A 61,686-nucleotide genomic window follows, 5' to 3' on the forward strand; every position below is an offset into this window, starting at 1 on the left:
AGAATTTTGCAAATCAAAGCCTGTCTAAAATGATGGAGATGGTGAATACCCCCTCCTCTAGATCCAACTTAAAAATGAAAGCTGTGTGTGTAATGAAAACCAAATTGTCTGTGTCTCTGCCAAAGCAATAAGAAAACCAAGAGTGGCCTTTCCTTACCCCAGACCTGCTGCAGCTGGCCTCTCTTGTAATATGGAAAGTCAGTGGTGGAAAACAATTCATGAAAAACAGTTTTAGTCAGCAGTGGGTAGGTGTGTACACTGTTCCAAAAAGAGGAGTTAGCTGTTGGGCTTTTTACAGTGTTTAGGACAAGTAACATTGTGAGTTTAAACATCAAGCAACCCTAAACTTGCTCATATGAAGTGCTTGAGAGTGATTATAGTCTCTTTACACTGCTAATACTTATACGTGCATGAACAATTTGAAGTTTCCCTCTTCAGCCATTTCAATGTCAAACTCTGTGGGAGGCATCAAGACTGGCACATGAATATGAGATTTGATTTTGGATTTTAGGGAGATTCAAGTAGCAATTAAACTAAACCAAAAGGCTGAATTTGAAGACTTAGTTCCTCTCTGATTTTGATACATTCCTATCAAACACAGTTTACATTTGATGCCTGTGTGCCAAGAGAATGAACTGAGTCAAATCTTCCTGAACTGGGGAAATCTTCACTGCTAATCAAAGTCCTTTTGGTGTCTTGAGAGGTTACCTAGAACAGAGGCTAGACAGTGGTAAAGGAATAAAGTAGGTATTTATTAAAAGGCCTTCAAAGGATACACCTTGGGTCAGTACAAGAGCCTGGCCATGGCTACCCAAGATGGATGACCGGTCACAAGTTTTCACACTTTTATAAGTTTTGGTCCATTTGCTTATTGGGGTTGATTGTCCAAATGCAGCTTCAGGTTATGAAGTCCCATCCTCCCAGATTTCTCTCCTCAATCCACTGTTTATACCTTTTGGGCCTGCAGCTGTAACAGTGTCCTTGGTTCTCAGGCTGGAAAAGGATTGTTTTGTCTAACTAAACTGTGAAGAGAACTTGCTAACACTCTATATGAAATTCAGAGTTATATACTAATGCAGTACAGGATCTGGAAAATATGAAAGCTAAAACTTAAGGCATTGCTTTATCTACAGCCTGTCTTTCTTAAAATCACAGGACAATGTAGATAGGGGAAAATGTAAATATATTCACACTGGTTGTGTAAAGACAGATGCAAACCTATCATGAGGAAGGACTGCTTTAGCTGAAAGAAATGATTAATTACTCGGTTCAACTTCCTACCATAAAATGTCTCAGCACTTCCTTTCACTGGGATTTTGGTAGGGATCCCAAGTCCAGCATAACACTCTTTCATGTTCCATTTGAGCTAAGACTGACTGTAATTATGTACAGTCCCCTTTCTTGATTCCATACAGTGCAAAAACAAGAAGGAAGCAAAAAAATATGTTCAGTATACATATCCATGTGATATGTACATATCTGTGTGTATAGAGACAAAAAATGAAAGCAGGCACTCAGAATAAATAAGCTTTGATTTTCTCAGATGTTTCTCAAATGATGACAGAGGTGATGGCTCCAACATTACATGAGCTTGATTCTCCCAGACATATCTAAATGTATACAACCTATGAGACAGCAGTCTAAGCCAAAATACATGCGGGCTGGCACTAAATGGCATTCTAGGAAAAACAGAATATCTAACACATAATTCATAGGAGGTTTGCAAGCAGCATAATGCTACTTAAGTCACCAGACCGCTGTTATCTTAATTTCGGAATGCTGCAAATTACTTTCATCATCCACTTTCCACTTACTACAGGAGAAAGAATTTGGAGCCCAGCTTAAAGAGACAGTTCACTTCTAAAAGCCTTGGTGGGCTGATGGCAGATCACTTTGGCAGGAGATTTTTTAAACAGTTTTAAATTTGTCTTGGCCCTTTGTACATCTAGTTCAACTTTTGACCAACTTCCAATAGTAAATGAGGAATTCTTCACTTTCTGTCCCAGCTGCTGTGAAATTTTGCTGCAAATTGAAATCCATCCAACAGGTGATTGAAAAGAATATAGACTCTTGCACAGGAAAGGAAAAAGCTTTTTCCACACCACAGTAGAAAAAATGACCCATGAAACTATTCAGCCTTATGCAGTCCCTGTTGCAGAAAGATAACAAAAGCCATCTTTCTCTGTTCTCTCTCATCTGGTCTGTAGAAACATCACGTGTTTTGCAAGTCTGGAGAGCTGTGGAAGAAAATCTGGAAAGTGAAAAGAAGACTCCATAGACCAATTTTTACCAGGCATATTTCTCTTCTCCTTAGGTGGTTGAATGGTCCCCTTCTGATAGAAGGAAAGGGAAGGAGTGAGTAAAACTACAAGAGGAGAAATAGAAGATCTCTTCATGGAAAATACTGTTAAACTGTCAAATCTCATCCACGTACAGGGAGATCAGTACAGCCATTTTTCAGTTCTTAAGCTTGAAAATTTTTCTTATTATCTCTATTTTCACTTTCTTTCTTTCTTTTTTCCCTTCCACAGTACAAGAGCCAAAATCATGACCGGAGCTGTAAGATAGGCTTATAATATTTTGAAGGAAAAGATGACATGCATAAGCACATTTCCTTCATTAAAAAATTTGATTGCATTTACATGAAATTGGGCTTTCAGAAACTGCTGGATCCCATTAAGTCACATGCTATTTTATGTAAAGATTTCAGTACCATTCTTTGGGAGGAGTCTGTTTACATACAATATGAGACATCATTTTTCTGTATGTACTATGTGTCTGGCTGTGGTGCTCATATATGTAGTAAATAGTGTCTTATAGTAACAAACAGCTGCACTGGGCACTATGGCACTTCGTGGAAGAAAAGTTCCTAAGATGTGCATGTGTGTGCATGTGTGTGTGTGTGTACACAAAGATGTAAGAGTGTGTGAGCCAATTTGTGAACTGGCTTGTTCAACTTACATCTCACCATCTTCCTTCCTTTGGTAGCCAGCTACTTCTCTGAGTAGGTATTTTGGCTTCAGAAGAGCTCCTACAAGACTTCTTATCAGCAACAGCATGGGTAGGTCAAGTGTCTTCAGCTGAATTTGGAAAAAAATCCCAAACTCCCAAAACAATCAGAATATCTTCCTGGAAACTAGAAAGATCCTGCAAAGAAACAAGCATGCTATACGTACACACGTATCAGGCTGTGGTGTTCTTCTAACAACATCTTAAGCAGCTCCTCATCACATATGGTACCAGAACAGCTGACCTGCTGTAGATATCTCATAATACAGAAGTAAAATTCAGTTTGATTTTCTGTGTCACCATGCCAGCTGGCAGTGTCATGTTTGCAGAGTTCACATATGAGTGCAATTTTCTTTAATGACAGTCTTTCCTACTGTGAAAATGATTTAGAAATTATTCTAGCTGCACTAAACTCATTTAGGGAATTTTGAGGGGCACTAGCAAAAGACTATGTAGGCACATGTGGCACATGCAGTGACCTCCCTTCACGTGGAGGGGCAATCAAAATCAGACACCTCAGCATTACAAACCCTGTGACACATTAACAGGTTAGTAGAAGCCTATGCATCCACTGAGATCTAATATTAAAGAATCTCTGGCTTTAATGAGTTGACTAGTCAAGGGATTTAATTCACCTGGAAACAGCTTGCTTACTTGTATTACATACTCTAGACATACCTGTGCAGGGTCTGCTCTCTTCCCACAGTTCATTTTGGGATTGCATCTACTCCACTGTAAAGGGAAAAATTATCTCATGTGATAGACCACTATATTTTGGGCTCATACATTAGATAATCTTGTTTTTAAATACCACATCCATGGACCCTTCTACCGTGTCATTTTTCAGTGAATCTTGGCCATACACTCACACAAACATGCACCACTACAAGGAAACAAATTTCAGACCCTTTAACAGAAACATTGCTGACAGCTGGTAGTAGAGAAAAGACATTAAGAACACATGCATTTTGATCACGTTGATGGTTCAATCTCTCTTATCCAATGGAAATTCTGGTACAGTTCTTTTTAGAGCAACATAGTTAGCAAGGCACCCTTAGGTATGAGCTGCCACGGCCACACAGCAACTGGAAAAAATGGACACATCAGATACAAGTCTCTACTGATACAGGAACATTGTCATCAGAAGAGGACCAAGAGAGAGGAACCAAAGTGAAAAAGCAGATGAATTGTCATTTTAAAAAGCAAAAGCACAAGTTTTATATAATGTATGCATTAACAGTGGATGAAGAAAGTGCATTTTCAGTGATGCAAAACAATAGATTAAGATCGAATATATTTGTGAATGGCAATGGTAGTATCAGCCCTTTTTAAAACAGCTTGTCCAAAAAATATTTTGGCTGCAGTACAGATAGAAACGCCTATGGTATGGCATATACATACAGACCAACAGCAATAAACCACATAAAAGTACACACTGCGAATCAAAGAGGGGTGGGAAGGCCAGAGGCAACAAGAGGCTTTGATTTAGTGCATTTAGAACACCTCCCCCTTTAAAGAGCACATACACAACTAAAGACACCATTACAAATGAGAATACCATTACTGAGAGTATCAGCAGTATAATGACTAGAGTTGTATATTACAGATCTCAAAGCCAAAGAAATTCTTTGCATAGCAGCACTGTGAGAATTGAGTAAGTTCTTGGGTCTGCCTTCTGGATTGCTGCAGATCTTTGCTAAAATGCTGTTGAAGACATTTGGATACAAAATCCCTATTTAAAACCCCAATTTTTAAAATAGACAACTGGAGAAATAAATTGGTGTTCTGAATGCTCTGGAAAATTCTATTACACTGATTGTCAATCCTCTCCTACATATAACAGCCAGTTCCCTTACAGTGTGTGTAATAGTGAAGGTCAATTGTGCTGTTGTTGGAAAATAAAGTTTGTTCCTTCAGCAACATTTTAAAGATATATAAGTCTGTCACTTACATTGTAAAGACAAAATACCTAATGGAAGTGTACTCTGACTTTGAGGAATGATATGCAGAGGTTTTGAAGGGAATTTTTTTCCTCTACTCCTTCTGCCTCCAGCAGAAGTTCTTAGCCAGGCCAATTTTCTAGCCCCCAGGCAGCCTGCTTTGTTACATATACAAGTAAGATCTAAGTGATTCTTCTCTGTATGCTTCTACCCTGCCACACTCCTCCATAAAAGGGTCTGGTCTCCATGTCCCAGCATGAGGAAGAATGATGCTTTCTGTCAACTAAGTACCAGACATCTGACTCCTAGTGATGTCTTCATTTCAATGGGCAGCTGACTGTGTATTCAGAGAGTTACTAAGACCTATAAACCCATGCAATAAAGAGAGACTAATTCAGACAACTTGCATTATATCTGCATTAAGAAAAAGTATGGAGGAGTAAAATTATTAAAACCTATTTTAGAAACAGGCTTACAAGACTCATCCCTTCCATAGGTGACACTAGGATTTATAGGAAGGTCAATATATGCTTAAATCATTTGTGTTTCTTGCACAAACTTGTGTATATGTGTAGATTTCCTTGTCAGAAACAACACAAGGGAACCTGAAAGCCCAATGGAGCATTTCCCCCTACAGCAAATAAGTGAATAAAGCCTTTACCTATGGTTCAATAACCACAGTTATGGGAACTAGAAAAATCACCACAGTCTACTGGCCCTGTTACAAGTGCAGATGAAGAGAATGTTTGAACAGTGACAGTGTCAATTTTCTAAAATTAGGCTTTCCAACTAGCCTCCTGCAGACCAAAATCACCAGTTTTGATACTTCTGGGCAATCAGAACCAATGTCTAAAATTAGAAGGACACAGAAAATCTTGACAAAATGGACTCATCCTTGACCGATTAGTTTATTTCAAAAAACCTTCTGTTCATTTAACTTACATACATCAGGGAATGTTGTTGGTATTTGATCCTCTCTCTGTGATTCAACAATGTGGTCTATGTTAACGGCAACCAAAGAAACTGGAGGGAACTAAAGAAACACCTTCTCTGACTAATCAAGGAAAATGCTTTTGTAGTTACATACTTCAAACAAAAATGCATCACAATTTTTCAGAAAAAACTTCACCATAAAGGTAATTTAAATAAGTGTTTTTGCAGTCAACAGTGACTGAACTTAAGAACCACATTTTTTTACAATTCTCTCATATTACCCTTTCCTCAGCATTAGGCATTCAAAACTGATCAGCTACTTGGGCACGTAAAAGGTCAATTTGCAAGGTATTTTGGTTTGCTAATTTCCATAGTTAGATAGAATATTAAGCCATGTTCCAAATTTACCATGAATCATGTCTAATTTTTCTAGTTCTGAGGAAGCTAATGGAGTGAAATCTCTAAATTAGGGCAAACAGTCAAATTTATATAACTCTCGATTTTTCACTTGAACACACTGATTTTTGTCTCTATCCAAACGATAAGAATTTTCTTCAGGATTTTCTGTCTTGTATCTTTCCCAGCAATAATGTCTGAGTAAATTTTGATGAATTTTTGATTGATTGAGCAACAATTTTCAATTGTTGGTTTGAAGTCTTCATGTATTGTGGGATAGACCTAGAAAGGACCAGAAGTCTAGATAGACTAAATTATTCTGAGTGTATTTATTGCCAGGCAGACAGCCAAAATAGCATGATAAATTGGGATTTATGGCTCTTAATGCCTGCTCACTCCAGTATTGGCAAGCCTGAACTATTACCAATACTACCATACAGGCTATAGCTCAGAACTCATGGTCTGTTTTCTCTCTCTTCAAAATCAAAGTTGTGCAGAGGAAAGTAGAATAAGGTCCTTAAAGGAAGGAAAAAGGTGTGAACTCTCAACATGACTGGAGTAGAACAACAGATCACTACCAAATTAAGCACAATAAATTTTCCCTATATTGCCACATATACAAATTCACTAGGACAAAAGCCTATACTCTCTCTGAAATCCTTTTTACATTCACATAAGGAGATGTGCACATTAATGGATCCTGGGATGATTTTTGAAGTTCCTTTGAACACACTATGTTTCTCCAGAAGAAGAAGAAGAAAAGTTGCCAGACAAGATCAGGCTGATGTTGAAGAAGTGCCTCTTTACTCCTTTTCACCTAGACATGCTGTTTAAAGGTAACATCATCATTACTGCAGTGTATCCAGCAACAGCCTAACAAAGGGTGCAAAAATTCCAGGATGAAGGACACTGTCTTTCTGAAAGTTCAGAGCCTGGACAGCATCTGTACTTCTTTCACGCTGTGAGAAGGAACAAGTCAGGCTCCATGTGTGTCATTCAGATGGCAAGTAATACCAAGTCAAGTGATGGAACACCAGAGTTGCAATGCCATGTGTCAGGATTTCGGGCACCATTGTGATCATATCTTGATGCAGTATTTCCCTACTAGATGCAGCTTGTTGCCAGAGTGCAAGTAAACATCATGACTGACTGCCATGGGTCAGTCCAGGAGCAGGGAATTAGCAAGTGGCTCAGGCACTCTAGTAGTCTAGGAGAAGAGTAAAAAAGGAGTGTGACTGCAGCACTGGGAACAACAGTGCTTGTTCTCCTGTCTTGAGTGAAATTAAACAAGTCCATTGTTATCTGACTTTGCCAAACCTCAAAGTATAATGCTAGAAGGAAAAATAAGTTTTACAGAATTGAGCATATACAAGTGTTTTCTTCCTTTCATAAATTGTATGTTACAGTAGCTGAATCTACCAGAGTGTTTACAGTATGCTATTTATATAATGGCACATTTAAGCTTTGTAAAGGGTTTGGAACATTTCAGAAATGTCTCTGGTGCTGAAAAAGGTTAATGTATTACAAATCATATAATATTTTAATTCAGAAAAAAATATGTTTGGGAATTTTGACCTAGCATTAGGGTTAGGAAACCGAACAAGGATGTCATGAAGCATGACTGACAAATCAGTCAAGCTAGTCTGCTTCAGATACATATTGTGCAAGGCATTATCACTGCGATCAGTCACAAAAAAATGCATAATAAGTTTTTTTTACATTAAATACTACACCTGTGAACCTATGCAAAAGATATACAAAATATAAATGTCATCAGGACTGTATATTTCAAACTTCTTAAAATAAACACGAAGTATATATATATATATGTAGGCATATAGGTTGTAATTTCAATGTCAACACTAGCACGAGTTTGTCTCTTCTAAATACAGGCCTGTATACTTCCTAGTCCAACACATGCACCTACAAACACATGATCATGCATACAGCTTTATGTTCTGCTGTTTGCAGAAGAGTCAGAATATACAGCACTATACATTGTTGCAACTCAGAATTGTTTGGCAAATTAAGAAAGATGTTGTTCAAAACAAATTCCTTGTGAAATATTAATAATAAAACAAAAAAGACCCAGAGAAAACCAGGGATGTCGCTATTTCATCTCAATAAAAACACTGAAGACCATGGTGATGATGACCTAAGATTCAGAACGCTTTGTCCGGCATGTGGTGGGGGTCACTCTTGAACAAAACACAACAGTGTGGAACTGGTTGCTATGACACATACCAAATACAGTTATAGTGAGGCATAGAGCTTTCACAATGCCATCCAACCCAGCTCTGGGTTCAGACTACTGAGGTCTCTGACCGAAAGGAGACAGAGTTGTACACTGCTCTTCTCACAGCGGGCGGTGCGGATGGGGATCTGGATGCCCATCTGGAAGGTAGGCGTCGATTTGCTGGCCGAGCGGGACGGGAGAAGCCCTTCTCACTTGAACATTTAGCTGGCACACATATCTAGAACAAAAAAGGCAAGCCCTTGTTTTAACAAGCTACAGCTTTTATGGAATGCAGTGGGAATGCAGAAAGGCATTTGCAGTAACCTCAGAACAGGTGGTTGGAAGCTATTAAAAGGAGCGCAGCAACGCACAGAATGCAAAAGAATAGCTCTATTTCTATGTACAGGGATTCTCACATCAGTTGTGGTTAAAAATATATGAAGACAAGTGTCAGACACAAGGAGACATATGAAGAGATAGTGCAAGATTTGACATTTCCTCTCATCTTTTCATTTCTGGAAGTTTTTTGGTCAATGAATGATGTAAAATACTCCAAGTCTAGAACTCAGAATACCATCTGATATTACTGGAATAGGATCTACATACTACTCAGGCATTTTTGATAGATCCTATTTCAGGAACCTCTGTTTCCATTAGTTCAGTGTGAAGCTGCCTAACTTGGCAACTTATTCAGAGTTATTTTGTGTTAATACAGTGTCATGTCTACCAGCAGAGCCATAGATGCAGAGGAAACTCAACAGATTTTGATCATAGCTAAATTGATGTAAATTGGAAATAATGAAATAAACCCAGCGCCTCATGCCACATGTAGTTCTTTACATCTCTGTGACATTTATTCTGCTGGACCTAAAATGGTAACTCCTGGTCAGACAGTATTCTACACTTTGTTTCTACAGAAAGAAATGACAATATAAAAAGTGAGCCTGTGGAAAAGGTCTTTATTCCTTTCCTCCATATTAATTGATGAAAATTTGTTTCCCTGTCAAAAGTTTATTGGATGAAAAAGAAATCAAGAGATTTCTTGGCTTTTTTCTTTCTGTGCTGAGGCAAAAATGTGCCTGTTAAGCAAGACATTGCATCACAGCAAGGCTGTCAGAAAGACATGCAGAAAAAAATTTGCAAGGTCAGATTCTCAGCTGCTTAAATCCATATAGCTTCATTGAAGTCTGTGAATTTGTGACAGTTTAAGGCATACCAGCTGACAACCTGAACCCATTTAAGTTTCCCAGCTCAAAACATGCTTTCCTTATCTTTTTTGAGATTCCAAGAGGATATCTCTTTGTCTTCTTTGAGGACTTTTACAGAACCTGCTACTTACAGAGTGTTTTCCAAACCATCTGTTAGTCTTTTCATTAAGAATGGATGTTGGCAAAGGCAGTATTTCTAAACTTCTGAAAATAAACTTCAGCCAAATATAAATTAATTAATCACGCCATGCTCTTCTGTTTCTCTGAGCCTGTTCTTGAATATATAGGAGAAGCTGGAACTGAGACATGAGTAAGAGAAGGTTACTTTGTTACTGGAAACTTTATGGAGTCACAATACCCTTTGTCATAGGCAGTTCCAAGGAATTCCTGAACCAAGAAGCACCCTTGGTACTGAAGAATGTTATCTAAGACCCTAGGGTTTCAGGCATGGCCAAGTCTGCTTAAGAGCTATGGGGTATCTTATGACATAACACATCAGCTAAAGGAAGGAGAGAGGGTGTTAAAACCTGGTCGAAGTTCTCAGTAGTTCAATCTTAGCATAACTGCACTGCAGTAAAAAACTAGCTTTACAGAACACCAGCAGGGATAAGAATCTGGCACGTGTCTTCACTGCTCATTCCTACACGCTCCTGCCCTCCCACAACTCTACAATCTGCAGAGGAAATGCTCCTGATTCATCCAGATCCTAGCCTAAAGTGTCTATTTTTACATAATTATTTACAATATGTTAGTCTGTTGCATTTTAGAATCTGAGGCTTGTTATGAAATGGAATTGTTTTGTTTTTGTCATTCTTATGAACCTTACCTCTGGTAACTTCTCTCTCTCTTTTCCTTGCTTGAGTTGCTGCCCAATATGCCTGGCTGAGTTCCTTGGAAAGTCTTGCTTTTCTTGCTCAATTGGGAGCATTTCTAAATACTGACTCAGTGTCTCACAGCTCTCATTGGTGAATTCAGAATTTGCCTGTGTCCACTTATCTTTGTAACATTTTGCATTACACGGAGAAGTCACTGTTGATTTTTCATAGGTTTTCAGAAGCTTTTCAACAACACCATAGTTTGACCTTGAGTCAGCTGAACGCGGGCGACCGGATAAATTACTTGGTCTCCAGTCATGCTCGTGAAGCATGTGCCTATAACCTCTAGTATTTGGAAGTCCATTCGTGTGTTTTCGTTGCCCTGCTGTCCTGATGGCTTTGCTGGGATTGTTAGTTTCTTGCTCCTTTGCTGCAGGGAGCTTGGGATTTGGAATACAAGACGTATTTACAGTTTCTGCCCTGCTTGTAGCAGAGTCACACAGTGAACCACAGGGTTTGTGATCTTCTGATGCTTTTTGAGGCATCTGACTTTCCTGCAGAGCATTGTTACATTTATCTGTATGAAATACAGTCCGATTAAACTCATCAATCTTTGCTGCTAGCATTTCATTTCTTTGGGTCTTTCCCAAAATATACCTGGTGTCTTCCAAAAGATCATTGTGCAAGGTAGCAGGGGCATAAAAGTCATTACTATAAAAAGGGCTGCTGTGAGACTTGGTGTTTTGCTTCTGATGCATCTTGTTGCTTTGGGCCATATTTCCATCTGAACAACTCTTTTGGGCTGACAGTGGGGAAAGTTCATTTTTATTGTTTTTTCCAAGCTTGCCCATATCATATGTCCATGTATTGTGGCAGAAACTTGTTGGAACATTGCACTCATTTTTGGTTACAGGTACTGCAGTAGTTACCATCACAGGGACTTTCACAACCTGTCCTTCATTTGCACAGGCTACTAAAGATTTTTTTTTGTCTGCAGGTGAAGGATTTATCAGTTTCCCCCCATTACAACAATCCTGAGCCTTGCAATTGCTTTTGATGCCTGGATCTCTTATGTGTACTTCTGAAAGCTGTATGACTGCAGAAAGTGAGTTTGTTAGGTGCCGAGAAGTGCTCCGTGGAGGAACTGGTGGAGCTTCTTTCTTTTGCCAAGGTCTGAAATCTGTTCCTATGTCACTAGTAAGACTATCGTAAGAAATGTCCTTCAAAGCCCTGGTGGAGCTCATCAGGTTCTTCCTATTATTATGTTCCTCTGTTTCAAAAGCAACTGAAGTCTGTGATTCATCGCAGGACACATGGTTCATCTCAGGCAGAATAACTGTGTTTTGGGTTTCCTCAAATTCCCCTAGGAAAGGAAGTGACTTCATTCTGGAAATAAGAGAAGAGGTGTTTTAGGGATGAGCAATAAGGCACATTCCAGAGAACCTCAGCATTGATTAATTCTCTGCAGGAGCAGGTGTTTTAACACTGGCTACTTAAAAGGGTTTGGGAGCTGTTTTGCTGCTCGAAACATACATAATCAAAACACATGCAAAAAATTTGAGGAAAGGTCAAGAAAAGGAATTTGTATTCTTTTCCTTTGCCACTAAAATTCTTCTGAGTTTTTTAGATGGCTGTTTTCTTATCTATGCTACTGGATCTTGTTCTAATGAACCAGACTATGAACTGAATGAAGAAAGCTGTAGGACACAGTGTGTCCCTTGTTTAGGTTTCATAACCTTACACATGAGATCTGTCTTTTGATATCTGATGAAAAAGCACCTTTAGAAGTTGTGCATCAGCTATGAATCCATTTGCTCTAAAGATACAAACAGTAACCCAGCTAAAATAATTAATTAGTGACGGACTTTTAACTGATCACATGGTGGAGTGTGAGAAATCCCTGTGATCTTTGGGAGCATCTGAGAAGGTTCTGTTTTACCTGAGAATTTCTGCACAACTCAAGAAGCAGTATGGTGTTTACCTTGCTAGAAAAGACAATGAACACTGAATTTTTAACAGATGATAGAATGTTCACTTGCCATACTTTTCAGGGTCTGACTTGCCATCTTTTCATTAATAAAAATTTATGGTGGTTCTCTCTATTGCTTTCTTTCTTCCTACTCTTGGATCATCAGTTCCTGACACATCCCCCATGCTTAAGGCTAGATTTGGGCTTAAAGTAAGAAATTCCCAGTTTGACAAACCCATACTGTGTTGTATAAAACTACATGGAAAAGAAGACAGACCAGACAGAAATATCTATTCCTTTTCCCAATCCTCTGTACAGCCATTAGAAACAAATACAATTTCATCTCATCTAAATACTAATCTGAATTTGTAGATTCTGTATATAAATTCCATTTTGCTAGTAAAATGTGCCTTTGTGTCATATTTAAGCATATTTCATTTGAATGTTTTATGCTGAGTACTGAAACACTAGGAGGGTAGGAACTGCCCACCTACTAAGAAATCCAACAGCAAACCTGCCTTCAAAGTGAAAAGCATAAGGAGCATTATTAATTTAATATAAGAAGTCCAAAGATGTTTTTACCTTCTGTGATTGGACTTTTTTCGAATTTCCTCTTGATAGCTGCATAATTCTTTACTGACTCTGGCAAGTTCTTTAAGAGCCTTTATAAATATAAAAACAGTCCTTTAATATATACATTTAAAATTACATGTCCAGAATTAATTTGAAACCTGTGGTCATTTGCATTTAAGATTCACAGCAGAGGGAAGTAGTATGAGAAAAGATACTAAAAAGCCCCACCTTATGAATAGAAGTAAAGAGCATGCTGTTAACACATTTAAACAGTGAGAAGACAGTCATTGATATCAAACCTAGGAGCAAGTAGAGATAGTGACTTGTGGAAAGCTGAAATCAGGAAGATCAGTTCTTTAGCTTAACCTGGCAGGCCAAAGTCCTCAGTGTTTTCCTCCCCCTTGTAACTGAAACATGCTCATACTTTACTTACTAGATTGAGATCACTAATATAATTCTTGGTATTTTGCTTGGCAGTTTTAATGGTGAGGCTGTTTTCAGGTTCCTCATGGTCCTCAAAGGCCAGATTGTCCATTATGAGTGTATTGTTTCTGCTCTCGTGCCTGGGTTCCTCCCATTTGTGTCCTGTTATACCAAGCAGACTCCTTTTCTCCATTCTGTCGTTTGCCACATTGTGTTGATGGTTCAGCTCCAGTGTGTCACTCTCTTGTGAAGTAGGGGAATGCATGGACAGCTGCAGCATCTTGCTCTGAATGGCCTTGCTATCATGGATGGTCATATTGCTCTCCCTTCTAAGTTTTACCTCCTGGTAAAGCTGAAAAGACAATATAACCTTCTATTAAATCATGGTATTGTAATGAACTTTATGGCAAAGCCCCCATATTTGTCTTCTATTTTGAATGATGCTTCATTCAGTAGCACTGATTAGAAAAATTCTACACGTGTTAGTAAGAAAGTGCTGCGTGACCTAGTGTGATAATTCAAACACCATGATTGCCACAGGATAAGGCTGTTACCATCCTCAAACTCGCTGCCATAATTTTAATGTCTTCCACCCATGGCTGGCACTGGAAGAGATCTCATGAGATAACTGGCCCTGCCTTGAGCCAAAAGCCATGTGTTTGTTTTCCAAGTATTATCAGCACACTAAGTGGCGGACACAACTGTGATCTGATGGATAGGGAATGTGGGGGAATGTGCTGGTGAGAGAGTGTTCTGCCTATGTTACAGCCTATTAATATTATCTGAAGGAGAGGAAGTGAATTCTCATCAAATACAGTACCATCTGCACAAGAGCAGACTCTTAATTCTCAGACAAGTGGAATTCTTCCCTGTGACTGGAGTGATAACTCAGTACTGCAGAATGGTATGATTTGGCAATGTGCTGCCACCCTCTTCTTTCATGCTATCTGCTGAGATCCAGTGGCTTCATTAGTAAATGAAAAGGTGTTAATTCTGGACACCCAGCACATTCAAACTAGGAACCATGGTAAATTATAAATTAGAAAAAATTGTAACATCATAAAAATCTCTTCTGCTTACAGTATAATTTCCAGTGCCAAGAGTCCCACAGCTCTTTATAAACATTCATTCTTAACTTGCTGTCATGAAGAAAGCACACAGACACCTCTGAACAGCCATCTGCCTGCCCTCTTACAATGCACAAGGCCATCACAACAACTTTTGGAAGGACAGTGGAAAAGAATAACAACATGCAGAACATGTGGCCATTTCATGGGTAGTGCTGTGGATCAGAAGTATTCTCACGTTCAGAGACTTAACACTTGATCTCATCCTGGGTTTTCAGATTTCACTCCAAAAGCCCAGCTGCTCATGGAAACTGAGGGCTGAACTTTTCCATTTCCAAGAAATAAGAGCCTCATATGGATTCACCATAGCAGTAAGAAGGAAGGATACTACCCCATAATATCATCTGCTAAACACCACATGTCTTCCTGGAGGAATTAAGTTAGGTTTGATGGGCTAGAGAAAACTGCCAAATTAAAATACAAGCTGATAAATGAGCACAAATTTTATTAAGGAAATCCTTCTACAGGTGATGGCCTTTTCTCCAGCCATGTGGCTTGTGGAGAAGAAATGTCAGGCATCTGAAATCAGCAGCAGCTATAGTCACAACTTAAGTGTGGACCTTAGGATTCCGATAACCTTGGGGTATAATCTGCAGTTCTGTTTGGCCCTGCAGTAGCCAGAAAATTGCTTCATTCTCTTCCCCTCAGTCCCATTAATTTCTTTATCTCTTTATCTGTCTCTGTCATGCTTTCCTAATCTCCCTGCTAATAAAGAATACTATGAAAACAGTCCTTGCTGACATTGTCAGGTCTACTAATAGCTAGAATACCTTCTCATTACTGTCATTCCAAATCAGCTCATATATGTAAGAAAATTAAATTCTACTACATATACTGATCACATTACTAACTTTTGAATCATTCTCAGCTTGGCCATGAAATTAGGGAAGACTGCACAGAATAGACCTAACACAAAAGACAAAATGCAACAAAGCCCATTATACCAAAGTCTGCAAGAATTGTGGGTAAAATATAAGATATGACACCTTGGAGTTCTGTTGCCAGCTGGTTTAATGGGCAGGGTATGGCTGCAATACCTTTGGCTCTGACCATTTTCCTTCTCAGCTTCATGTGAGCAATCTCTGCCATACATTCCTGTGTTGCTCAGCCACAAGACAGTGCTGGCAGAGAGCAAGTGAAACAACTCCATGTGTATATTAGATGAAAAATGTGGAAAGCTCACTAATGAAAAAACTTGCCTCTGTAGCTGCCAAGCAGACACAGTTAATGCATTAGAGAGTGTCAGAGGGTTTGGCTGCAGGGACAATTTGGGGATAAAAGAATAATAAATAATTGCTATGACTATTTCTGGAAGGAGATGCATTGCAAATAGCAGGGACTGTTTGCTAGCATGTGTAAACACAAGTGGTTTCAGAACTTTCATGCTATTTAATGTACCAGTTTTCTCTCCCAAGAGTCATCCATAAAAGGAACAGCCAGAATAATTCTGCATCATGCAGTATTTCATATATATTTACTATTAACATTTACCCCAGAAGGCCTGTGCCATCTAAAGCCTTTTTGCTAGATAATTATGATACCTACATTTTTTGCTACTAAATATGCATTTTTCTAAACCCCATATTGTTCAGCATTTACTTGAAAAAAGTACGTGCAATATAGCCAACATGGCTCATGCCCAGTTGAACTGTCACCAGCATAAATATTGTCAGCCAATAATCTCACAGCTCACAAAGCCACATTTCATCTCCTACCTTGTATTCATGACTGTTAAATGAGTAATTGCAAATACTGCTTAATCCCAGGATTTTCATCCTACTATCAGCTATTACAAACTTCCAGTGACACACAAGAAATAGGATAAAATACAGAAAAAATAATGAAGTGACTCCATATAACTTCACCCCAAGTGAAAATGGTAGTGCTCATATTTTTGTTTAAAAGTACCTCTTCTATTTTCTTCTGCATGACCTTCCATTGACATTCCCATTCTTTCCTTTCATTGTCAAATCTCTCCAGCAATTCCATTTTTTCTTTGCTCCAGTTCCTCTCAGTATTCTCCAGTTGTTCACGCAGGTCCATGGCTAAAGTCTGTGCAACAGCAAAGACAGCTCTGCTTTTTTTCTCTCTTCCCTGAATGTTTCCTGGAAGTTTATGAGAATAAGTCTTATTTATGTTTTATTCTAGCTTTCAGGGAACAAAGACAACCAAGAAAATTCCCAAAATTAATAACTGAAATGAGTTTGCAGGAGACAGTGTTATACAATTGCTTGAAATTTGTCTCAAGTGTGACTCACATATGGATGAATTAAGCATTATAGGACATAAACCCAAAGGCAGAGATGCCTTTGGTAAGGGGAAGTGGAACACATTCAGCATCACAGGTTTTGGTAACATCTGCCACAGCAGGCTCTGTACCATCATCACTTTGCATCTTAGCCATTACTCTTCACTATAAATGTGTTTTCAATGAATTTGAGTCCATATAATATTGAACGGCACTTCAGGACCTTGGGATCCTGCAATATCTGTCCTTGAGGGTGAAAGCTATTTTTATATTTGTTCAAAAGACAACTGCCAATGTAAAAGTATCACATTTGCTCATAAGCTCCTTGCACGCATGCAAGGAGCACGACAAGGACTGGTACATTCCTTTTGGCAATTGAAGACTGCAAACAATATATGCAGGGAATTCTCATGGCTAAATTAATGCTTTGGAATTCATGAAGGAAGACAGAACAGGAAAGCTAATAACAGGTACAAACATATATGCAGTAGAAATCATTTATATAGAGGGATGGAAGGTCACCAAAAATGGTTCAAGAATTTTGGATTTACAAATCTAAATCTACAAATGTTAGTTTCAGGACCAGCAAAGGACAAACTAGAAAAAAATCTCCAATAGCACTAACTCCAATCTAGTTCAAAACTTTTCTCAGAATATTTGACTATCTAGTGCTTCAGTTTCTTCTTCCCCTTCAGAAGTCTTTAGCATCCTAGTGATTGTAAATGAAAATATATTAATTGACCCACTAAATAGGCAAGTTTTAAGGGAAATATTTTAGATCTCCTTATCTGACTTTGGAGCAAAGCAGTTACAAATCTTACAGGCCTTGTGCTCCTCTTGATTTCTTGGGCTTTACACTAGAAATCCCATTTCCATCAGCACATTTACTATGCCAGCAAGGCTGACATAACACACATTCTTTCAGTTATGATGGCTCCTGTGATATAATGCCTGGTACACAGGCGTTGATACTTGTGTTTGTTAACTTCAGCTCTCAAGGCCAGTGGTTGCGTTACCTAGGTGGTAATGGAATCTAGTTCTAGTAATAAAATGCCTCTGCATTGTTTTCTTCTCCTGCCAGAAATCAAATAGGTAGGCAATTGAATTATCAGAGGAGTAAGCCCAGTTTACCTTTCTGCAATTTGTTCATTTCCCTGACTGATGATTAATGATTGTCAACTCACAGGAACTGCTGATTTTACTGCTCACCTTTTCTATGATGTGTAAAAATTAATTCCTGAGCAAAGTTCTTCCCCATCCCATATGTTACTGGCAAGTCTTATCGATGTAGCTGTGGCTACCATGTGATCACCATTTGCCAGTGTCTGCTTTATTTCAGCTGACTGGGAAGACAATGCCAAACGTGGAGTCAGCTGCTTTCATGTACAAGTAAGCAGAAGAGCTCAGATGAAATCCAGCAGGTTACCTAGGTCTTTGGATGGTCTTTGGATGTGGGAGGAAGTCCTCCCACAGGATCTCCCAAACCATCATGGGCCCAGCCCTAACTCAGGACTTGCAGAACAACCTACCCCAAGCACCTGCCTTGGAGTTCTGAAATGACAATATGTCTCTCAACTACCTACAGATTTCAAACCCTTCTTTTTTTCCCCTGCCTAAAAGCATACAGAGCAATTTCATAGAACCCTAAAACTCCTTGAAACTAGGAGCTGCTGAAAAATGGCACAGAATTCTCATCAAAAAAGAAGCCAAGTACTGGTTTGCTCATGGCCTCTTAGGGAATGCAGCCAGGCTGCAGAGACTGCACCTCTCCAGGCCAATGTTTCAGTTTTTTGCCAAACTCCAGTAAGCATTGACCAAAAACAACCTGCAAAAAAATTCTATTACACTTAAGATCTATGGCAATCTAAACATCTATTGATAATGAACTTTAAGAATACTGCAATATTTTCTCACTTTGCTAATTCAAATGTTGCAATTTTTAGCACCATAATTTGATTTTTTTTCACTATACTTATATCTTTAGAACATTTCAGGATACCTCTGAGAAATAAACAAAAGTCAAATCTCTGCTCCACTATAATTCTTATACAAACACACATCAGAAAAAAATTAAAACCCCCATGTTTAAATGCTGTACAGTCATGAACAAGGCAGGCAGACATAATCTGTCAACAACTTGCACAAGTGGTGATGTTGCTAGGGCACTATTAGTAATAATGACCTTGCTTTAGTCAGTCACATATTACTAGAATTATTACTAGAAAGGTCAATACAGTAGAGCATATTTGTTTTTACAGTCATAAGAAATTATATAATATGTACTGCTTTCAAGCATGAATATAGCATTGAAAAGGCCTCTGGTGTTTCCTCAGTGCTGGAAACTACTATTGCCATGTTGGCATTTATCTTAACAATTTTCAAATTGTCTCTTATGGAACTCTGATTATGAAAGTAGACTGAGGACTGTCAGAAGGAAGTCAAGTCTTGAAAGAGGATAGAGAAGTTACAGATGGTCACTTGTAGCTCTAAGATCCACAAAAGGCTTGTATTGTTTCTTAGGCTTCTCTGATTTCCTCTTGACATAAATTCAGAGAAGAGAACTCCTGTTTATTGATGTTAGCAGCTGGATGACTATACAGCTTTGCAGCTATTGTACATTGGATCAGTTCCTCAGAGACTTTGACTTCCATTCCTACTTCTCTTTCCCCCCACTTTCTTTTCTTGGTGTTTCCTTTGGGTTTGTTTGGGGTTATTTTGGTGGAGTACAATGTGCAGTCCTGGTAATACACCCTCTGTGTGTACAGTGCACCAAGATTTCCCCATGCATATTTCACATGGCTAAAGCATGTAAAATGCCACATTACCATTTGCTCTGTGGATCAGAACAATATCTGTGCTCTTGCAGTATTGGCAATGTCTGCATGTCCTAGACAAGGTCAGAAGCTCACTACAGCAATCAAATTAAGCAAATAATCAATTTTGTCTGCATCAGCTGCATTTTCCCTTAACTTTTCCTTTAGCCCTTCCTCCTCTCAAGCAAAAACTGCTTTAAGCAACTATTTGATGTTAGTCATTATTCCCCTATGTCTTACCCTTTCTAACCAGATATTAAAAATACAAGATAGATTGCAAACAACCTCTAGCAACTTATTAAAATAATCTGCTTGACATCATCTAGATGTTATTTTTCAACAGTTTTATCAGACTGGATGTGCATAATCATTCAGATACACAAATCTTCCCTTGTTTTTAAAGAAGAAAAATACAATCAAATTATATTTCCAAATAAGTGCTGTATTTTGGATGACTATGAAAATTGTAAACATCTGTATTTGTTCAATTATTAATGTGTGCCATGTGTCACAATAACATACACTTTATAAATTAAAAGAAAGTACAGTTGAGTGAGAGAAGGGAAAGAAAAGAGGGAGAAATGAAAGAGTGAAAGAAAGAGAAATAAAAAAGAAGGAAAAAAAGAAAGAAGGGAATAAAAGTAAAAAGAAAGGAAAAGAAAAGAAAGAAAATAAAAGAAAACAGATGAAAAAGAAGAAAAAAGAAAAGAAAAGAAAAGAAAAGAAAAGAAAAGAAAAGAAAAGAAAAGAAAAGAAAAGAAAAGAAAAGAAAAGAAAAGAAAAGAAAAGAAAAGAATTTAAGTGCATACAATGCTGTCATCCCTATTCTGTTATTATAACTATGCCTGCACTGAAAAAACTAACAGAACTTTAAGAATAAAGAAAATATATAACACATAGGAACTTCACATTACATATAAATAACATTAAGAGGGAATGTTTAAAAAACTTTTTGCCACATCAGTAATCTGCCTTCTTTTTAAATCTTAACTGTTCAAAACCACTGATTTGAAACAAACTGCAACCATACCTTTCATGGAATAAGAAATCGTTTAGGAGTATTTCAGTCCATTTCCAGGCAGCAGAGAAAGCAATGAAACGCAGAGCTAGCAGGGATCCTGTTCTGTGATTCTTGATCTTTAAAAGAAGTAAGAAAGCTAAGCAAGACACAACCTTTCAACTGGGGCAGCATTTGCAACTCTGAATAAATCCTCAACTTTTGCAAACTGGAAAACAGTTCCGTTCAGCATCATCCCTGCAGCTGGCTAGCACGTGACGTCAGTGCACGGAGGATGGTTTTAAAGCCATCTCTTCCAACCCCCAGCTTTGTAACTTTATATCTCCTCATATTTTGTGTAAACAACTCCAAGTCCAGGACATTTTTAGGGCTTATAGTGCAGTCCAGTCTTTAAAGCTTGTCGAAGCAGCTAGTGTTAATATCAAAGCTATGACAACAGGCAATTTCAGGTTTCTTTTATTGTTGTCTGTGCTGCAAAGGAAGATATTTTGCTGTCTTCCAGACCCAGTTTTCAGGGTTATATTTTTTAGTATGATCATTTTGAGCTTTGCAACTTGATCCTCCTTAACTGCTTTGTAAAAGGAGTTGTGTTTAAAGCAGTGGTTTTGTTGCTTAACAGCTATACTAAAGAGCTAAGAAAAAAACACTCCTCCCTAAAATCTTTTTCTGCATTCTAAATATGCTCTCACTTATGAAATGCAGAATTATTGGGCACTGTGTAATCCTACTGTCTTGCATTCTGGGAATGGCAGTAACGGTTTCTTTGGGATATACCCAAATATTCCTGATACTTTACAAAGTTTCTGGATCAGATTCTACAGTCTGTTAATTCACTTTGTATCTCAGCAAAGTAAAGCACTGGAAACAGGATGAAAAATCTCCTTTGAACAGGGAAATTCATCTCTGGCAATAGGCTGGTAAAAAAGGTCCAAAAACACCTTGGGCTGGATATAAATCCCTAGGAATGTCCATAGCAAGTGCTGGCATAGGATGAGGGAAGGGGGTGTGACAAAACCAATCCAGCAAGTGAAAGTCCACAGGAGACCCTGAATGCAGAGCAGCAAAATTCAGCTGCTCCCCCTGTTGAGCCGCGGGCAGGAGGAGCCCAGCTTGCTCCTCAGGTCTGACCACCATGGTAACTTTCCTGCTGCACTGTGGGTTAAACTCATCTCAATTTTTGGCACACCCGAGAGGGACCCCTTGGGTGTGTCTGCAGACATGCGGCAAATTCACCTTTCAGGGAGCATTTTGCCCCATGTGTGCCTGGAGAAGGGCCACAAAATACTTGATTCAGGCAGCATAAAACTGGACAAATTCTGCTGTCCGACGGAATTGGAATTGTCTTGGAATGCCCTAAGCAGGGACATATTTTTGTGGCCAGTGCAGCTGATAACAAGAGGATCAGTGAAAAACAGGGCACAATATGAGGATTCACACATCTTTTGCTTAGTCAGCACTCTCCTCGTTAGAACAGTAAGGTTTTATCTGATAAAATCCATTATAAAATCCAGTATAAGGATTTTAAGTCTGGGTGCATTTTATAGTAAATACCAAGCCAGTTCTCAGGGAAAACGCATTTTTTCTCCTTATATGGTCTAGCTGTAAGTCTCAGCAAATACATTAATTAGTTGTTTATTCTGCTCCCACGTAACTTAAATAATGGTACTTGGGCTATTTGTGAAAATGGTAAAGATGATCTAAAAATTGAACAAATATGCCCCAAGTACAAAACTGAATGTTCCTGAAGAAAATCACTAGACTCTAAACTCTGAGGATTTAAATCTAAAGAAACAGTACGACTCTCCTTTGTGAAGTTAGGTCCCAAGTGCCAGCTGACATGGCTGGGATTGAAGCTGGAGTGCTTGGGAGCAGAACTGAGCTCACAGCTGGAGGCCAGGCATCAGAGCACTGCCTCCTCCCTGAAGCCAGCACAGCTGCATTACTGCACATGAAGGCAGATTCTTCGGACATATTTTTTAATTCTTATTCATCAGCATAGGCTATTATTCTTGTGTCTTTAATATAGCTAACTCCATGCCTCTTGTCTTGATATGTGGAATTTTTGAAGAAAAAACAATAAAAATAAATAAAACCCAGGCTTGAGTTCTCAGTCAGGCAAAAACCTACATTTCTGTCTGTGTGAGGAATTTGAAATGTGTGAGACTCAGGGGCTCATTAGAAGACAAGCACTGGACCCATCTCATAGATCAAAGGGACATGTTAATGTTAATTTCATCCTAATATGGAAAGGGTGAGACAAAGAAAACACAAAATGAGTTGCAAAAACATGGGATCATTGTTCTATATACCCTTAAGTGTAGTAGTAGAGAATTCTGCTTTTAAGGATAAGAAATCATTCAACAGAGACTATCCCTACTGTCCCTCCTCCAGCATCAGCATACAGAGCAGCAAATGTGGCTTCTTGGTATCTAGCACACATAAAATAATCAGGAAGATTGCTGTAGGCTTATTGCATCCAACATACTGCTTCCACAGGAAAAGTATATTTTGTCTATATCTGCTACCAGCACTGCTTGGGTCAAAAGTCAACACCTCAACAAAAAAAAAAATGCAAGGGCATTTTAAACAAGACCTCTGTGAAATTGCTCTTCAACATGCAAGACTGGAGACAAAGCAGCATGAGTTTCAGCATGGGCTATAATCTGTGGCTAATAAATGTACTGAACACCAATTCAGGGCATCTTTGGTTGTGCTGCACCAGCTTAGTTAGGGCACACCCATTCTGCTACGTCCACAAAAAAGCTAGCTACAAGAAGGAAGAAGAGCACTGCTGTCACTGCAATAAACCCAACCTCACCATTAGATTCCTGAATGATGTACACCTTGATAATCCTGGTACATACACCTTGGGAGTGGATATATATAATGGGAAATGAGCAGAAGGAATACAGACTCTGTCTCCTCTTACTGTTGTGTGCTTCTGCAATTGGATATAACTCAGTGGAGAAATAGAGACAACTAAGTGTTATGTCATGTCACTGCTCCAAGGTTACATTGGAAATTGGTGGCAGATACTTTAGATGTTTACTTTAAATAGAGCCACCGTAATTTTTCCCCATAGGCAACTGCATGTGTAATGGCAAAAGTTGGATTTGAATATCACTTCCCCTGCCAATAAATCACAGACAGAAATGTAAGCCAATGGGAACTACGTCCCTGATACTGATGCCTTTGGAAGTCTCCTACTCACCTATCAGATTCTGGGGTGATTAAGGAGAAGGGCATGTAATACCCTGAAGCTCTACTTGTTTTCATAAACAACTCCTGAAGTTCATGAGCAGTTCATCTCTTTTTATAACTCATATCTAGACAGCCATGTTTTTGGCAATTTTCTATTTTCCGACTGCCAGGCATATTTCTGCACTATAACACCTGCTCTCTTCTAGTTTTGATTCTGAAGCACTGGTGACATGTGTCAGCAGACACTTATTCTATCTCTCAACTGGAGCTTCAGGCATGGATATTTTTGGTTGAAAGAAATATCTCTGAGGCTGGAGAGAACAGTCATTCTAACATAATGGGAATTTTTCAGTAGCAGTAAAAGAGAATATCTGTAAAGGGATTTTGTCAGGGCATTCAGGACTAGCTCTAAGCAGGAAACAAATTTAATTTAATTTTTCTGGTAGCATTACAGGAAAAAATGTACCTATTCCTTAAATCACATAAAAATTCATTGTAGATAATGCCAATTTGCACAAGTGCAAAAATATCATAATTAGGTATACAGAAGCAAGATCTTTTCCTTTGGAAAGAACACAAAATAAATCCCCTGGGAACATAGGAAGCAGAAATTTAATATTTCAGGGAAATGCTAAATTAAAGCAATCTTATGGTTCAAATTCCATGACTTTTTTCCCCCTGGAACATTAATAATAAACTAGAATATTCCAAAATAGGAACTGTGAATCTGCTAAATGAGATTTCAGCTGATAGGTAACCTGGCATATCCACCTCTTGCCACATGAAAACAAAATCTATAGTCCTCTTACTCTTTCTCTTCAGAACTCCGAGCTGTGCAGCAGGCAGAGTCAGTGAATCAGCAGTGTTCTGTCTGTCTCTGTCCTGCCTGACTCCAATGCGTCCTGCTAGAGGATGCTGATGTATTCAGGTGCATTTGCTCACTCACCTGTATGATGGTCTTTGCCCACCAGGCCAGTTACTGAATGGGGAGAATCTGCTTCCTTTCTTGGCAAGTATAATTATTGCATTTCGTAATATCAAGTTATTTCAATTTAGCAAGACATAGAACACTTATTTCTGTGACTAGATCTTATCTTCTGGCTATGGATAAATGTCCATACTCATTCTGTTAGCATTCTCTAAAGTTGCGCAATATTTGGTGTGAAACAGATCAGCTCAAATCACTCCCTTCAATCTGAATGCAAAAGGACAAGAAAAAAACATTTCGTTTCTCACTGAGATTTCTCTATGAGGTTCCTCACCATTCTCCTTGCTCGTGAGAGAATCAAAGACTGTGGGGAGCTTCTAAAATAATTTTGTATGATTTGGGATGCTTTAATTTCAGATTGCTGCCTGTGCAATAGCTCCCTAAATGTCCCAAAAGGTCTCAGCTTTGATTTAGCTTTGTTGATGTCTGATGGAAAACTCCAGCTTTTATGCAAGAAAAACACTGAGAAATCAATGGGATTTAACTGCCCCATTTGTGCTGTGCAAAGATTATCTCCGCCTCTCATCTCAGTAATTTCATTCTTACCTTTTCTGTTTTGTGAGAAATAAACAAATGTTTCCCAATTACTTTCCAAGATTTATTCAATGTATGAATTCAGTGTATTACTACTTTAGAGTATTACTCTTACTGATACACTCTCTGTAAATCAAACCTTCTCTTATCATTTTTGCTATATACAACACCAATAAAGTTATAAGCAAGTGTGAGTTAAAAACTAGAAGCCCAGAACTTCAGATCTTACATTAAGTATGACTTTTTCTCTCTTATGGAAATTGTGACAGTAACATTTAAGAAAACACAAATGATTGGTTTTTCCTCCACCAGAGATACTAAAGCAGAAAGACACTGAAAAAATCAGTCTTGTGCTAAGATTTGGTGTGACAATTTTAAGCCTCAAATGATTGTATATTTAATGTCCAAATTGGAACTCCATGGGCAAAAGGTCCTAGTATTTCCAGATGCTGCTGAAAAATGAAAGGCCTTTTCCAGTTACAGAAATTCACTGTGAATTACAGCTTGGTTGTATTTTGCCATTATAGTTTTTAATATGTGGAACCTTATTTTTGATAACTGCATAAATTAGAGCATCTTAGAAACTCCTCAGAATTACTTTGGGCCTGACTTTATTCTAAACTGGGAAGCCAATCAAAGCTATCTATTAATCTCACATATATTGATTATAATTTCCTTTAGATGTCTCACTAACTGTAAAAAGGATAATGATGACAACCCTCCCTGGTAGTAATAAGTATTTGGATTAAATCAGGGAGTTGAGTGATATAACTGATCAAGGTTACTGCACCTGCAGATTATGTTGAGGGAAAGCTAAAAGAAAAAATACAAACAGAAAAATACAATATTTCTTAATAATGAATATTTTTACTATTTTTTTTATCCTCATAACAAAAAATTTATTATCCCATCTCTTGCTGCTCTCTGAGGATTTTCGCTCAAAATGGCTTCTCAAATATTTCAGGTAGCAGAGCACAACCTAGGCATGGAGATGAACTGTTCTCACTGGGGAATGAATTAAGTGCACAGAGACCTAACATGATAAATCAAAGGGAATCCCTGCCACTAGTTAGAAAAACAGCTGCTTTATTTATTACCACTCTCTACTACTACATTATTCAACATGGAAAGTGCAGAAAAAGACCTGTCATTAATACACATGCTTGCTGACCTTTGGAGAATTCATATTTGTGGGACTCAGTGGTTTCAGCATGGGTTGAATGAAACAGAAAAGTGAGCTCCATTGGGCATTTCAGATGAGGTTTTCATAGTGGGAGATCTACTGCTTGTAGGAACTGCCTTAAGTGTGAAAAAAAGGAATGAGTCACCTGCACTCTTACTTCAGCCTCTCCCAGGGAAGATAGGAATATTCAGTGACTATTGATGTACACAAGCTTCCCTCACTATGGTCACTGGCTACCAATGGCATGGTTAGACAGGGATCATTCAGCAAACCAAGAGTTACAATGTCCATTCAAAACTCATGCTGAAGTCTGGAGAGAGAAAGTAGAGCCGTGGTGGCCATAGATTGGGAAATGTTACCTGACAAACTGGACAATAGCCAAGGTGACTTACATGACTCTCATCAATTCAAGCCAGACTGTAGCATGGCCATTTTTCTAGAGCACAGAGAGAATGCAGCCAGCCTATATCAGAAGACTCATCAGCTACTCTGATACCTTCTCCTCATGCATCTCATTCTCAGAGGCTCCAGTTCCTGGCCACAGTTCCACATATAGCACTCTGTATACCAACTGTTTTGATTTTGTCCCCTCTGTGGGGCCCAATCCACGTAATACAGTGCTGAAAAACATTTTCATCATGCTTATGTAAAATATACATACAAGCTCTGACATAAAACTGCAGAATACACACAGAATGTGGCTTTACTATTAATATGCAGCTATAACACAAATTCTTTTTCTAGGAGTGGGAAGAGGAAAGTAACCAAGTCCTCACACCCACTCTGCATATTTCTGTTTTGTTTCTGATTTGGCGCAAATTAATGAATATTAAATTGGTTCCAGTCCACAGAAATTTTTTATTCAAAACTTATAAAAAACAGACAAAGTAAAAAATCCCATTTTCTGTTTGCTTACCTGGAATACTGCAGTGAGCAGGTTTCCTATTCAACTGGATGACTTTTTGGTATGTTTTTTGCAGGTTTTTTGGTTTGGCTTTGGTTTTGGCAAACAAGTAGTCTTCAGTGTTTTTACAGCAGTGGTTATTACAGAAACTATGTCTCTTGCACTTCTTATCTTGGAGGGTGGACAAAATAAACAAACTGAAAATAACACTACAATGAACAGTAAATGATGAATGACTTACAGTACAAAAAACAGTGTAAAAAGGAAGACAAGTTTAAATATTGTTGTGTATGAAAGGGATGAAAATAATACAAGGATGAGAATAAGTAAAATGATAGGCTGGAACATCTGGGAAAGTAAATACAAAGACAAAGAGAACAGTCAATTAATGGAATAGCAAGTCCAAAATTTCAACAAAATAAATAGTGAATCAGGCTATGCTTGTGGAGGGACGAAGTGCCCATCTCCCATTTACATCAGTAGGAGTTCTGCATGGTTAAGCGCTGAAATATCTAATTGTTAAATGTTCAATTGTTGTTATTTGTTTAGAAGAAATACTAATTAGTTTGTTTCAAATTTGTGTAAGTCCATGCAGAATTCTGCCTTTCAGCTAATGGGAGCTCTACAAGCTCAGAGCTACTGCTAGATCAGAAAGTGAGCATGCCAAACGCCGTCTCTGTTTGATTTCATGCAATACATGTAGAGTAATTGATTAGCTTTAAACTCACTGTGTCTGTGACTTTCTGATACAAGGAAACAAAAGGCTAATTAGTCAGCATAAGAATAAGAATAGCTTTCAGCTTCACCTGGCAACTACTTCGACTGTAAACTAGCAAGACAGCACAAAGTAAATTAACATAGCAAGAGACTTACAAAACATCGGATAACTTCATTAGCAATAACAAGATATGCCAACTATAGGATTGCATGATAAGATAAGAGTAGGCAATTTTCATTTTTCATGGCAAAAGATCTTGAGTCAGCAAGGAGTTTGCTCCCCAAAACCTCTCTGAAACAATTCTGCACAAAAACAAACCACAACAAAGATGCTTGTTACTGCTGCATGCAAGCAGTGATTAACAGGCCTTCAACAAGATGCAATCTACTACAGCAATTACAATATTCACATTGCTGTGTGGCTCTGGGACTCCATAAAGTAGATTTGCATGGCTTCTTTTAATCTGTGGTTTGACATATTCTCTACAATTTCTGAAATTCAGTATTTCCTCATGCTTAAAATTAATAAAATTTTCCTTTTATTCATCTAATACTCCCCATCCACTAAGAAAACTATCATGTCCGTTTATGAATCATGATCATGCGTACCAAAAATACTGTTTGCACTGCCATTAGTGGCAATGAAGGCCCAACTCTGTCAAATGCAATTGCAAAGCCAGAAAGGAGTAATATGTTCTACCTCCTAGAGAATAATTTTAATTTCCAGGAGACCAGATTTATTCCATGTTCACAAATAGTCCTATTGGTAGAATATGTTTTCACATGGCCAAATGAGCATTTTTAGTAATATAAGAAGCAGTGATTTTTGTCCACTGTCTAGAATAAAGAATTTTCTTTTTGTGCCATAAATCCAATTTGAGGTTTAATTTGCTTGGCAGAGCCTTTTTACCTGTAGGCCGTAATAAGTAAAAGTCTACCTGACTCACTGACAAAGGTTCATCGGCACTTCGATCGTCCGAAGACTTTGGAACTTCGAGTCTGTCGATGAAAGCCTGGAGCTCTTTCCTGAAGGCCTTCATCTGCGCATTGATCCGGTACAGAAGCTCATGCTCACGTATTCTGCTGCCATCGTCTTCCTCATCCATCAGTCCAAAGAGGTCTCCATTAGCTACGTAAATTCTTGCCTCTGTGATGATGGTGCTCGTGTCGGAAATTAAGCGATCTATTGTCTTGCCCAGCCGCTCCGCTTCAGAGCGAATGTCCTTCATCTGCTGCCTGTCAGTGAAGCTTTTCTGCCACCCAGACGGCGTCGGATAAAAAGACCTTGTGGGTGTCAGGCACCGAATGTTGCGCACCTCTTCGGAGTCACTTTCCCCACCAATGGGACCTTCCCTCTTGCGGTGAGGGGGGCGGGAATCATCATCGCTCTCCTTTTTTCCTGCATCACTTTCTGCATCACTGTCTCTAGGGCTGCCACGGATGCCAAGATGAGAGGCCAAGTCGTAGCGCTGCATGTTGGACATTAAGACTCTGTTCTCATACTGGAGTTGCATGACTTTGCCACTCAGCTCATTGATCTGCATTCGTGCAGCTTTTAGCTCCTCCTGTAACGCTTCTGTCTTGGCATTATCATGGTGCCTAGAGCTCTCATGGGCCCCAGACTTGTACTTGTATTTGTTCAGCTCAGCTGTTATGCGTTTGTTTTGTTCTTCTAAATCAGCTACATTTCTCCTCAGCAATTCTGTTTCATCTTCTACTAGCTGCAAATGCTGTCGTAATTCTGACAGGGATTCATTCTGCTCTCCCAGGAGCGGGTTAGTGGTCCCTGAGAAATCATCTCCTCTTAAATCATCAAGCTCTGCTTTCAGTCCTCTGTTTTCTACTTCTAGTTCCACTATTTTCCTCCCGAGAATGTTAGCTTCCTCCTCCACAAGCCTCAATCGAAGCTTGAGTTCAGCTTCTCTTGTAGTAGGTGGCCCACCTGCTTCACCTTTTGGCAAGGGACTGTCCAAATCCCCATAAAACGATCTGTATTTTTGCAGCTCATGTTCAAATCTGTCTTTCTCTTTATCAATTTTAGCCATTTTCTTCCTCATCAAGGCTGCTTCTTCTTTGACAAACTGTAGCTGGCATTTCAGGTCTTCATTGTCATCCTTAGGAAAAAAAAAGGCAGTATTTGAAGAAACTTGAAGTCAAACAGGAGACCTCCCATGGATTGCCTTAATTTACAAGATTAACAATCACAGGTACATGGCTTTAGATACTAAGATATATTCCTGCAGTATTTTTCACTGATAAATACATTAAGAAGAGGGGAAAATATTATTACACTTGTGACTAAAATTTTTACAGTCCCCAGAAGTACCTTGGGGGGTGGGAAAAGGGGGGGGAGGGTTGTAAAAAACCTTATATTTTCTATACTTGTAACATTATCAGACTTACAGTGTTCAAAAATCCTGAAGTCAGCAAAAATAGAGCCTATAAAGCTTGTTTCACTGCTGCTGCCATTTACTTTGCCTAAAATACAGAGTAGGTGAAAGCTGGTGGGTCCTGTTGCAGCACCACGTTTGTTTAGGTGGTCCTTGAGATTAGTGGTGTCTGACTGCAGATCTGGGGTAAGAGTTTTTCCATTTCACAGCATAGAGGAAAATAAACGGCAAAGCAAAAAGCAAGCCAAGTGCAAATATATCAATCATGTACCCCATTTCCATAGTTTCCTGAAATCTCCACATAAGAATCGAGGCTACAGTTACTGCAACATACCTCTGTTGGTGTCTGCTGTGACTTTTTTTCTGATTTTGGTAGGTCTTTGCTTCCTCTCCTTTTCAATGATTGCTGCAATTACAACAAAAGGACATGCACTGAATTTTCTAAAGGTATAGTTAAGATGTATATAATTTGTATGTAATTAATTTTAAAATATAGCAAATCAAATGCAATTATAAAGGAATTTCATTTCATTTAGATATTAAACCTGGTGGCGGCCAAGGCACTTTAAAAAAGCCTTAGTCTTAGATTTCACGGTAGGACAGCTACACAAAAGAGTGTCACTGAGATCTATAGCTGACTCCAGTGTACATCTACAAGCACAACTTTGTCTGTGTTCCCACCCTCTGGCTTCAAGCTTGCAGTGTACTGCAGTCACACCTCCCTGAGTGTACACTGGGGACAAACTCACATATAGCTCTGGTCACTATGCTCGTTCTGTTTTCAGATCATAGTCAAGTAAATGCCATTTAAAACTGCTTGGACTACAAAGTTCTAAAGACAAACAAATTGTACCAACTCAAGAACAGAAACACACAAAACACACAAACACAGGTCTGTCTGCACCACGATATGAGTGAGATTCTTTGGTGTCCTCTCATCTGCTATGTAGCCCAAGAGAGTAGAAAAGAAACTCCTGCTTTCAGAGTTGGATGCACTAGGATTGAAGCCAGCTAGTGTATCCAGCAAAAATCTTACAACTGCTGACAGCAGAAACTTTTAATGGAAAAGCAGCAACAATAAAAAACAAGTGCCTCCATCCTACTGGCAACACTCAAACTGATCACCAAGAAAACAGCAGGAGAGAAGCAAGCAATGAGAGAATATGTTGATACATAACACCCCATTTGCAGCTGTTCCCAGTTTTTGTGTTCCCCAAGTAAATTGTAGTCCCCAAGGCAGGACAGTGATACAACCAACACCATCTCCCTCTGAGACTGTGCTCTGGTAGAAAGATCCTTTGAGAAACATGCACTTCTCTCCATCAGCTGGGAGGGAATCTAGCTCTATCTAAAAGCCATCTACACACTGGGAATTAAAATATGCTCATAATCCTCAAGAGACAGAGTACAGTGGGTGGGTATGCTGCACATAACCGTCCTGTGCACCATTTGCCTGCTGGTACTAATCACCCTCTTTTTTCTGCAGATCAACTCTGCTAAAATTTACTACACTCATGGACTGCTCATTTAAAAGAGAAAAGTTAATGACATAGAAATACTCACACATAAATCAAATTTTTACGTCTCTGGCAGAAAAATTGAATGTTCTCAGTAGACCAAACAGTAAAACAAAGCAAAGATCATAGCTAGATAGCTGGACAGCTGTAAAACACAGGCTTCTACTGGAATCCAGAAAAGACATGAAAATGGTTCCATTAACTCATTTTTCCCTGTAAGTATAAACGCATCAAATTTGGGATTCAGTCTACAAACAAAATGGTTCTTTTCCAGAATCACCCACAAGTTACCCTGTTGTAGAAATGGTGCATAGATTTTTGGAAGGGTTATCTTGTTTCTTTCTTTTAGAATTGGCAAGTTTATAAAGCCCTAAACTTTCAAATAAGTAGGTTCCTCCTCTATACTACCATTAATTATACCACTATATATCAGCACTTTGATAAAAACCTTTTCAAATCAGTTTACACTACAAACTTTTCCTTGGCCCATAATTATGCCAGTACCACCCACTGATAATAATAATATTAAATTAATAAGTTATAGTTAAACTATATTTCTGCTTTATTACCTAAATGCATTTTGCTCATCTTGTTGAGCTCAGAACGTCTCCAGAAATAATGAAGTTCTGGAATGCTGGGCTGAAACTTCTTTTATATCCTATGACTTTTCAGAAGATAAGAAATATAAGAAAAAGTACCTTTCTAGGTTTGATGTCAAAGAAAAAAACCCTGGTTTTCTCCTTTCTTGTTATATTTTTTTGGTGTTCCTTTAAGTTAGTCAGGATAGCAACATTCTAATTACAATAGAAGTTATGGTTATGTAATGATTAGGCACTACTTTCCATTCTGCTCTACTTGAATTACAACCAGCCTTCCAGAGCTTGTATCGTTCACCAACAAAATCCCAGCATTTAGCAATAATTTTATAGCGGAAAGCAATGAAGAACATGCACAATTCAATTAGCAGGATGTTGTGGGTAAGCAGATTAGGCCCAGCTGGAATTGGCATGAGCTCTTCTCACATGAAAAACACCATGACACAATTTCTGATCACTAGAGGTTAAGATCTCACAAATCTCAGCTGACAGATAATATTCTCACAATCACAGTGTCCCACAACATCATGTCAGGGCACTGAGGCAATATCACACTGAATAAAGAATGTCACATACCAAGAAGTATATTCTGCTATAAATATTAAATTTTTGCTATAAATACTAAATTTTTCAGAGCCTCTTCCAGATGGGCATATCCCAATTTACAGTGGCTATTCTATCAATTCTCTCAAGCCTTGTACTACTGCAGTCTTCCAGTTCAATTTTCGACATGAAAACTATTGCTGCTAATGAAATAAGCAGTGAAATTCATCACAGCAAAAGGAAAAAAGGAAAAAAATGTTCAAACTAACATATGGAAGAGCCAAAAAATAGCAACTCAGACTCCTGCACACAAATCTTCATACTAAACCGAGACAGGATATTGAATTGGTTTTGAGAGTTTGTTGTGAAGGACAGTATATAGGCTCATATAATTTTTTCCATATAATTAAAATAATCCTATTCACAAGTGTCTATAGCCTAGCTAAGGCTTCAGATAATGTTTGTATTTGATGCAAATCAGATCACACACAAAGGGGAATTCTGCTGTGGTGCTCAGCAGCATCAATCCTCCAGTGACCTTCACTGGAGTTTGTCCAATGTCTTGCTGGAGATGCTAAGCACTTCTCAAGATGGCATAATCCTTCTCTTGCCAGCCCTAAATTGTAAGCCAAATGTGCAGTCCTAACAATACTTGTCATGTTCAATGCTTCTCAGGTGGAAAGAGACCTGAAATCTACTCTAAGAATAACACAATACAGAGAAAATTGCATCACACTCCACAGAGGAGGAAAACTATAATATGAACTCAAATTCTTCCTACCTGTTTCTAACATAAAACAAATATCTCAGCAATTAATAAAGAATCCTTAAGCAAAACCTACCAAGATTTTTCAAGATGGTTAGGTTTGATTATTTCAAACCTTATCTAGAGGTATATTACCTAAAAATCATGGTGGGCAACCTCAGGAGGAATTCCTGACACATCAGAGGATTTATGCACGAAAGCCTCTTAACAGCCTTTATCCCTCCTCACAGAACAGGGCAAAGGGTGAGCAGCTCCTTGAATCTCCACAGCTACCACTGACCTTCTCTTCTGCACAAGACTGTGCTGTACTTGGCTATGGTTAGCTGATTCCCAACTGCTGTGACACATCTGCAGAGCTTTCAAAAATCAGAGTAAACTTAACACCATCTTTACAGTCTTGAAAAGCTGATGAATATTGGACAATTTTTGGGCTGCACAAACTTGCCTCTGTGTGGCACAGAGTGACTATGACCAGGGAAATGCAAATTTGCCCTAAGCCTCTCTCTGCATTTTCCCTTTAATCAGTATGTCTGTGTAACTCATGGAGCTGGATCAAATCAGACACAAGACAGAACTTTTAGTTTTCTGCCACTGGTTCTAATGTAGTAAAAACTAAACTGACACTATCCATGTTGGTAAATTGAAAATTTATATTCTCCAACAATAAAAAATAATCTTTGTTTTTAAAATGTCTTCCCTGTTCTGCAACTCTTAGTGCAATTTGTCAGCAATTTGCCAGATCAAGACACTGGCTTTGTCTGTCAATGGCACAAGTGCATAGAAAATAATATTTTACTCCTTCCACCATCATTCAAGAGCAGAAATCTTGAGTATTTCTGTATTCTATTTGCTTGCAAAATTAAGTCACAAATGAAAAAGCAGAGGTTAACAGTGATGCAAAAAGCACAGCCTACTTGTCCACAAAGAAAACACTAAGCATATCCCTATTGGCTGTACCAACACTCTCTTCATATTTAAACTGGTATATTTCAGAACACTGCTGAGGAGCAATACTAAATGAAAACAATCTTTACTACTTCACTACCGAGAGAAAAACAGTTCTCATGTAATTGAATGACTTCATATTGTAGAAGAGAAAAGAGGAGATGACCACCAATATTTTATTATTCCATTTGCATTTATTTAGGAGTTGTTTCAGTTATCACTTTCAGATCCTTTACTATTATTTATTTATCAATTAAATAAGAAAAAATATAAAAGAAGGGGAAAATATATGCAATATTTGCACTGTATGTAAAGAAATCTTTTGCAGTTTGAACTAAAATCACATTGTTAGAGCACGTCATAGTAACTCTTGTGGCACAACTAGGTAAAAGCATCTTTTTCAGTGCATAACTGAAGCAGCATATTTATGCTTCCATTACATTTGCTTCCTTCTTTTCCTTATTAAAAACAATGACAGAAGATGAAAGCCTCCTTTTCAAAACTCTCGCTACATCCCAGTCAAATAGCTGCCAAAACTGATACTTTGCTTTCTGTGATTACACATTCCTTCATCCACCAGGATATCATAAAACAGTGAAAGCAATTTCTCTGAGGAGGAAGAGGTCTTCTGCAATTTGAACCTTTCAAATCATGGAAGAGCTAGACATGGTTACTTCCTCAATGCTATCCAACTAGGCTTTGTTATAGATGCAGAAATCACAATCATCTTACACTTGGTTTCCTGATCTTGAAATGCAAAAAAAATCTCAGAACATCATGAATATTTTGAAGTGCAAGTGCAGGAATAAGTTATTGTATTGCAACTGATACTGGTTAAACTTTTCCTAGGGTTTCCTAAGTTGGTGTTTATTTGCCAGCTCTTCTATCTGAGAGAAGACATTAATTCTTTTGGTCAGGGTCTGAACAATGCCTAGTACAATGCACTGCTCCAGCCTTTCTCTGGGACTGACAGTATGACAGACAGCACATCAACATAGTTAAAACCACCACCACATGACAATAGCAATAATCACAGGCACAGATATGTATATGGCAATTATTATTATATGCATATGAGATTTCATCAAGTGTTTTGTCTCACACCTAGTACCACATGTGGAGTTTTCAGTCTTCTTAGAAGGATATCTCAAAAGAGATTCCAAGAAGATTTTCATGAGAACAGGAAAGTGCTAGCAATGAGATGAGGTTCATTGCTTTGGTTATACAAATGTATATGTATTAACCAAAGAGTAGTTACAATATCCCAACAAAAAGAGTTTGTGTCAAAAATGAAAAGTAGTGAGAAGGAAAATAAGAATGATTCTGCACATAGTGTGCACGTCAACCCTGCTAATTGGAAATGTATAGAGAAGCCAGTTCTGCAATGCTGTGGGCTCATCACACATGTCCATTGGTGTTCCTGCTCATTTGATACTCAAGAATTGCATTAAATGCACAGACAGCACTTACAGCCCTCACCTGGATTCACAGGGTGGGACAGCATCAAACACAGGTACATCCATGTGCATCTGTAGATGCAGAGCAGATGAAACTTTGAAGCTCACCCTCTGAGACTGTGCACTTCTGACAATTTTCAGTTATGGGATCTCACAAAAAAACCCCAGATTTTAGAGTTCATTTGAAAGGATGCAAAAATTGAAGATTAATTCAGGTAGGAAAAATTCTGAAATAAGCATTTGGTCTTGAAGCCTGAGCAGTGACCAGAAGATTTTCTGTTAACATGGCAAAGAAATCCAGCTATTGCTTCTCAGCAATCACTACTTTGTCCTCTGACTAAAAGGAGGAGTCTTCTGTTATTCTTGGTCTCTTCTTTTGTCTGTGTTTACTTGGGAAAGCTCTTCTGTAAAGCTAACTCTTTGCAAATTGGCTGAAAAATATCTTCTGTAATACAATATATGAGGAAGTTTCAAAGGTGTTTGGAAAATTTGTTCATTGAAAACAGAGGATCAGACTCTGCAGTGCTCTGAAGTTATGCCAGTGTGATCCAGCCACAAATTAAATACATTTTGATGAGCAGCTCATGTAAAAAAGGTGCTCTAGGAAAAATAAACCATGGAGACTAAGAGCTGAAATGGAAGGAATTTGTTTTACAAGTTTGGACAACCCCACCTACTTTTCTCATTCTGGTATCAGTCTGATCTGATAACCTAAGCCTGCATCCTATGCTTTTCCTGGCACTTCAACAATGCAAAGATGGAGATGAGGGGAGGGATTATATTGCAGCCCTGGATAGAGCAGAGCATTCAGCTGCTTCACTAACTTCAAGATGCTCATAAGACCAGCCACTTGATCCCCAGGTTCTCTCCTCCTAAATAATGACTCTTTCCCCTCACTGAAACTGGCTCAGGTTCTTATGGGAAATGCTTATTCCCAGCAAGGGAAGGGGCTGTGACTTTTAGGCTGACTTAAAACCTTTACATAGAGGTTGACCTAAAACAATTATTTAAATGTTCGCTTCACTAGAAATGTGAAAATCTCATTTTGAAAAGAAGCTTGACAGTCTTCCACTCATTATAAATATTTGATCACTGGAATGTTTTTTTAATTAGCTATCATGAACAAATATTTGATTCCTCAGCATTTATCGTAAATGTCACTGAACCAGCAAATCACCTGCAAATTAATACCACAGCAGCCCTATTGGGGTTATGGAAGAATCAATTCTAGGTCCTACTCTAATTAACATTTCTTCTTACTAACTGGAAACAAGACCAGTAAAATAACATTGGATAAAGATTTCAGGGTAAATGTTGGAGAAACACTAAATACTGAAAAGGAAGGTCACTGATACAAACCTTTGTGCAATCAAATATTATCAGTTTTAATATGACAAAATATGAAGATACAGATGTAAGAACAAGGAGTAAAAGCTAAGCTAAGACAACAGGAGAAACCCCAAGAGAACAGAGATCTCTTGAAAAGCCACATCTCTGAAAAAAACCTTCAGAGTCATAGACAATAATCAGCTGAATTTATATCAAGGTATAATTTTGTGACCAAAAGGTTTATTAATATGGGATGTAGATATCAAAACTGAGGTTTGCTGTACAATAGCTAGAAATGATGTGCCTCTCCACAGAATCAAACCAGCCTCAGACAAGTGGAAAGATTCACTTCCAAGTAGTGCTTGCCTTTCCCCTTTGAGGGAGGTCAAATTCCTAACCTAGGTTGAACGCTTAACTTTTACATGGCTAAATGATATTCATCCTAAGCATGAGGATTCTAAACAAAGAAAAAACTAACACCAAAACTTTGATGGCAGACCCTTGAATTTAGCAAGGCACAAAGAAAGTATGTTACCTGCCTGGTAACTAACTTTCAACAAATTCAGATGAGAAGGGAGGCAGAAATTTTTACCTGTTCCTGGGACAGTTTTGGAACAGCTGTGGTAAACTGTTATCAGCTGTCAATTTTTAACATAGACCAGCACCCTTTTCTGAAAAGTTGGCACCAGTTTCAATAGAATAGTTGGGGTATTTTAGTTGGGTTATGACTTGTGTTATTCAGAAGACCAGAGTGATTTATTGTGTAAGACAGTTCTGTCCCCATAATTTTGGAATATGTGAAACTTGACCAGAATTTGGGAACTGAGCAACAATACTCCTAGAAACACATCACAAGAAAAATAAACCTTTGTTTATTTTATATTTATATTATTATATATAGTGCATCTATAGGTATCAGCAAGGCAATATTCCAGTTCAAAAGTCTTTCTGGAGGACTGTTACTGGTGCTTCTAATTAATCATTTAATCAAAGATTTAAACTGATAGCATCTGAAAAATTAAAATAATTTAGACCAGCCTGTAATTTAAAAGACTGATGTTAATCAGTGCAGTTGGATGCCATCATCAGTCATGCTTCACAGGGATGTGGAATCCTCTCATTACAGACAACACTGATGGAAACAGATGCATGGCAAATATCTTCTAAGTGCAAGTACTCATCTGTGACCTAAGCAAAGGGCTTTGCTGTTATCTTGACCTGGATTCATTGCTAAGCTAGCCAAAGTCAATTAAAACAATCATGCAACCAGGATCACACAAAGCAAAACAGACTTGATACCTTCAGGTTTTTTTCTACACATCTTGATATAGGCAGCTGTTAACACTAGCAATGGGGGGGGAAGCAGGGAAATTGTATGTCAAAAAAATCTAAGCAGAGACAAACACTTTAGAAAAGCACACCTGCACATCTAAGATGTTAGTCCATTGCCCTTTATTTCAAAATGAGGAATGCAATACTTGGAACTCTTAGCTATGGAACATTATCAAAATCTTAACTTCTCAAATGCCAGGAAGTTTCATTTCTTGATACTGTGATCACTGAAATGAGTGGAAAAAAACTCCCCAAAACATCAAAAGCCTGGTGCTCTTGTTCCTTGCTAGCACTGATTCCATGTGATTCAGAAGAGGTGCTGAGCTGATCCCAGAACCCAGGACACCTGTAGCTGGGTATTCTCCCTGTCAAGTGACATGCACTATAGCATATAGCTATAAATGTGTGCAAATTAGTGGGTCTAAAAGAAAACAGGGTCTAAAAGAAGAGGGTCAGAACACACCATTCTGCTCCCTGAAGTGTCATATTCTTCCAGGGCAGTTCAGAGGTAAAGCACAACCAACACACACTGCCAGTTTATGAAGAATCAGCTGGCTGCTTTGAACAATGGCACACAGAAGCCATTTGTTCGGCAGTGTTCCCCACCACTGTATGCATACAATATTTCCTTTGTTGCACTTTGTTCTTCCTACCTCACTCCCATACTGCATGTGAGGTATGTGCCTGATGGAGAGTTCAGTACTTTGCACACAGACACACACACATGTACAGCTGTATGATACAGAACACATGTACAGGCACAAACCACTATGCAATATCAGTGCCACAGGGAAAATGCTCTGCATGTAGAGCTGCCTCAGATCTCCTGTTCACTCACTGTGTTTTGGCTCAGAAAAAAAAAGTCTGCTTGGACAAGCCTTGTGCTCTTCTGTTTAGCAGAAGTAATCTGGAACTGCTTCCTTTGTCCGTCTCTAGAAGTGACCCTTTCTACCCCTTGTATGCTCCACTGCAAAATGTGAACATAGATTTTGCTTGTGGTTAACGAGAACAGATCAGAATAGTGGAGGCTGACAGAAACCTCTGTTATGATCAGCCCCCACAACTGGCCTCAGCAAAGTGCCCTGGCACCTCCACAAATGGTCAAATGTTTTGAGCCATTAATCATTAATAGTCCTCTCTCTCACAGCCTCTGAAGATCTAGTCCAGTTCTCCCTCCTCAGAGCAGAGACAACTGAAGCAGGCTTCTCAGGGCCACGTCCTGTTCAGTCTTGAATTTCCCCAGAGGTGGAATCTCCTTCCTCTATAGGCAATGAGTTCAGTATTTGAGCACCTTCACACAAAAGTTTGTTCTTGTCCTGTTGCTTAACACCACTGAAAAGAGTCTGCCTATTTCTTCTTTACATCCTATCAGATATTTCATAGAAATATACATCTGTGACCTCCTCAGACACCCTGCCCACAGGCCCAGGAGCCCTCGTTTCAGCTCAGTCTGTGCTTCAGGTCCTGCTTGAGCTGTGTGAGATACAGTGAGTCTGTCTTTCACTCACCACAGTTGCTGCTGTGACCAGTCATGGGCCTTGTTGATATACCTGTGGATTGGCTTTCCAGATGGATCTTAGATCTGATTCATCACCTTGAACCTGACTGATAATCTGGACTGCATAACCTTTTATTTCTACGTGGACCACAGGCAAATACAAGTGACATCATAAAGCACTTGCAACAAAACTTGAAGTTGGGTTGATTTTTGGAGGGGTTGAGTGAGGATAAGAGCAGGGAGAAGGACCAAGCCCCATGAAAAGGCCAGTGTATCATACTACATCTTTTGTATCCTACTATGTGCCATTAGGATACTAGTTAACAAACAGTATCTCCTCTCCTTCAGGAGCCACATACTTGTCAGAGCAGCACATAAAGAAGCTATGCTTGCTTCACTCAGCTTTTCTGATCCTGGAAGTACTGGGTGGGTAACTTCTGCCAGCCACCTAAATTCTCAGAACCATTATTTTGGGAAAAAAAAAAGAAAAAAAAAAAAAAGTGATGAACAATTGCAATTGAATAGTAAATTTAGAAATTATTGTCATAATTTTGTTGTATATTTCTCTACTGTCCATGTTCCTTTTGAGGTCTTGCCAATTTGTTTCACCTGTTTTTACACTGGAAACTGCACTGAGGTTACTCCCTGAGGGCCCATGACATGTTCCAAAGCAGCCATCTGTACTGTGACAGGACAAGGTTCCCTTCCTTACACTGACAGCTGAGCTCAGGAAAAATGCAGAGCAGCACGTACTTCCATGGTGCCACTTCCTATTTACTCCCCTAAAGCCAGGACAAACTACCTAAAGCTGTGAGGCTCTGCCAAACTCCTGTCAGGAGTGCCTGAAGGATGCATTGGGAAACTCCATGTATAGAATAACTGAAAAATCTATTAGGCTACAGAGTTCTCTAGATTCACTAGAACATCCAGAGAATGTAAAGACAGAAAACTGTTTCATGTGGGGTTTTTGAAAGGCTCAGTTTAATACTACGAGAAAGATAGCCCTGAAACCAACAATGACCACATACACTAAACAATAACAGAGCTATGGCAACTTTTCTTTCAATCTGAAACCTGCTCATCTTTGACCTGCATCAGCACATTGCAAATACTCTGTTATTTCAGGTGTTTCTTTCAAGGGACAGGTGCACTTCAGCAGGACTAATTACAGTCATATAAGGGACAGCAAACATGTATAACTATTATTCATCAAAGCCTTGGTGGGACTTCCAGTAATATGATGACATTCGGTGTACATTAATTCCATACAAAAATGTTTTCTAGGTTCAGCACCTAGAAAATGCCTCTGTTCTGCCTCTATAAAGCCTTCCAATAGAAAGCAATTTTGCAAAGTCATATGGATTTCCTCTAAATCTGGAGAATCCTAGCCTACATCTGTTTTCCCATTCATGTTTTTGTACCAGTACAAAGATACTGAATTTGTCCTCTCTATCATGCAATCTCTTTCTTTGGGATCTACAAAAATCATATATATATAGTGTCTTAAAACAAAACATAAATTTTCAGATACCTGTCAAAATTACAAAATGAGCACAAATAAAATGTGAGCTGGAATTTGAAAAGCACCATGTATTATTAAAAAAGAAATCCAACAAAACAAACAAAAAACCCACAACAACTTAGGCAAAGCAACAACAAAAGAACCAGGGTGGATTTTATGTACTGTCTATGGATACTGTGAAAGGTAACATAATATTAGCTATTTAAGAATCACCTACAAAAGGGAGCTCATATTTACACTTTTAAGTGACCTGACAACTTTTTATTCTGATTGAGCAGTCAAGTTGGTACCCTTATGTCTAAACTGTATATAGGGACACTCAAATGTCAGCTTGAGTAAGGCATTACTGAAACTGAGAAGTGCAAAAATAAAAACTCTTTTCTGTGGCTGAGGACCTTTAAAAAGCACTCTAATACTGTATTTCCCAGAATTTCCTCAATTTTTAAAGTGGTATTGTATTTTGGCAGCTTTAGTGAAGCCAGTAGCGAGACTGCCTACTCAGCAAAGAGATATAAAAGGTTTTCTTTCTCCTTTATACCTTGAGGCAGTCAGGCCCTAAAGTCTGTATCAAGAGAAATGTGTCTTTTGCAGCCTGCCCTTTAGTGAGTTCATGCTCACAAACCATTTTCTCTGATAACCAGTCACCATCTACCACCTGATCCAAGTTCCCACTCTGTCTATTACCTCTGTGGACAACTGGGCATGCCAGCTGATTGCCCCTTGCCAAGCAGTAGGAAATTGCTGTTCTGCATCTCGTTTGCCATCTCATCTGGCTCCATACCAAGTCAAAGAACCTTTGCCTAGTTTTTACACTAGTAAATGAAATGGTCAGAGACTGTTCTCAGGACCTGATGCCAACTGGCTTTTCACAATTCAGTGTCCTTTCAGCTGTGATGACAATACAGCTAAACTTCCCTACAGCTTCCTTTCAAACAAACAGGATCACATTCAAATTGTCAATCAGTAACAAGCTCTGACCCAGGCTAGACCACAAATCATGCCCAAACACTGCAGCAGTGGTAGCTGACCCAGGTCAAAACCATCTAAGGAACATGTTAGCAACTGCTTGTTAAGGAACATGTTAGCAACTGCTTGTTAGCACATGGGCCCCTTCCTTAGCCTGATTTAACTTACATATATAGGGGTTTTTTTGACTGCTGGAAATGATTCTGTAGCAAAGAACAGCTTTGAAAAGAATGATCCAAGGGGAAAAAATGGGTTTCAGGTGCTTGATACCAGAATGTTGGGACTGATGTCCTTTCTGTAAAACAGTTTCTCTGTGTTGGGAAGCTCAGGTTTTATTCTATGCTTCCATCCTAGTTAGGTTGTTGTTTTGTTGTCTTTTAAGATGGTCATTACTTTTTTTTTTCTTTAGAATACACCTTACTGCAAAGGGATTAATTTTATCTGAAGACTGTATGTAATGCTAGTAACTCCTTCAACAAGAGTGCTTGGTTGCTGCTATCTATCACAGAGATGAAGGAAAATAAAATAAGATTCTGACACAAGAAGAAAACTCTCATGTCCCCATGAAATCAGAGTAGCATCATTGTGTTTACAGATTCAAAAGAACTGATCAGTCTTTATGTTGTGATGGCTAAATTAGTTTCTGTTTTAAACCTATTCCAAATACGCTCTTCTTCATTACAGCTGCCCCTCCCTCATTAGCACTTCCCAATCAGCCATCAATCCTGCCACTACTTTTACACATCTTTGTAAATTTTCATTCACAGGAATTCACAAAGCAGCACACCAACTTCAATGACTGAAAAATATCCCTTCCAGGCATCTTTACTCACAAAATCTCTTCACAATAAGATATTTATAGAGCTTTATTCCTTTGAAATCATTGCCTATTTATTACCTATGTTTTACAATACATTATTATTGACCATCAGGCTGTTTATATTCAATTTTGAGTAACTCTCTTGAATCAAAAGGCTCATGTGAATTGTTGATAGCTGATACATAATTTAAATCTAATTTTATAAAGTTTAAGCGTCAGATGCTTCTCAAATGCACTTTTTTCCTGCATATGGCATATTTTCACAGAATTACTACAACAGATTCTGTTACAGAGATTAATTTCTTTCTCCATTATGATTCTTTTCTCATATTCAAAGAACCAAACCAAAGCAAACTCTGCTTATCCCACTCCCTGTGAAATCACCGTGTGCTATGAGCAAGTATGTCAGAATCACACCCTCATAGGTTATGAATAGCATTCCTGCTGAGTACTGTTTTTGAAGGAACAAAATACTTGGGCAAGATACCAAAGGTAACAGAATACCACACAAGCAAGTATGACTGGGGGTTATTCATCTGCTGGGATGCAGTGCTCAGAAATCACTCAGCTGTGCTTGGAGATAGAGGACTTTTTTTCTTTTTCCTGTACAAATCCAGGCAGATGCTTGTTTCTCACCTCTTTTTAAAAAGTCTTATAATTACCCTGTTCTCTTCATCAAAACAAATTTAATTTTCATGAGACAACAAATTGAAATCCCAGACCACAGAAATCCTCTGCTTAAAGGTACTGTTGGTAAAAGTGTTGCTGATAGACTTAGTACTGGATAATCCAAAAGACACAGGAATGAACTGGTCTTGTGAGAGCCCTATTAAATCCTCCCCTGCTGCCATCTGGTGCCAAGAGCAAGTAAATTATTGTAACTGTCCAAAGAGTTCCACTTACTGCACTGAGCCTGTGAGGATGAGCAGCTACAGCAGCCTCTCATCTCACTCTGCTTAACATTGCTCTCTCCATTACCAACTGCTTGAAATGAGGTTCTAACTCTGGGGAAAAATGAAAACATGAGGTACAATTACGATGTTCTTGGGAGACAGCATGATGGAGACTTAAACTTTCTCTTTCAAACCAGAACAACCAACTATCAGTCTCAAGTGATTCATATGCATGCAGCATGGACAACAAACAGAAGCTAGATCCATGAACATGCACACAGTTAAGACCTCACTGGAATCTCAGAGACCTGTCAGGACAGCTCACATGCCTGGAGTGCTATGATAGACTGATAAAAACTCTAAAGGTGAGGAAGAAGGGTTGTGCTCTATACAAAACAGCAGTTCAGTTGCATTTGTTGTCCTGTGACAGGTGATGGGCCAGCTGTGAGCTACAGGCAGCAATCAGAAGACAGAGGAACACGCTCTGAAGTGTCTCCTACTGATCATCTGATGCACAAGGGGAAGTAGATGAAGCATTTTTCAGACAACTAGCAGTCACGTGATTTCTGCAATGGTTCATTATCTGTGGCAAAAATTGTCTTTAATAAGTCAGCTATGTCAATTACTTTGGTAGACCTCTCACAACCAAGGAATCCCTGGTCAGAGGTTTGATGGTCAGTGGCAGCACTGACTGTGAGATGGTGAAGTTTAAGGTCCTGATAGAAGGGATCAAGACAAGTACCAGGTGAGGAAGTTCTGGAAGCATTCAAATATTTAATGTTGGATATGTTGGATAATATTGGATGTTGTTTGATATGGTTGCCTTCCTTGTTGGAAATGCTGCAAGCCACCACTCTTTATGAGATTTGTTTCCAGTGTTTTGTAACCTCATTACGTTTTAAGCGTTGTAGATTTTCCACACCAAGTATCTGTCCTGGGATACCAACAAGCTACCAACACTGTTAACATTTATGACATTTCAGCAAATTATTCAGCCCCTTTTGCGATGACAACGTTCTTGTTTGCTCATAGTAAATTATTCTACCAACTATTCTCTTGAGGTTTTCCAATATGTCTGTGTTCCAGAACATTTTTGTGTTTATATACATTGTATACCTCATACTTTCTTAATACATCAAAAGGATGACATAAACTTTTAGAAATTTCCCATTCCTATACATTACCAGGTAATTATTTATTGGAACTTACCAGTTTGAATTGCTGAAAATTCAGTATTTATGAATTACCTCACCCTCTCCCATCACCCAGATATCAATCTGAATATTTTCTCCAGCTGAAAGATAATGCTCCAGCTCCAGAGGCAGAAGGCAAAGCTAACTAGGCCTGAAGTTGTTGCTGCATGAGGGTGTGGATAAAGCTGAAGCCAGGCGTTACAACCAGAAACCTTCCTTTATTTCCTCACAGTGATATAGTTGCTCTTTCCTAGCACAGCAAGTGATCCTCCACTGATCTCAGTCCAGATGCAAACATGAAGAGCCAAGGCTTGGAAACAAGGAAAGGAACAGAAAAAACCAAGGAAGCTGAGAGATTTTCATAAGGGGGTGGAGGAACCAGAGGAAAAGTGAAAATTTCATGGCAGATAGGACCTGTAGCTAAGAAATGGGATAATATATTTCAAGCAGAATAAGAGCAAAATGAACTAGAAAACTCTTGAAATCCAGAGAGGAGGTTGGACACTCCTGAAGAGTTGGAAGGATGCAAGGAAAGAAGGAAGAGTAGGAGAGAAGGACAAGACTGGGACTTAGAAGACAGCAAAACAACCACTACTATCAGACATAAAAGAAAAAGAGAAAAAGAAAGAAAAGAAAAAGAAAAGGAGAAAAAAAGAAAAAAAAAGAAAAAAGAAAAAAGAAAAAAAAAAGAAAAAAGAAAAAGGAAAAAGAAAAAAGAAAAAAAAAGGAAAAAAGAAAAAAAGGAAAAAAGAAAAAAAAGGAAAAAAAAGGAAAAAAAGGAAAAAAATAAAAAAGAAAAAAAGGGAAAAAAAGAAAAAAGAAAAAAGAAAAAAGAAAAAAGAAAAAAGAAAAAAGAAAAAAGAAAAAAGAAAAAAGAAAAAAGAAAAAAGAAAAAAGAAAAAAGAAAAAAGAAAAAAGAAAAAAGAAAAAAGAAAAAGCTGTGTCTGGTTTTTGTATAACTTTGTGAGTTATAGAAGAAAGACTTGAAATAAATGGTTGTGGTTGAATGGCAGAGGAAGGGGCTTAAAGAAAGAAAGGGCTATGAGAAAGAAGAAATACTGGATTTTTATCCAAGAAAAGTGAGGCAAGCTGGTATTGGTGATCAAGTGGACTGGAACAGAATCTTACCAGATCTTTTGCAGTGTGGGTTTGTTGGTTTGAGATTTTGTTGTTGTTGTTGTTTTCTTTTCAGGGTCAACAGGGGAGGAGTAGGAATTTGTAGTTGTTTGGGGATTTTTTACAGCAGCTTTTGTGGGGAAATTTCCAGCTATCTGTCTGATGTCTATGCAGCCTGAACACTCAGAGATGTATGAAGATCTAATCTGTGCTTAAACAGGGCAGGCAAAGGTTTCAAGAGTAAGCAGAAAAGTGTAAATGCTTTCCTGTGTTCCCACAACAAATTAATGTCAAAATAAGGAACAGAATTCAGTTTCTTCCTCTCAGCTCCAGAGCTCCAGTGCCCGAGATCCTCTTGCCTTCTTCCATGTCCATCCAGTGTACGAACCAGTATGACAAGACAGGCACCACTACAGCAAAACATAGACCCGTGAAGGGAGGCATAGATTCCTTGGTCTTCAGTCTGGACTGAAGGGATAAAAGACATCTCTGGTTCATGTGTCATGGTTACCACAGGTTCTGTACCTGAACTAAAATCTATGCTTAGAAGAAGAAAAGGGTGGCTTGACAACATCACTCTAAAGTGGCTGTAAGAACCGAGCTGCCTTGCATCTGTCCAGCTTGGAGCAGTAGCAGAGCAATCTACACCAGTCCAGAGAGAACATGTCCCCAAAAAACACTGTGCTTTTTGCAATTATGTGTCTGCATTGCAATGAAGATTTGTAAAGCCCAGGGTCCAGTACATCTATCATATTTTCCCCCTAGTTCATTTGTCTCACAAAAAACCACTAAAGTCCAGATAACTGGGTGCTTGCTACCTAGCTACAGCAAAAAAATTAATTTTTAGTTCATGATAACAGAAAGGCCTACGAGCATCAGCTAGGCTTTACTTGATAACAAATGAATGAAAGTTAATTAATTAATCAATTAATAATGTCCATTATCATTCATAACATGTTAACATTGTGATATCTGAAAAATTACGTCTAGCTACTGTTGATTTCTCTTTCCTGGTAGGAAACAATTCCTCTACTTTGTTTTCAGCTGCCCAAAAAGCATTACAATTGATAGCAACCAATATTAAAGAAGAAATCAGCAACAGTTGTTACAAATAAAACCAACAGAGATTAAAAATCTTGTGTGGGCATATGCAGGAAAAACTTTCAATCAAATAGCTGCAGTTTGGGGGACTGACAGCAAAAGTAACTGATAGAAAATGTATACATTGATGAAACATCTTCCAAATCCTGGATGCTTGCAAGCTTCTGCTGCCATCAACAACAATTTTTAACTTGCTGTATAATTTATCATAATTGTCTTTATCCAAAAGCTCCAAATCCAGAAGGCAAACAGCAATTTTTATATTAATGGACAAATACATTCACATGAATACATTCACCCAAATGTTCACTGGAGAACCCCAGATTTGACTCTAAACCAACACATCTGCTAGATTTTATCTTTTCTACATGTTTTCAGTCAAGCCTCCACGCTTTTTGAAACAGCAGAGAATCCACAGAAAGAACTTTGGCTTTGGTCCTGCCCTAGAGACTACCTACCAAACATAATGATTTCTTTCATATATTTTCTATTAAGTCTTATTTTAATTCTCTGCTATCTCACACTGTTCATTATAAAAGAATAAAAAATTTCAAATGGCAGTTGTACATAAAGAGAGTTTAAAGATGGAAAGGTTTGGGTTTCTGCAGTACATCTGGTGATAAAAGTACAGATATCAATCAGTATATCTCCAAGCATTTTTACTATGCTATGAAACAAAAATGTTTCTTTGCCTTTAGAGAGATACTTTCCTAATAATTCCAAGTTCAATAAAACAAAGACCACAATCCAGATAAAAGGTCTCCCCCGTATTTCAATTTAAGCTGAGTAGAACTTCCTTAAGCAGGAGGTTCTGTTGGTTATAATGGCTGTATTGAAATGAGAAAGGGTTGTAAATCCATTAAATTAGAGGAAATAACTCACAAGCAAACAGAAAATTAACATTATTATTATCTGACAATGACATTTAAAATACATGAAACCTTCAATTGCCAGAGAAGAAGAAAAATTATTTGTCACAGAAAAATTCTGATGCAGACTGCGTTTAGTTGCTTTCATGTTTTTTTTTTTTTTTTATTAACCTTTTCACAGCTTCTTCACAGATTCCAAATTTCAATTCTGTAAGATTTAGTATTCTTTACCAGCATGCTTCCATGGGTCCCCCAAGTCATGGTATATTTGCAAAGTGCATAATAATTTGGCTTTGCTTCAAACGTGTTTTTCTCTGACTTGCACCTCCTCAACTATCCTCCAACTTCCCCCATGCTGTGCTGAGAGTCCTGGCCTGAAAAGCAGCATTCACCAGCTGAAACAACTCAGCAGCCTATCTGAAATACATAAATCCTACCTAATTATGATGCCACATATAATGACTGTGCAGGGCAGTTGTCCCTACTTCAATATAAAGATACATTTCTGACTCTTTGTCCATTCCACCCCTACTATGGTATCAAGTCTTACTTTACACTTTCTGGCTTAGTGCCCCCATTCTGTGTCACTGGGAATCATCCAGCTGCTTCAGCTTCATGAAAACCATTGTTGTGTAACAGAGACCCTAAACATGACAACAACTCTTCTGGAGTCCCCAGCACCCTGTCATTGATACCAACATCAAAACCAGAAAGGGCTAAATACTTGAGCCAAAGAAAGAAGTGGAGATCAGTGTGGGAGCAACAGAATCGTAGTTCTGCATAGTGGGCCAGAGGGAAGAACCATGATAAGGAGAAAGTGACTAGTGATGACAGGAATTAAGAAGTCCATGAACTGACTTAATATCAAAGAACACAAACTATTAAATTGCCACTAAACATCACTGTAATCTGAAGATGTTTTTTAAAAGAAAGCAAAAGAATTTTACAGCAGCATAACCTGTTAAAGAGAAGGAGGAAGCAGAGATGAGGACCTAGAAGAATGTAGAGTCTAAATGGACAAGAATAACAAAAAAATTTGGAGTAAAACCAATCTTAAAGACAATTCATAAGGACATTTACAGAAACAAAAGGCTAGTCCAGGAAACCAAGCTCTATTTAATGGCAGTAACCAGAGAGAAAACAGAAGGTGAAAGTTTCAGGGAGATAAGGGGAAACCTGACTTAGGCTCAGATTTTCTTCATCCCCTTTTTAAAATCAGCAGTTATCTGGCAAAGCAGCAGAAGGTGGAAGAAACCACCTGTTTAACCTCTACTAACATGCTTGAAATTCAGCACCTGTAAAGAAAACATTTTAATATTTTAAATACTATCACTTAAATTACTTTTTTGCAGTTCCTAAAAATGCCCTAATATCATACAACTGAATTTTTCCTGCCTTTTTTGACAACTGAAATACATCTCTTATGCTTCATACAAGATCAAGGAAGACACTGGTGCTCCTATTAGGGTATGTTCCTAAAAGTGAAAATCAGGGTCATTCACTGAATTTTAAATCTTGGACAGAAACAGGAGAGTTGTTTTAAAAATCCCTTCTGAAAAGTCTTTCCTAGTCAACAGGTTCTCCTTTTAGTACTGCTTTGTTATCTCTGTCAGCCTAGCTATTACTGCTGTAATGCAATTTTCTGCTCACTTAATGGCCCAGTATCTTGCATCTATATAATGGCAGTTGGAGTAATTTTGAAGATTAATTAGATACAATGAAAAATTATGCTTAGATTGAAAAGCCAGGTAGAGTGTTTCACTTCCCAGTACTCCAAAGAGCATGACTGAACAAGATGGGGAGGTGGCTAGATTCCCAGTCTCAGTGTGCCTGCTCGTCCCTAGTTGTAGTTATTAGCAAGAGAAAAACTACTAGTCTTTGTAAAAACCTGTGGGAAACACCATCTGCAAAGTTAGATGCCTCTGAGACACTCGAACACACTTCCTATATGAATATTTATGTAGGTACAATGTATCAAAGCCTCTGAACTCTTGTTACCGCTAGTTTCACATTTCCCTCCTAGTAGAGAAAAAGGCACCACTTGGTTCCTCTTCTGCCTAGAAAACACCAAATATTTTAGTTTCTTCTCAGCTTCTCAATCATCAAGTTGTACTTTAGCACCACTTGAAACTTTCAACTTTTGACTGCCATATTGTTTGCCCCCCCAAAAAAGTTGAAGAAAAATAGTTCATCACTAAGAATCTAAGACCTTCAAAAATTAGTGTAGAAGTAAATAGAAACACTAACCTCTTTCATTTTTTCCAATTCATTCTGTAGCGCTTGTTTGGCAATTTCAACTTCTATAAGCTGCTGTCTTAATTTTTCATTTTCATCTTCTGTTATAGTACGTTTTTCTTCCACATTTTCTAACTCATGATGAAGTCTCACCGATACATCTTTTGCAACCTAAATGGAATGGTATATCAAAAGAATGGTTAAAAAAAAATTAATGCTGCAGTACTTAGTGCCTAAGCAACCATTTAGAAGTTAATTCTGGGTGTTTTGATGGTATATAAGGAAATATACATAAGGTATATAAGGAAATGGGTAGATAAGGACATCCACAGACAAAATTCTAAGTAATTCCAAATTCATGCCAATTCCATCCAAAAAATGGTACATTATCCCTAAGGACGTCACTAGAAATCACATCAAACATTAAAACCCAACTCCTTCTTATGTTCTGTCACGTCAACGGTTAAACAGGACATTAACTATTTCTGGAGACAGTGCATCATCTATCTTCTCTTAATCACAGCTTGCTTATGCTTTTCAATGCACTAAAGCACATGCCTTCAAATAACTGACATGCAACAACATCTAAAATCTAGGGCCATCTCCTCTAGGCCTCCTTACCTGGGTCTACATGTGACCACAAATGGCCACATGTTTATTTTGACACTGCTAATTTCTCTCTCCTTGGTCAACAATTAATAAAAATATTTACTGGCTCATTTTAAGATTAAAACACAAACAAACAATATTTTTACTGACATTGTGTTCACACAAATGATGTCTGCTATTTTCAATGCAAATGAACACTGAGCTTTTTGGCTGTTTGTTTGGGGTTTTTTTTTTTTTTAATGCATTTTCACAGGAATAGAGTAAAAAGGCATATGACAAGATCTAATCCTCATCCTCAGGAAAAGTAATGAGCATCTTCCCCTGCAAGCCACTTGCACTATATTTTGTGAAACCACAAGAAATTATAATCACACACCAAAAATATTTAAATATACACTAATCACTGTGTTGATGTTGATTTAGGCACACAGACACATAGTTTGAAAAGCCTCATTTTCTGCTTTTTTTGGAACACTGGAAAGCATAATTAATCCTACTTAGCATTATCTATGGGAGTTCAGCGAGCTGTCCTTCATGGCTTTCACTCAAACCATCTTTATGTTAGTATGTCAGAAGTTCTTTGGCATACTAAAACTCTAAAGAAAAATAATAATAATAACTGTAAGCAAGCATCTAGAAAGATCCAATCTATCAGAAATCAGCAGCAGCTAGTGACTCAGCCTCCCCTGACAAGAAACCCAGTGTGTGTGAATTACAGATACAACACTGCAGTGTAGCACAAGATCATTCAATAACCTCCCCCACTGCACACGCACTCAAGACACATAATGCCCAACAGAAAGAGCGAGTGGAGGGGAATTTCAATTATAACCATAGTCCAAAGAGACTGCAGAATGAGCTGAGAAACACACCACAGGGCTTTAGCTTGATGTATTTTCCTACACTTAGTATTAAATTGCTCATCTAGTTGTTCAACCAAAGCAAATGGAAAATCATGGGGAATATTTAAAACAGCACCCTGATGGAACCTGTGTTCAGACTATAGATACAGTCTAGATCAATAAATAAAACCAAATTGTAATATCATTATTGGTAGCTAATTGTTTGCAAAAAAAAAAAAAAAGGTAGAATATCTATTAATGCAGGAAAAAAGTACAGAGCATTCTAGATCACATGAGAAATGGGACTCACTTATGCAAGATACATTTTAATACAGGCATATGCAAGATACATTTTAATATGGCTATCTGCAAGACTGTCTCTCTGAAGGATCAAGTTCCCTAATATATCGCAAAAGGAACAATGCAAAAAGAACGGTGTCAATTTGGACAGTCTTTCTTCAGAAGTGGACTTGGAAACACTGCAGAAAACTACACAAGTTATAATTATTGCTAGCCAGCACCCAAACTCTATTAAGCATAAATTTAGCATTAGATATTCACCCCTACTCCAAAGCAGAACTCATTCATGAACAATAAGAACGCTCTGCAAGAACACTGCTTCTTTCCAAAGAGCCAGTCACACTGGGAAACATGGGATAAATGCTAATTAAAGCAAGCTTTTTGTCTAGCTAAATCCAAGGCCTTAGCGTCTATCTCCTATATTGGCAGACAAGCACCTCATCAGAGGTGCCCTCAACAATTCCCTTCCCAAACTGCATGTGTATGACTTGCTAATAAGAGTAACACTGAACCAACAAAGAAGCCAACTCTGAACTGAAAGAACAATTTGCTGGGGATATGGAGGCGCACCCTCAAATTCTGCCTGCAAATGTGCATGTCTCAACTGATCACCTAACCATCATTCTGAGTGTGCAAAATAACCTTTGTTTCAAACAGAAATCTCCATGAAAAGGGGGTGATTTTGCTTCTGATCAGGAAGACTCTATTTTGTCAAGAACCACGTGGGCAGCTGTATTTATAGAACTGTCACAACCACAATAGAAAATGTGGGTTTTGAATATGCACAGAAAATGAATATCAAATAGAAAATTTAGTAATAGTGATGAAAAGCTTGAAAACTTTCAGAAAAGATGATCCAAACTGTGCCTGGGAATAACATACTCTCGATCCATCATATTTATCAGAAAGAAACTTAAAAATAACCTTGTTTGTAATCATGTATTAAATTCTCATTTTACACTGCAGCCCACAGAGTCCATGTGCCATAGGTAACTAGAATCCTAGGCAGAAGTGGGGCCAATAAAGCTCACACTTGCTATACAGAGGTCTGCACTTCCATGAGAAAAGTTGACTGGGAGACCAGTCAACTGAAAAATCTTTAGGTGTCCTGATTCAGCAGGAGCCCTTCAATATCTAGTGAATGGAAGAAGAAATTAAACTCCCAAAAGAGTTTTTTCTCTGTAATTGGACCAATCTGGAATGGAGATGATGGGTATTTTACCAATGACAATCTTAAAACAAGGACTGAAACTTTTCCTCAGCAAGAGGCTGTGAGATCTTATTCAGATCTTATGGATGAAACACAGTTGACGACACACCAAAATTTGATGGGTTTTGTCAAATGTTTCAGGTGGATGTGAAAAACCCTGGTTTTATTGAACCTAACAGCAGGTTTTTTTACTGATGACAAGAGAGTAAGGGAATTAGTGTTGTGACTGCAAGTATTCAATCTTCTTGCCCCTTAAAATCTTTCAATAAAGAGTAATAGAATCCCCTCAAAGTCATTGGGACTGTTTGGTGAGGTTGGTTTAATTTTGCAGTGGAAGTGTATATTTTGCATTCAATCACAAAGAGTCTAAAACCTTTAGCTCCTAATTTGCTTTTGAGTAACTCCTTGCACATTACCTTTACAAAAAATGATAGGACTGAAGCTGAAAATAGCCTGTCTACATACAGTAATAGCTCCTATTAGAGAATAGCTTGGCCATTTGCTATTCCATGAGCTGCACTGGGCGCACAGCAGAATGGATGCAAACGCCTGAGTCATGAGGACCAAGAGCACAGTTGTGTCTCCATCTCAGACACTCCCTTCCCATTGACACCTGCTCATGTCTGTACCTTGAGGTCCTGCTCCATGCTGCGTATGAGCTCGTTGTCGATTTCTCCGGTCTGGGCGTAGCGGAGCCTCTTGCGCTCAGCCTTGCGCAGCCGGTACTGAAGGATCCGGCAGTTCTTGTTGGCTCGCTCCAGTTCATGGCGCATTTCTTGAAGCTGACAAGCATCCTCCTCAAAGAAACTGTCCCTCATCTCGTCCATCTCTGTCCTCAGCTCATCTATCTCGTTCTGGCACAGGGGCAAGAAGGGGATAGGGATGCAACAGGTGGGTCAAAAGCACAAATGTCAGCACGTACAGGGGAAGGCAGCCAAAATGGAGCTCCGCCCCGCAGGGACGGCAGGTAAATAGAGTCCAGCTCATTATAAGCACCGCAACGAAGCAGGGAAGTCGCACTGCCCGCACGCCCCATGACAGGGCCATCTTAACGCTGCCTCCAGCTCTCCTGCCGCGAGAGAAGAAGGCCGGGAAGGTCCTCCCGGCCCCCGCCCGGCCCTGGTTCTCCCCCACCCCCTCCGCCGCCCCGGCCCCTCACCTTGAGGCTCTCGTTCTCCTCCCGCAGTTTCTCCATCTCTTCCTGCATCTCCTCCTGCAGGTGGGGGCTCAGGTCGCCTTCGGGGCCGCAGCTCCTGCCGTCGCCTTCCGTCTCGCCCTGCCGCAGCCCTTCCGCCCCGGCTGCCGCCATGGCAGTGGGCGAGGAGGCGGAGGCGGAGACGGCCGGGGGATGCTCGGCCGGGGCGGCGGCCGCGGAGGCGGCGGAGGCAGCGGAGGAAGCTCCGCCGCTGCCGCTGCCGTGGTTGCTGCCTTTGGTTTGCATCTGGGCGGCCGCCGCCAGCCCTTTCCTGAGGTGGAACTGGATGAGCTCACTTTGCAGGCATCCCTCCTTCCAGTACCCGCCGCCGCCCGCCGCCGCACCGCGGCCCTTCCCCGCGCCCGAGGAAGATGGAGACGCCGGGGCCGCCTCCCCCGCGCCCTTCAGCGGGGACCGCCCCGCTTTCCCCCGCCACTGCCTGGGCGGCGGCGCTGCCGCCCCCTCCCGCTCTCCCCCGCCGCCCCCTGCAGGGGGCGCCTCCTCGGCGGCTCCCGCCGGCGGCAGCGGCTCCTCGGCGGCGGCGGCGGCTCCTCCTCTGCCGGCGGCGGCGGGCGGTGGTTCAGCACCGGCTCCGGGCTGGACAGCTCCCCGCGGCAGCTTCTCGGCGGCGCGGCCGCGGGCGGCTCGGGGAGCCTGGCCGGGCGGCGGCCGCGCCGAGGCGGCCTTGGCGGCGGCGGGCGCGGGTTTGGCGGTGCTGGGCGGAGGGCGCGGGGCGGCGTCGCGGGCCCGGGCCGGCGAGGATGCCCGCGGCTGCTTCCTGCCGCTGCTGCCCTCGGGATGCAGGCGCGGCTCGGCGGCGGCGCCCCCTGCAGGCGGCTGGCTCATGGCGGCGGCTATCTCTGGGACGCGTCCATCACCGGCGGTGTCCTCCGCCTCCTCCGCCGCCGCCGCCCCGAGAGCTGGGGGAGGAGAACCGGAGAAGCGGTCGGGGTCGGGACGGGGAGGACGGGCTTTCCGGCCACGGCGGCGGCCAGCCTGCCCGCTCCCCGCCGGCCCCCAGCCCTCGCCGGCTCCCAGCCCTGACCCGCGCCCACCTGCGGTGGGAGCGGTCCACCGGTGCGAGTGGGGAGAATCCGGCCGAGGCCGCGCCCCAGAGCCACCCGGAGCTGTTCACGGAAGGGCCCGAAGCGCTCCACTGAGGCTGAGACCTGTTTCCACTCCGCCTGCACCTAGGGGCGTATCCCCAGCCCCGACGCCGAACCTTTCCCCGCCGGACCGCCACACCAGGGATGAATTTCCTTCCACACGCAAACTTCCCTCTCCCTCGTCCTCACCACCAGGCCTGGGTTGCTAATGCACCTGTCTGCCTGCTAAAAGGTTTCGTCCCAGCGTCTATCACAGACGAGTGGTGGAAAGCTACTGTACAAAGGATTGCGCATGTGAAAGCAACAACAGATTTCCCTTCAGCTTTGACAGCGATTCATCCGAGGCAAGGTGACTCGGGAATCGAGGGTCATAAAGGAAAGGAGTTCTGCAATCAGCTTCTAAACACACATTTGCCACAGTTCGTTAACCAGAGGTGCTGTCAGGATTTAAGACCGATTCATGTTTGATACCAGTTATGCAGATCAATGGGTTATATATGACTCAGACATAATCACTCCAGCAGATGTTCAAAACAGAGGAAGCAAGGAATACACCCTCACCCAGAACAAAATTATATGTGGCATTCTCTGAAGGATGCTCACTTAACCATTTGCCTCTATAATGACACAACCAGAGTTTTCACGACCACAACAAATTACGGAAAAGGGCTGTTAAAACCCTTATCATGCTGCTAATGCCCCAAATATATTCTGAAAATAATGGCTATGAGCCACAAATTGTTTTCACACAGCCTTTATTCAGCTCTCCTTAGGGAGAAAGCATGGGCAACAGCAGAAGTGACAGCATTCCTAACATGGCCTGCCCATTCCCTCCTAGAACATGGCTTAACCATTCCCAGCTACAACAGGGAATAAAAAAAAAAGCATGACTGGATAAAATCAGTGTAGAGACTATACCGTGCCCTAACAATTGGTTTACTCCCTGGAACATATTAGACAATGAAGCTGTGTTTGCTTTGCTGTCACTGGCCGGAGGAGTACATACTTTCCTCTCAAATGAACTGTCATTAATAACCTAATTTAAACCAATATTCTGGAAACTAATGCTAAAAATGACACAATTTGGCAGACATTTCCCAAGCATTAATTAGTAGAAAGAAATCATGGGAATGTAGAGCTATAAAACTTGTATGGCAACACTTTATAAAATATTTGCTTTGCATTTCTATTAGCCACTACAAACAGAAATCTCACTCTACTGCTGTTTGGAGCTATACAGGCATGAAATATAAGAAATGTAATTCAAAATAATTGTCAGGAATCCCTGTGCTGTACCTGAATCTTTTAGGGAACTTTCACTGCAACTAAGAAATCTAAGACATCATTCTCAACCGCGACCTGCCAGAAGACGGCCCCTGCCCTGCATACCCCAAAATCCAAGATCGGCTACCGCCTACGGTTAAGTTGGCTGATTTTAGGCATATATATATATATATATACATGTATTATTATAGATTTTTAACTGGAGCAACGAAAGCCCCGTTTGAGAACAAGTCCGACATCTCTGTCCTCACAAAACTCCGCAGCTTGACCTTCTCCCCAGAGGCAAACCCACGTGGCGCCGGGACGCGGCGTCTCCGCAGGTTTTCCTGTCGGGAACAGCTGTTCAGGCGGAAAAAAAAGGCTAAATAAATGGAAGCAAAGGGGAAGCAGTCCGGTGGGTCCACGCGCCTGCGAGGGGCTCTCCCGTGCCCGGAACTTCGGGCAGGGCATCCCCTCGGTCCTGTCCCTTTCGTCCCACCGGCCGTCGGCCTCTGCCCCGCAGAGAATTCGCAAACGCGGCTTAAGATTTGGGAGTGCTTCTGCCTTTTGTCTTGGTTTTTAAAGGAGCGGAGGGGTTTTATGAAGCGTTCCCACCCCCCCCCCCCTCCCCCACCTGACGGGTTTGTCGCATCTGGATCAAGAGTAATATTTCCTTTTTTGGAAAAAAATAAAAAAAACAAGTTTGGATCTAAAGCATCTGCATTACTCACCACCACTTTGTCCGCTGCCCGGCTGAAGAAATGCATGCACGGAGAGCCGGGCACCGCACACGAGGTGCCCGCCGCTGCCAGAGCCTCTCAGGAAAATGAAGCAATATTCATGAGCTGACCTCACTGGGACTGGGAGACGGAAAGGGGGAGGGAAGAGAGCAGCGAAGGGAAGAGAAAGGAAAAGATTAAACGGCGAGAACCCCGCCCAGTCCTGAAGGCTGAATTACGTCCCTTCATCTATCTGCACATGGTGGAATAGGGTTACAGCACAAATGGAGGAACAGGCTGCAAGCAAGGGATGCGCCCGCTTTCGCTTCCCAACGTATGCAGGCAATCGATTATTATCAATTATTTAACGTCCCCTTCAGGGGAACCTGCTCGGGCCGGGCAGGGGTGCCGGGCACCCTCTGTACGGGCAGGGCTGCGGTGACAGAGCTTTCTTTCCTTTGTTCGCCGCCCTCGCTTGCGCCCCTTCGGCAGGAGCCCGCTGCCGCCCGGCGGGGGAGAGACAAAGGCAGCCCCGTCTCTGGGCTGGTGGGGATCATTCCCTCGGGTTATTTACCCTCCTCAACACAAGGACTAACGGGCCGCTGTCCCCTTCGTTACTCGTGTCGCGGCCAAATCTGTTTTACCTCTCTGTTCTATCGTGAGGTGAATTTACCTTTGCTCTGAAGCACCTCAGGAGGCTTTTAAGACTTTGCGCTTGAAGTCTTTCCCAATTACAAACAAAGAAAAACCGGGGGAAGGCTTGCTTGCTTTCCCCTCCCCTCCATCCGAGGAGGGACCCTTGCCATGTGATGGCTGTGTGTGGGAGTGTCACCTGTGTCTGCGAGCACCCAGCAAGAATAGCCCCAAGGGTAGCAGCGCTCCCTTTGGGGTCCCTTTCCCTCCTCCCGCAGCATCTGACAGGGCCGGGGGAGCTGCTGGGCCCTGCCTCAGCACAGGCAGTGTCTTCGCGGAGGGAGGGGCGGCGGACGCTTCCCTCCAGCCGTGGGGAGACTGGGTTTCCGGGCTGGTAACCCCTCCCGAAGGATAATTAAGTGGTGATTTCGTGCCCGTAGGTATACCAGCATATACATACATGCATACGTCTGCACACAAACCGTCTGTACACACGTACACTGTGCATACAGATGTACACAAATATGTGTGCATACACATGTGCTAGCCCGCCTCTAAAGTATACATACATATGCATGGGTTTGTATATTGCATGTACATATAATACACTTATCTCTGAGGTTCTTGTGCAGTCCTTGGGCAAGAGGAGACAGGCTGCCCCCTTTCCAGCTACCCCTCTCCTGACAGTCCTTTCCAGCGCTCCTGATATGCCAAACAGGACTCAACACATCTAAACCAGCATGTCTGGCATGCAGAAAGGTACTTCCCCCATGCAGGTGCATGTCCTCCATACTCAAGTCCTGGGACTACATGAAAGGGATAAATATATGTATGTGATGAGTTGAGGACAATCAGAAAATAGGAAATGGAACATTAACACTAAATAAAGAAATCACTGGGATGATGAAAAGCTGTTTTTAAAATTATTAATATTTAATGGTTTTTTTAGTGTTTTGAAACTCATAAAAAACAGCTGCAATCATACCAAGTAAAGAGAATAATTGGCTGAAAACACGAGGAATGAAAAATAAAAATATTTCTGGAGTTGGAGTTGAGAAAATTTCCTATGAAAGCGCTAGATGGATTCTGCTAGAACATCTAGGTCCTGATCTCAGTGAATATACAGAATAGAAGTATTAAGGTCATCACAACAACATAACATTTCATTTACACAACATCATTCAGAAGGACAAGCACAACAGTCCCTACTTTTAAACACTGGACATTATTTACAATTCTTTCTGTTCACTTGATGGGTGAGTTGCCTGGATGAACTTTCTACAGAAAATTATGTGATGTGATGGCATCTTATACCACCTACAACAAGTTTGATCATGCTTTTGGAAATATACAGATTCTTATTTTCTCATAGCAGTGTCCAAATGAAAACCAGGTCATCAGATTATCTTCACCCACATTGTCAGGCCATATATCCGATAGCAAAGATTGATCTTACGGTGGTAAAAATTGCCAGTTTCTCAGTGTCTTCTGGTACATTTGACTTAATTCTCAAAATCTCCATTCTGTCTAAATATCAGTCCTGGCAGAGTTATAAAAATTGACATGGGCACAAAAATATTCTACTTATATAATTTACTTTTTTGGGGAAAATGGATAAAATCAACACAAGTTAAAGTACTCTTTTTCTAATATAAGATGTATTTCCACTAGGCAGTTTCCTGCCAGATCTCTGTGGACATTTTCTATTACTAACAGATCATGATATAAAAGATACAATAATTATATCTACCCTTGAGTAAGTTCAGTATGAATAGACCCATATATACCAATTAATACAGTAAAGATTCAATTTATGAGCATATTTTATTGTAGTCTCTAAAAACCTGTGGCTTGAAATAATACACAGAAGAAAAAGTCTTAACTTCCCACGGTAAACAAGGGGCTCTCAGCTGACTATTGTCATTCAGAAATGAAACGCTGACATGGCACAGTTGTATAAATACACTGGCTCAAATGTCAGGGGAAACAGTGGAAATGAAAGACTAGAAATTATTTAGTGAGAAGTGAAGAACAAAATACAGAGAAAACATAATTACTGGTCCCACATAATTCCATGCTACAGAAGGATTTTTATTACTGAAGGCAGTTCTCGTTCCCCATCTCAAACCAGGCATGGTGGAAAGGGATAAGGTACAGAAGAGGGTGGCTGAAGTGCCTCTGCTCAAGGAATGATGAGGTGTGGTAGGAGTCTTCAGACTGGAAACAGGTTGTCTGAGGAGAGATGTGATTTAAGTCCTTACGATCTTAGGTAAGGAAGGTAAACAACTGTAAAAGGTTCACTGTTACTCAGTCTCTTCCCACACAAATAGTGCAGAGATGCAAATGTGAAGGAAAGAACAAGCAGGTGATGGATTCCAAAAACCTCAAAAACAGTCCTTGTGGTTAAGCTATTCAAGTCCCTGATGCAGAGTGTTGTGAATATAATGGTCTACATGAGTTTAAAAAGTGATTAAAGAAAGCAATGG

The 61,686-nt window shown here is 39.9% G+C and overlaps 2 protein-coding genes across 2 annotated transcripts; both read right to left on the minus strand.

Annotated features, from left to right (window-relative positions):
• Positions 1-8,581: 8,581 nt before the first annotated feature.
• Positions 8,582-17,011, minus strand: KIAA0408 (KIAA0408 ortholog). Its single transcript, XM_062488799.1, has 6 exons — positions 16,921-17,011; positions 16,538-16,734; positions 13,513-13,854; positions 13,089-13,168; positions 10,549-11,923; positions 8,582-8,752 (listed from the first exon to the last, which is right to left on the minus strand). The coding sequence occupies exons 1-6, from the start codon at positions 17,009-17,011 to the stop codon at positions 8,582-8,584; spliced, it is 2,256 nt and encodes a 751-aa protein (XP_062344783.1).
• An 11,422-nt stretch (positions 17,012-28,433) lies between these two features.
• MTCL3 (MTCL family member 3) lies at positions 28,434-56,325 on the minus strand. Its single transcript, XM_062488798.1, has 6 exons — positions 55,444-56,325; positions 54,914-55,138; positions 51,336-51,494; positions 30,960-31,031; positions 29,174-30,349; positions 28,434-28,538 (listed from the first exon to the last, which is right to left on the minus strand). Exons 1-6 carry the CDS (start codon positions 56,323-56,325, stop codon positions 28,434-28,436), a joined length of 2,619 nt encoding a protein of 872 aa, XP_062344782.1.
• Between the last annotated feature and the right edge of the window lie 5,361 nt (positions 56,326-61,686).

Source organism: Cinclus cinclus, chromosome 3 (genome assembly GCF_963662255.1).
Source record: "Cinclus cinclus chromosome 3, bCinCin1.1, whole genome shotgun sequence".
NCBI lineage: Eukaryota > Metazoa > Chordata > Aves > Passeriformes > Cinclidae > Cinclus > Cinclus cinclus.

Bases quoted from the DNA above. Each gene is read 5' to 3' on its own strand.
- KIAA0408 (XM_062488799.1), bottom strand. From the start codon at position 17,011: ATGGTACAGAGCCTGCTGTGGCAGATGTTACCAAAACCTGTGATGCTG. The intron at 13,855-16,537 runs GTACTTTTAAAC...TTGTCTTTTCAG, and splicing joins TGCAGAAGAAAATAGAAGAG to CTTTACCAGGAGGTAAAACT. The intron at 11,924-13,088 runs GTAAAAACATCT...TCTTATTTCCAG, and splicing joins AAAAAGTCCAATCACAGAAG to AATGAAGTCACTTCCTTTCC.
- MTCL3 (XM_062488798.1), bottom strand. From the start codon at position 56,325: ATGAGCCAGCCGCCTGCAGGGGGCGCCGCCGCCGAGCCGCGCCTGCAT. The intron at 55,139-55,443 runs GTGAGGGGCCGG...CCCCTGTGCCAG, and splicing joins AGGAGAACGAGAGCCTCAAG to AACGAGATAGATGAGCTGAG. The intron at 31,032-51,335 runs GTTAGTGTTTCT...TTGTAATTGCAG, and splicing joins AATTGGAAAAAATGAAAGAG to CAATCATTGAAAAGGAGAGG.